This window comes from Engraulis encrasicolus, chromosome 12 (assembly GCF_034702125.1).
Source record: "Engraulis encrasicolus isolate BLACKSEA-1 chromosome 12, IST_EnEncr_1.0, whole genome shotgun sequence".
Taxonomy (NCBI): domain Eukaryota; kingdom Metazoa; phylum Chordata; class Actinopteri; order Clupeiformes; family Engraulidae; genus Engraulis; species Engraulis encrasicolus.
Genome location: NC_085868.1, coordinates 13,546,573 through 13,618,661, shown reverse-complemented (window position 1 = coordinate 13,618,661; position 72,089 = coordinate 13,546,573). Strand labels below are relative to the sequence as shown.

The 72,089-nt window shown below is 42.0% G+C and overlaps 3 protein-coding genes across 4 annotated transcripts; all 3 read left to right on the top strand.

Moving 5' to 3' along the window:
• Window positions 1-3,561: 3,561 nt before the first annotated feature.
• On the top strand, window positions 3,562-8,462 carry LOC134459342 (uncharacterized). The gene is made up of 4 exons (XM_063211664.1): window positions 3,562-3,632; window positions 3,919-3,947; window positions 4,453-4,594; window positions 6,235-8,462. The coding sequence occupies exons 2-4, from the start codon at window positions 3,932-3,934 to the stop codon at window positions 8,306-8,308; spliced, it is 2,232 nt and encodes a 743-aa protein (XP_063067734.1). The 5' UTR covers window positions 3,562-3,632; window positions 3,919-3,931; the 3' UTR covers window positions 8,309-8,462.
• Window positions 8,463-12,354: 3,892 nt separating this feature from the next.
• LOC134459341 (myb-like protein X) lies at window positions 12,355-20,003 on the top strand. The gene is made up of 3 exons (XM_063211663.1): window positions 12,355-12,733; window positions 13,268-19,299; window positions 19,478-20,003. The coding sequence occupies exon 2, from the start codon at window positions 13,472-13,474 to the stop codon at window positions 18,527-18,529; it is 5,058 nt and encodes a 1,685-aa protein (XP_063067733.1). The 5' UTR covers window positions 12,355-12,733; window positions 13,268-13,471; the 3' UTR covers window positions 18,530-19,299; window positions 19,478-20,003.
• A 16,428-nt stretch (window positions 20,004-36,431) lies between these two features.
• Window positions 36,432-56,006, top strand: LOC134459340 (uncharacterized). Of its 2 annotated transcripts, XM_063211660.1 has the most exons (4): window positions 36,432-36,472; window positions 39,198-41,506; window positions 52,191-52,338; window positions 53,188-56,006. In XM_063211660.1, exons 2-4 carry the CDS (start codon window positions 39,502-39,504, stop codon window positions 55,307-55,309), a joined length of 4,275 nt encoding a protein of 1,424 aa, XP_063067730.1. In that variant the 5' UTR covers window positions 36,432-36,472; window positions 39,198-39,501; the 3' UTR covers window positions 55,310-56,006. The 2 variants fall into 2 exon arrangements, with proteins under 2 accessions (XP_063067730.1, XP_063067731.1); XM_063211661.1 differs by lacking the exons at window positions 36,432-36,472; window positions 39,198-41,506 and adding an exon at window positions 50,378-51,307.
• The last annotated feature ends 16,083 nt before the right edge of the window (window positions 56,007-72,089 follow it).

Below are 72,089 nucleotides of genomic sequence, written 5' to 3'. Positions count from 1 at the left end.
GCTTGCTGGGTTTATTAATCCTTAATATAACTACACATACAACTTGATTGGATAGCGGTAGCAGCAGGTGTCTGAGTTTATAGGCTACTGTACTTAACTTCAGTATAAAACTTTGACTTAAAAATGCACTTTTTTTTCTTCTTTATTCTAGTCTGCTAATGCCCACAGGCAGGTTGGCCCGTTGAAAACATGGCAATTCTTTTGATTCAATTCTCTGATACGCCTGCCTCCTTTTATATATGTTCCTTTCGATATGGTCCTTCCACAATATAGGAAATTAGTTGTTATGCAATGCTTTTTACAGGTAAAACTGAAGAAAAAACACTAAATATGTGTTTCCTTGACATTTTAACAGATTACTAATAAGACAGCAAGGGCTTTGTTCACCGTTGCCTTCTGGAGACCTGTGACATTTTCCAGTAATTATGGATAATAGTTATTGCATTTAAGAGGTAAACAAACAGAGTCTGTGGAATTGTAAAAGTAAACATTACCCACCTAGGCACATCTTTTAAAAAGATACCAATTGTACACGTTCAATGAGCACTCAGTTAATTCAATACAGTAAATTCATGTATTATCAAAAACACAATGGCAATCAAAATGGTGTGCACTGAAAAATCAGAGAGGCAGTGTAGTTAACAATTGAGAAGTGTTGCTCAAGGCCCATGCTTTGAGCACATGCCTGTAATTAACAAAAGAAAATGTATTTAATCAAACATTTGAGCCAAGAACTTAGCCATAGTTGAATTGAACACAGTCTTCTTGTAAAATTGCAGGTAATTTAAAGGGATGGGACAAAATTGCTTAATCAATGCATTCAGCCAGTGCAGCAGTAATGTTCTGTGTTGTGCTGTCTCATTAGGATTAGCTCTGTTCTTTATGTTTAAGACTAGAGCAGGTGTTCTGTCGAAATGGGCTGCTTCATCAAGATGAGCTACCAGTAACCTAAATCGACAGTGGCGTCAATCGGTTTGCCCGCCATCTTCAAAATAACACACCTTGATTTCCTTCCATGAATCAATCAATTTCAATTTGCAGATATAGGCCTACGGGTTGTTTATTTAATTTATGTGAAACGACATCAATGTGTAGCTTCGTCTTATTCATGCCTTTTGATTTTTCCGCCATGGAGACATTTTTAATAAGAATAACGTGCCGACATACGTTTGTTCATTGTATTATGGTTATTTGTTAAAGAGAGCGACGTGTAGTCCTTGTCTCAGGAACAAACTTGCCATATGAAATAGAACTGGCAGAACTGGCAAGTTGCCCAATTAATTTGATCTGAATGGCTAAATTGCTCCCACTGGGTAATCACATTCACTGACAAAACTTGATGAGATGAACTAAGGTTTTTGAGCAAGAGACTAGCTTTTGCTGGGTGATCCACGCTGTTTTGCTGTTTTTTTGAGAATGCACTTTATATTTTGCAAATTGCGAGAGAGATTTGAGAAATGCCAAAGCAATTGAGAAAAAGTGTCATTTTTACCCAAGTAGTAAACAGTTTGGACATTGTTGGATGTAATAACTGACGCGAAATTAACTTGGTGGTAAGCTCAGGGGGTACACAAGTTACAATCTGAGTCACTATACAAGGAAACCACCATCGAAGAAGATCAGCTGTTCGATAGCCCGATATCAACCGGGAAAAGTGCTACATGGTGGTGCACATGCGCACATACCCAGTAGCGAAAATGAGCTAATCTTGATAGGGAGCCCATATTGACAGGACACTGGCACTAGGCATAGGCATTAGGGGTGTGCAAAAAATGCATCACAATACTTATTTTCAGGATGTACTGCATCGATTCATGACAATTGATTATTTAATAATAATACAATTGAATTTGCCACTGGTTCATTTTGTTCAGTAGAGAGTAGGTATTGGTAATATTTCTGTTGTAATGGAAGCTCTCTCCCAGATGCTAAACTGCTTAAATAAAATATATTGACTCATGACTGCTACACAGCAACCGACAAATAAGCTACACACTTACTGGCGTATATATCGCAAAGCATCGCAATAGTACACAAATCGCATCTTGATAGAATCGCATCGTGGCATGTGTATCATGATGTGCACTGAATCGTGAACCCTTTGCCAGTACCCCACCCATATTGCCTAGGGCAGGGGTATTCAATCATGTTTCAACGAGGGCCATTTTTCAAATTCCTCCCAGTAAAGGGACCGAACTATATGTATGTATTATGGTTGCCGACTGTCAATTAAAAAAATATGGGAGACTTCATTGAAGTGGAGGGTCTGGGGGTCCTCCCCCAAAAAGTTTTGCATTTCTTAGATGTAATTTCCTGCATTTTAACATCCCGTGTCCCGTTTCAGCATGATAACGGAGCCCATACTTTTAACTCTAAATTCCAAAAAACGTTTCTGTATTTGAAGGGGCTTGTGGGGGGCCAGAACCTTGCTGTCCAAGGGTGGATCTGGCCCCAGGGCCGCCATTTGAATAGCCCTGGCCTAGGGAGTAGGGACATCAAGTTGACTAGAACCTGTCCTGTTTATGACCCAATGATCAGGCAGGTGGTTTTTGAATTAGAGGGTTGCAGGTCCAAGACCCACCCTTACCAGTAGGATGAAGGCGTGTCCCTATACTCCCCACAGTACATGGCAGACGTGCCCTTGAGCGTGGCACTTAAACTCACATGGAATTCCAGGAACTGTAATCAATATCTTGTACATAACCAAGTCATTTTGATTGTAAGTGTCAGCTAACGTAAGTGTAATGTAATGTAAATACAGTTTAGTTATTTTTTAAGCCCTTACTTCCTTCAGCCACCCTCAACCCACCTCAGACCACCTTCCTCAAATTAAAGTGCATGCAAAGAAGAAGAAAAAAAGTGGTTAAAAATAGCTTCAAACATGACATTGATGTACCGTTACGTATCACCAGATCAGAATGTCCAGACAGGTCATAAATATCTTGCTGAAATCACCAGGAAACTGAGCAGGCCGTGTCCTCAAGCAAAAGTTCATCATCTTGGAGATGCACAACCGTAATACAGAATCAAGATATACCCAGTGAGGACAGGCATTATATTTGTTCTTTAAGTATTATTACACTGTATTTGGCTGGAGAACTGTGAATGAGAACTGGATCTCATGGGTATATCACCACCACTAGCAGCATGTGGCATTAAGCTGGCATGAAACCTAATGTAACACATACACACACACACACACACACACACACACACGCCTGTTGCGTATACATGCACATGCACATGCGCGGGCACACACACGTATAATTTGTGTATATATATACATTCACCAGCTGTCTCCCCCTAACGGTATGGTATGGACAGCAGCCCTGCTCTGTGTGGATGTGTGAAGACTCTGGATGTAAGCAGCTAAGCATGCCCCGGGAATTGGGCTAGCCAGCCAAGCAGAAGACAAGCATGCCCGCTAGCCTCTGCTATACAGTAGGGGCCAGAAGGAGACTGGCAGTCTCTGGCAGTCATATTATGGGTTAAAGGCCTATAAATAGCAGCGGCCGAAGCATCCTGGTCACACGGCGTCCAGTTAATTACAGTTGTCACTGCGATATATAGGAGTTGCCGCTGCCAGCCTGTGGAGACGGGTTATCTTCAGGTTTGCCCGCAAGCTGTGACCGGTGAGTAAATCTCATGGACCTTTTTCTTTTGAAATTCTTTCAAAAATGAAAGTCTCAATTGCAAAGTCATGATCTGAGATATGTTAGAGTGATCATTCTCTTTCTGTATGATATCTAGATATATTACTGAAATGGTAATGATTTTCTGAAGGGTGTATATAGCAAGGTGTCATTGTTGATGGCTATGTGTCAACTGTCCTTCAGACAGTTTTCATGAAATTATTTCATGCAATTGAACTTTTGAAGTTGTTGGGAGATAACAATTGATTGTCTTTTCCCTTCCAAGCATTGCTACCACAATGCCTACTGTGGCAGGTAGATGGAGCTTCTTTATTTGCTATTCCTTGCAGTAATGTGCTTGCCCCCCTGCTTTTCCCAGACGAAAGAAAAACATAATGCTTAGAAACATGAGCATGCATTTCTATAGAAGAAAAGCATAACTCGTAATTGCGTGTGTTTTGTATCACCCTCTAAAGTTATCAGGATGCATACAGTAAACACTGACTTGTTGACTAATTAACTCTTAAAACAATACACAAAGTACTGGCATGGTTATAACATCATTTTCTCATCCCTGTCATGGTTGAGTGTTCATCAGACTTACCCAAAATTATCTCATTCCATAGGTAGTAGTCACTCCTTATGGATTCCTTAATTCCTTGTATACTCCTTTTGTAATACCTTTATTACATTAATACTTTTAATACATACATGTACATGTAATAAATTGTATGTATACAACTGTGTGAAGTGTACAAAATGTTTAAAAATAGTTACTATATATTACATCATGCGTAATTGTTTTTCCAATCGACTGTAGTGACCGTCGAGATGCCGCATGATGAAGGCGCGATGGTGTGCAACGCCGACCTCATAAAGAACGTGTGGGAGATCAGAACCAGGGAGCAGTTCCACAAGCATCAGAATGAGGCGGCGCGGCTGGAGAGTAGTGCGCTGGAGAAGTAAGCACATGTTGCAGTGTGTTAACTTTAACACACGTTCAGAACAGTTTCCAAGGATGTGTACGGTTCACGAGTGCCATGCACAGGCTATATACAGTATATGGGCTGCTGACTGCTTTGGCCTGGGACCTGGGACAAGCAGTCACTTAATGCCCCACCCAATACATCAGTACATACTATACAATGAGGACACTATTTTGCACCCTTTCTCTCCCGGGGCCTGGGGCACTGACCCCTTTGTCCTGCCCTGTCGGCTTCCCTGATTATGTCCGGCGTAACCACCTGTTGTCTAAGAACGTTTGGATCAGATCATATTCAGTAGGATTTTTCATGCCGCACTGGTGGTTCAAAAAAAAGTGTGAAAGTGAAATTACACTACATAGTATTATGACGTGTTTGAAAAACTGCTGTGTTTGGCAGTGTACACATCAAGTTTCAAAGCTGTTTATATAGTGTGTAAGTCTATACATCCATATGTCATTGCTGGAATGTGTGAATGAATGTTTAAGTGTTTCTACTATGCAGCTTGACAGAATGACAACACAATGCTTTAAGTGCTCTGTACCTTTCCTAAAAGTGTTTAGTCAATGGAATGTGGTCACATGATACACAGTGTTGAAATGACACCTTTACTGCTTCGTAATGAGGCGTGTCATTGTGGAATGTTTGTGTGTAATGTCTTGTTAGTCAGTCCTATAGGGTAGTTCTTCTTCCTCGATCTACGTTTGCCTCTGTCTGTCCGTCAGTTACTCAAATAATGTGTGGCCTACATTAACCCTAGGACCGCGGGCATACGTATATCATGTTGATCCACCGTATGTTGTATGCTAAAATTAGACAGCATGGACTGATGGCAATGCAGGACCTCTGGCCTTTTCTTGTACTGCTGTGACACGAGAATCACTGTAGATTTTAGATATTGCTTCTCTGGTTTGCCCCACCTCTCTCTCTCTCTCTCTCTCTCTCTCTCTCTCTCTCTCTCTCTCTCTCTCCCCCTCATTCTTACATGTGGCAATAGATCACATTTAAATTATACATTGCACAGTCTTTCTTTTCTTGTTACAGCACACTAAAACTGCTCGAACATCCTCCTCGGATCAAAGCTATTCAGTTTTAGATTACCGAGTGAAGCAGACCGGGACCTCCGGTTCATTTATATTTCTCCCGGTTGGCCAGCAGGGATTTTCTCTAATGCTCTTCTGGACTCTGAAACACTTTACTCCAATTTCACAGGTTCTACATCAACATTGATTTCCATTAGGAGTTGTCCTCTAAAAAGAACATTACCCTATCAACCTGTGTCTCCTTAGGAAACCTTTCAGGAGGTGCACCACCCTCACCACCCTCTTGTGATGTCACACTGTGTTTAATTGTACCCTTGATTTGCTTTTCTTACACTGTGGGAGGGAGGCCTTTTTGATCAATAAACCACTATCTACGGTTTACAAAAGTCGGCCTGACATGTCTGAGGGTAGCAGTTCAGACCCATTTCATGCCCTCTATTCATTTTCATTTGCATTTGAACCATATAACTCCTATTCAGTTCCCTTCAGTGATATTTGAGTTTGGCATATACGTAATGGGTATTTGCTTGAGTGATTAATTAGTAATTACCTCATTTCCGTATCATTCTATTACAGGATCAATGAGGACTGGAGGAATCGTATGGGAGACAAGTTTGAGAGAAGGAAGCCAAGAAAAGCTGCAACTCTCCCACCAGATGGGCCCTCTGCACCAAAGATCAGAATCTCTGTGAGCAACAAGAGGACACCGCAGTTCGGTGGCAGGACAGAGGTTGGAGGCAGGCTAGGTAGGCCTCAAGTGGCAGCCGGTCGTCGCCCCCTTCTGGACAAACAGGCCCCAGGGAAGAAGGACAGGCTTGCCTTGCTGTCATTGTTGAAAAGCAGCCAGCCCACGGGGTCAATGTGGTCATCCTCTTACAAGTTCTCCAAAGAACCAGGTGAAGGCTCTGCCAAGCCAGAGGGATCCGAGTGGGGAAAGTCATGGAAGTGCCTCAATTTCCAGCCACAGCTTGATGGGAAAGCTTGGGTTGAGGAGGAGTATGTGAAAGCGGAGATGACCTCTGAAGCTGAAGCAGATGTGATGAAAATGTGGGAGAAAAGAAAAGACAGGGTGCTCACTACTTTGGAGTCTTTGGAGAGTCAGCTGTCATCCATCTGGGAGACATCTTGGAAGTATAAAAAATCTGAAGGGAGTGAAAAGAATGCTTCGGGTGGGTCAGTGCACAGGCTGGTGGCTCGACTGAGGAGCCTTGATGCATCACAACACACGAATGAGCAGAAAAGTTCATCTGAATGGAATGAATCTTGGAAGAGCACGAAACCCTCAGATAATGAGGTGTTCTTTGAAGTGCTGACAAAAAATATGCAAAATAAAAAACACATGGAATGTGAAGAAAAGGCTGACTCCAAGTCGGGGGCATCTTGGAGATTTTTCTGTCGTGAGTACCATGATTCTGCATCAGGTTCCTCTCCAAAACCCTCTAAGGGGTCAAAGTGGGCTCACTCGTTTAAAGTTTCAAAGCCAGCTGATTATCCTAATGACCCCTCAGACGTCACTGCCACTGCCACTGCCCCATGGGAAACGATTGATCACGAGCCACTGGATCCACACATTCATGGCGTAATTCATGTGGCCAAGGCCGAGGGACACAAATGTTCCAAGGTCCGTGAGGGAAATACGCCTATGGGTGAATGGAACAAGTCTTGGGAATGCGCTAAAAACAAGTTGATTCTAGCTAACGTGAAGCCAAGGCAAAAGGCAGAGCAGAAAAAAGACCAGAAAGTAAAGGTGGAAAGGCTCAAGCCTAAAGACAAGTTGGCCCTGCGTGAAAAGCGTATGATTGGTTTTTCAAAGCACCATTTCTCTCATGAGTGGGCTTCATCTTGGAAACAACCCCGTTCTCAGCTTAACACAAAGCAACAGCATACTCCTATAGAGAATGAGATTAAGACACCTGAGTCCAAACACAGATCTCATTTCTTTGCCCCTCTCTCCATGAGCATTGATATTCCCGACTTCCAGACCAACTCCTGGAAGTTTGTTGCTGCCCTTTCAAAACTAGACAAGTCGCACTGGGACTGTGCTTGGGAAACCTTTGAGGTTGAGAAAAAGTCTTCAACTTCTGGAGTCAGCAGCACAGGATGGAAGATCTGTGCCCCTCAGCCCGATGATTGGGATGACACTCCTAAAGTGTTCCATCGTAAAGACAAAGTGCTATGGCATAGAAGAAAGTGCAACGACCACCTTTGCTCTCGGCTTGGCTCGCAGGGCCTCTCGCACAAGCAGTGGTCTAACTGTTGGAGATTCATGAAGTTGGAGAGTCAACACATGCCAATGGTCAGCAATGGTCCACACAGCAGAGCAGACAGCTCAGTCATAGTGATAAAGAGGCATAAACCAAAGAAGCATATTTATTCAGAATTAGAGAAGTCCAGTCCAGCACCGAAGAAGTGGACTGATGTATCAAAATTGGCCAAAACTCAACCACGATCAAAGAAAGGCCCTGCTAAGGGTGGAAAAGGTAGTCATGAGGAACATGATGGCATGGCTCTGGATTGGCTTAATTCTTGGAAGTTTGCAACTGATAGAGTGAGTAGCAAAATGAAGGACGTACCCATGTCTAAATGGGTACATTCTTGGAAGTTCCTTTTGGCTTCTTACCCTCCTGAAAAGAGTATGGCTAAGAAATAATGTAAGAATGTTTAACTTCTTGGTGAATCCTCTTGACTTTGGTTAATTACTTATGGAAATAAACTCACTTTAAAGGGGTTGTATTTTGCCATCATACATTTTCTACGAAGTTAACATATAGTACAATTAATAAACTATGCTGATCAGTTAAGAATTTTGTGTTGCGTTTCTTTGTGATGAATTACAACTGTGTGAATGTTACTAAAATCATAGTGAAATGAAAAATAGATCAGAGTAATGCATTCAGTACATGCCATATGAAGAATCACATACTCATGTATACAATTTAACTGCAGCAAAAGTTATAGTATGTACTGTATCTCAGAAATAAAGCAGTATTGGATTTACATGTTGCAAGGGAGTCTGTGTTTGGTACTTCTAATTTTTCAGACTGGACTTTCAAGTCTGCATCGTCTTGACATCTGACATTAATGTTGTACAAAAAACTTTCAAAAACAAATTTCAAGTTCAAGTTTATTGTAGCAATATCAACCATATAAAAATACAGTGGCTAGGAATGTACTTTGGTTTGCCTACAAATTCAACAATACAGGCAAAACATAACGGTGTGGGGGGTATAAATAACAGGGAATTACACACATTGAAAGCGCATTTGGTTGACCTGAAAACACCTGGAGTTACTTTGTGCAAAATAAGCAGGAGAGGAAGAAGGCCAGGTGGTAGTGCATATATGGTTGATGCCTTGTGGGTACTGTCCCTAAAACGTGTGGTATTACATGGGGTGCTGCGCTACCTTCTACCTGATGGTAGGAGTGTGAATAGATGCTGAGCTGGATGTGTTGGCTTTCCTAGCAATTCTGGTGGTGTACCAGCCGTGGCCTAGCGGTTAGAGAGTTGGTCTTTCAATCCAGGGGTTGCAGGTACGAATCCCCCCTGACCTCTCCCTACATCTCCATCCATGGCTGAGGTGCCCTTGAGCAAGGCACCTAACCCCACATTGCTCCAGGGACTGTAACCAATACTCTGACAAATAATAACTGTAAGTCGCTTTGAATAAATGAAAGCGTCAGCAATGCAATGTAATGTAATGTAATGTGTACAGTAATGTGAGGCCAAGGTGGGAAGACTGTGGCCAATCATTTAAGAGGACCTACGTACCACCTTCTCCTGTTGTTGCTTATCTTGGCTGGTGGTGCTGCCATACCATATCAGAATAGAGAAGGTGAGCACGCTTTCGATCGTATCTTGATAGATGTGTATCATGCTTGCTTGACTGGCCCAAAATTTCCCGAACTGTCCGAGGAAGAATAGTCTTTGGTGGGCATTTGAAATGATGAGACTGATGTTCAGATGCCATGACAGGTGATGGATGATGGTGCCTTAAAAAACGAAAGGAATCTACCCACTCCACTACCTGGCCATTAATACAGATAGGAATGAGCTGGCCTGCCTTTTGCCTGAAGTCCACAATGAGTTATTTTGGTTTTGGATATATTGAGTGTGAGGTTATTGATGGATATTTGTAATTATGTAACTTCCAGGTCTACATGGCTGTAGGCTGTTTGACATGCTTACTGTATACCAGCAGCAGAAACTGACCATTCAAAAACCAAGTAGATAGATACTGTATATCTTGACTATCAGTCAAGAGTGCCAGCCAGGGGAACTCCATCAAAGACACTGCCAAGAAAAGAACTTGGATGCAAGGAGGGGCATCAAATGACCAATAGATGGCATCACACTGTGAGGTGTGACATACAGTACGTTCTCCAAGCTGTGCAACACCTTGGCATGCAAACACAGAAGTAGGACTATAAATTGAATATAATCATTTTACTAGTGAAATTTATCAATTACAGTAATTTCACACTCAATATACACTCTGCAATCTAACACTTAAAATACAACTTGTTGAGATGAGTACAATGTTGAATGCATAAATCAACAATGGTAGGCTCACCTAAATGCATCACCCCACAGACCTAGACTGAAGCTTGGCCATAGCAAAGACAGGGCAATCATTGCCCGGTGCAATTTAAAATCATGATACATGTGCCATACCCACTGTGGAAAAAGAGAGCGGAATTTCCGTTTTAAGATAGTCAAGTAAGTGCCCATAATTATTCAGAATGTCAGATGTTAAAGCTACATGTACATTCTGATGCACATAGAAATCAGTTCAAGTAGTGGTTTGCAAAGATCCTTCACCGTAGTCAACCGAGTAGACATGTGAAGAGTAGTAGGCCACAGACCAGGGATATTCCAGGGAAAAGTTTTCCATGATATCTGAAAAAATGCTACCAAGATCACATGAAACGAACACAAAGGAGATGCAGAGGGAAATCGCTTGTGTACTGCAACAGACAGATGGGATCTGTTGCTCAGGGTAGTTTTGGGTAGGGTGCGCACATCCAGAAACACTTGTTGCAGGTGCCAGACAAAAAAGTCAGACTGTTGAAAAAGGTAGGTCTGCACACTGCCGATCAGCTCCAAAAATAAACTTTATTATTTAAAAAGCAACGTTTCAATCACGCTGGATCTTCATCAGGCAGTGTGCAGACCTACCTTTTTCAACAATCTGTTGCTCAGGGATCACAATGTCCAAGCTCTTGAAAAAAAATAAGGCATGAATAACCAGGGGCTATTCCAAGAACGTGACAAAGTGATAAACCTGGATTATATTATTTAACCTATGGAAAGTGGTAAGCCTGTTAATATATAGACCACATGTGTCATTCAGATAACGAAATGAGGTCTCCAGGCTCCTCTATAAGATTATTTGCCACCACGTCAAGGTTAACGCAACCTGGTTTACTACTGAGCCAGGTTCTTACCCCCCAGGAACATGACATTACAAAGTATGTGGTAGCATGGCAAGTCACAGGCATAATATACTGTATGTGGCAAAGGTAGCCTACAGGTGGTGACGGCAGTCTTGAAAGGTGTTGAAGGGAGTGGCTTCCATTTTGTTGTATGTCAGTGACGCAGTTTTGGAACAGGTGCTGTATGGATTAGCTAACCTTTATTACCACCACCACAAAACAAGAAGAACTATCAAAACAATAGAAACAAACACCAAACCTGATATGATATGTGTACCTAAACAGTTTATACAGCATAAATCGGATGTTTTTTTTTTTAGAAGAAATATACATATTTATCAAACATTCAACATGGATTGGGATGTGGATCACTATGGTCTCTGTTGATAGACATATTTGTGTGTGTGTGTGTGCGTGTGTGTGTGTGTGTGTGTGTGTGTGTGTGTGTGTGTGTGTGTGTGTGTGTGTGTGTGTGTGTGTGTGTGTGTGTGTGTGTCTGTGTGTGTGTGTCTGTGTGTGTGTGTCTGTGTCTGTGTCTGTGTCTGTGTCTGTGTGTGTGTGTGTGTGTGTGTGTGCGTGTGTGTGTGTGTGTGTCATTGTCTACTTACTTTTCTATGTTTGTAGTCACAGATCATCATATAAATTCCACTCATTTATTGAACTTATGTGTTTCAACACTTCCTCTTTACAAATGCATGTCCCGCAATTTGATGACAAGGTTCTGGATGATAATTTAAAGTTGATGGTTGCACTCCAAAAACTGAAGCAGAGCACAGTATCTTAAGTAAGGGACTCTGTTAATTAACACCGTTTTATCCTCTAAGCCGGCATGCATGAAAATATTTTCAGCATCTTTCTATGTCAACATATCCAAACTGCCTGAGAGCCACCTTGACCTTACTTTCACACTCTCCTGATTACAAGAATATAAATGAGCCTTTCCATCGCCAGTTAAGCTCTACGGGCCATTCTCTGATCCTACTGTCTTATTCCAAACTCAGTCTGTGAGTTTTGCCTCTCCATCAAATTTGGTACAATTTCATTTTGTTTTAAAAGATTACTTTTTTGGCTGACTCAGAATTATAGAAGTCATGTCCTTCAGAGAAAAAAAAAACAGATTGAGTCTGAAGACACAGCAACACTAGTTGTCCAAACTGACGTCATCATCGTTTGACAGCTGAAGTTTCAGGTTTCCAAACGACACTGACAGATTGGACACTTGAGTTCAGCAGCAAATATTTTTAAGCACTCGTGTGCCTAATGGGAGACAGGCAGCAACAGATTCTTGAGAGCCTATTTATACATTTTTCTAGTGTTTACTCCAAACTGTCTCGTCTACAGTCAGTGCCAGAGAATACCCCTGTTGGTTATGGCACTGGAATCCTGTTCTTAACTGCTTTTCAGACAGTTTTACTCTTCATCTTGAGAATAGGAAGAGGACAGGCTGCATAAGACAAGTGTCTGTCGCTTGTGCTGGAGTAAGTCGAGAGTGAAGGAGTCATATCTCTTGGCGGACTAAAATTAGCAAGGGCCAAAACATCCTGATCACATGGGACCTTGTGGACACAGTTGACAAGAATCGCCTCTACTTGCCTGAAGAAAAAAAGGATATCTTTAGGTTTTGCCTCGATCTTTTAGTGTGGTAAGTTTTTTTTTAATCCTCTCTAGGATATCTTTAGACATGCCTGCAGTTGTTGATACTTTACGAGAGGAGACAAACTCATGTTAAGTATTTCAAAAATGAGTTTCAGACAGTATCAGTGGAGTGTTTATGATTTACCGGATGGTGATTGAATGTTTTGGCTACATGATATTTGTGTGTTCCTGATAGATATAGGAATACTGTTGTACGCATTCACAAGCATTAACTTTGTGTTGTTATGGAATTAATATCTTTGTTTGCTGGTTGGTTTCGATTTTGTGTGAGAATAACAGAGAGTATCGTACTAGCACATTTAGTCTTGGTAAGCTAAATGAGTGCACATTTAAAAAGAAAACCATCTATTGAATGCTTTTTCTTCTATACTCCTGGTCAACTGGATTATAATAGTGAGTGGCTGTGTTAATGTCAAGTGGAAATCAGTGATAACATGATTGTTTGTTTATAGTTTTGGACCATAAGATCAATCAAGAATCACAGAGACATGACAACTAACCATGACAACTCCCCTTGCAGGAGATAAAGGCCCCTCTACCTGGAATCAACACAGGTCAATTGTCTTCCCAACTCCATACCAGCCGCTGAAGAAAGGGTGACAAGCTTTCCTTTTTGACACTGCTGGAAAGCCCCATCACCTACACGGTATTTTCCTCCTCATCATAGATATTCCCTTTTTTAAGGTTTTCCAAACATACCAGATGCTTCTGTGAAAGAAACGTCATGGAGCATGGAAGTTCTGACATTTGTAACTACACTTGGATGAAAACACTTGGATTTCGAACAAAGCCTAGGAGAGGGGTCCCATATGAACAGAAGGAGGTAAACCGTAAAGGGAAAAATGCCACCGCGAAACCCCCTAAAGTCCCTAGTACAGAAGTCCCTAATACAAGAGTTAGTTTGGAAATATTTACAAAAGCATCAAATGAGCCGCTGGCTCGACTTACGAACCTTGAGGAATCACACCTTGAGAACGAGGACAAAAGCTTCTGGGAATGGCGTGAGTCCTGGAAGTGCATAAAACCTCCCCAAACTGAGGAGGAAGATGAGGAAAGTGAGGAGGAGGAGCAAGATGGAGAGAGTGAGGAAGACGAAGAGGAGGAGGAGGAGGAGGAAGAAGAGGAAAATGAAAGTGAGCATGAGCAATCTACAGTGCAGTCCATGAACAATGTACAGAGCAGTGAACAATCTAATATCCCCTGGTGGCGTAATACTTTTACGACCCAATCACGAGCGCTCATGTCATCATCCTATCCTAAAAGTGTGCCTGAAGTAGATGTCAACATCAAGAAGGACAGTGAGAATAAGGTTGAAGATAAGAAGATGGAGGACGAGGAGGAGGAGGAGGAAGAAGAGGAAGAAGAAGACAATAAATCTGAACATGAGCAATCTACAGTACAGAATAGTGAACAATCTAATATCCCCTGGTGGCGTAATACTTTTACGACCCGAACACGAGCACTCATGTCATCATCCTATCCTAAAAGTGTGCCTGAAGTAGATGTCAACATCAAGAAGGACAGTGAGAATAAGGTTGAAGATAAGAAGATTGAGGAAGAAGAGGAGGTGGACGAGGATGAGGAGGAGGAGGAGGAAGAGGAAGAAGACAATAAATCTGAACATGAGCAATCTACAGTGCAGTCCATGAACAATGTACAGAATAGTGAACAATCTAACATCCCCTGGTGGCGTAATACTTTTACGACCCAATCACGAGCGCTCATGTCATCATCCTATCCTAAAAGTGTGCCTGAAGTAGATGTCAACATCAAGAAGGACAGTGAGAAAAAGGCAGAAGATGAGGAGAGTGAGGAAGAGGATGGGGATGGGGAAGAAGATGATGAGGATGAAGATGTAAAAGAAAATCGGAAAAATAAGGATCAGAAACGGGTTGAGGAGGAGAAGAAAGAGAGTGAGGAAGAGGAGGAGGAGGAAGAGGATGATGAGGAGGAGGAAGAAGAGGACAATGAAACAAACCGTCTACAGAACAGAGAACGATCGAAAATCTTCTGGTGGCGTAATCGAGCACGGGCGCTCATGTCATCATCCCGTCGTAAAAGTGTGCCTGAAGTAGATGTCAACATCAAGAAGGACAGTGAGAATAAGGCAGAAGATGAGGAGAGTGAGGAGAAGGAGGAGGAGGAGGAAGATGATGAGGATGAAGATGTACAAGAAAATCAGGAAAATAAGGATCAGAAACAGGTGGAGGAGGAGGAAGAGGAGGAAGAAGAGGACAATGAAAGTGAACATGAACAATCTACGGTGCAGACCATGAACAATGTACAGAGCAGTGAACAATCTAACATCCCCTGGTGGCGTAATACTTTTACATACCGAGCACGGGCGCTGATGTCATCATCCTATCCTAAAAGTGTGCCTGAAGTAGATGACAACATTAAGGACAGTGAGAATGAGGCAGAAGATAAAAAGAGTGAGGAAGAGGAGGAGGAGGAGGAGGAGGAGGAGGAAGAAGAGGAGGACAATGAAACAAACAGTCTACAGAACAGACAACGATCGAAAATCTTCTGGTGGCGTAATCGAGCACAGGCGCTCATGTCATCATCCCGCCGTAAAAGTGTGCCTGAAGTAGATGTCATCAAGAAGGACAGTGAGAATAAGGCAGAAGATGAGGAGAGTGAGGAAGAAGAGAGTGAGTATGAGGACGTAGATGAAGAATTCATAGATTCAGAGAAAGAGGGTGTTCAAAAAGAAGATGCTGAAATTAAAGATGAAAACAAGTATCCAAACATTCAGATACAAAAGGAGGACAGTGAGTCTGACAGTGAGTATGAGGAGCTAGATGATGAAGGACCAGATAAGGACAAGAATCAGAACTTCCAGGAGCAGAAGGAGGAGAGCGAAGAGGAGGAGGTGGAGGATGAGGAGGTGGAGTATGAAAAGGAAAAACTAGAAGAGGATAATGTTGGTAACAAAGATGAAAAAGAAACTAAAGCTTGGAGGAGCATCACATTTTCTCAAAGGGAGGAGAAGGAGGCAGAGGAGGAGGAGGAGGAGGAGGAGGAGGAAGAAGAGGACAATGAAACAAACAGTCTACAGAACAGTGAACGATCGAAAATCTTCTGGTGGCGTAATCGAGCACGGGCGCTCATGTCATCATCCCGTCGTAAAAGTGTGCCTGAAGTAGATGTCAACATCAAGAAGGACAGTGAGAATAAGGCAGAAGATAAGAAGAGTGAGGAAGAGGAGGAGGAGGATGATGAGGAGGAGGAGGAGGATGAGGAGGAGGAGGAGGAAGATGATGAGGATAAAGATATACAAGAAAATCAGGAAAATAAGGATCAGAAACAGGTTGAGGAGGAGAAAGAAGACAATGAAAGTGAACATGAACAATCTACAGTGCAGTCCATGAACAATGTACAGAGCAGTGAACAATCTAATATCCCCTGGTGGCGTAATACTTTTACGACTCGAGCACGGGCGCTCATGTCATCATCCTATCCTAAAAGTGTGCCTGAAGTAGATGTCAACATTAAGGACAATGAGAGTAAGGCAGAAGATAAAAAGAGTGAGGAAGAGGAGGAGGAGGAGGAGGAGGAGGAGGAGGAGGAAAAGGATGCAAATGAAGAACAACAAGATAAACCAGGATATAAAGTTACTGACAGAATAGAAAGAGAACGTGAGACTTGGAAGAGCATCAAACTCGACCAAACTGGGGAGGGAGAGGATGAGAGTGCGGAGGAGGAGGAGGGGGAGGATGAAAATGAAGAACCACAAGATGAGCCACAGCAAAACATTACTGACAGAGAAGAAAGAGAAAGTGGGGCTTGGAAGGGCCAAACTGAGGAGAAGGATAAGGAGAGTGAGGCGGAGGAGGGAGAGGAGGACAATGAAAATGAACAACCACAAGATGAAACAGACGATAAAGTTTCTGACAGAGAAGAAAGAGAAATTGAGGCTTGGAAGGGCATCAAACCTTCTAAAATGGAGGAGGAAGATGAGGAGAGTGAGGAAGATGGGGAGAGTGAGGAGGAATCGGAGGATGACGAAGATGAGGATGGTAGCTATATTGAAGAGATATATTATATTGAGATAAAACACAAACACGAAGAGGAGGAAAGTGAGGATGAGGATATCGATCAAATGGACATTGAAGAAACAAAGTGGGGAGAATCTTGGAAGCATTTCATCATGCCGTTTCATTTTGTAGAAAAGCCCATTCCACCGCCTCCAATGCTGATAGAATGGACTAACGCTTGGAGGATTTCAGAACCAGTTGAATTCGACGTAGCTCCTTCGGAAGCCACGGTTGAGGATTTGGGTGATGATGAATCAACAGACCCCTTTGTTCATGGTGAAATATTTCCTGTGTGCAGGGAACACAAATGCACCTTGTGGGATGCCGACAGATGTAAAGATGCCTGCCTGCCTGAGTGGGATGCATCGTGGGAGGCTACAAAAAATCTGCTTGTTATCGCACGTGTGAAGGCCATTTTGGAAGCTAAGCGCGAAGAGGAGAAAAAGCAAATTGAGCTGAGTGAGGAAAGTGACAGTGACAGTGACCATGATGAATTTCCCAAAAGGTTGAAGCCCAAAAACAAAGCAAGAGCTATAAAAAATAACTTGAGAAGTTTATTTCATTATAATTTCCCACAACAGTGGAGTGAGGCCTGGAAATCTCCCCAATCACAGCCTGAGGAATATCTCAAGTCAAAGAAGCCCATAACAACTATGCAGTTTAGGCCAATAGCACCCCAACCTGTTTTAAATAATGACTCTATGGAAAATTGGGGAGAGTCATGGAAATGCACTAAATTTCAGCACAAATCCAACAAGCCCTTGGCTACAAAATGGCAAGTTTCGAGTTCTGTTCATCATGGAAGCAGAGAAGATCCGATGGGCTGGGTAGGTGCAAACAAATCAAACACACTTCATAAAAAGGACACTAAAGTAGAGATGCTAGATTCCAATGATACAGATGATGAGTGTTCAGACAAAGAAACGGAAGAGGAAACCGAGTCAGAGGAAGAATCTGAGTCAGAGGAAGAAGCACACGGGTATAGTTGGACTGAGCCCTGGCAACGCACAAATTTGCCACAACTTTTTAAGAGTAAATTATACTTATTTGACCCACTTCTGAACATGGAAGAGGTTCCACCCTGGGCCAGAACTTGGAAGTTCATGAATCTTTTACCCCGCCAAAAGAAGCCATTATGGGACGTTGAGTCCCATGAAACCTTTGACATGCATAAATGGCCACCCTTTCCTAAAATTATACCGCCCCCACGAAAGTCTGCAAACTCATGGGCCCTCTCGTGGATGACTTTTGCCCCTCAGCTAGAGTGGGAAGGCAATCCAGAAGTACCCTGTCATGAGGATAACGTGTTGTGGAGAAGGAGAAAGAGCAACTTGCACCGGTGTTTCCCCCTCAACGCTGACAGTCCGCCACAGGAATTATGGGACAAATCTTGGAGATTCATGAAGTTAGAAAGTGAACCTGAGCCAGAGGAAGAGGACGACAATTGCACTGGTCCAGATAAACTAATAATATTACGAAGAAAGGTGAAAGACAGCTGGGACTTGCTCTCCAAGTTGGAGGAAACTAAGCCATTTCCTCCAATGTGGGCTAAAGGTTTTAAACTAACGAAGATCGGATACTGGCGTGTAACAAATTTGATTCAAATACTACCATCGCCACCGCCAGTGCGAAAACTTCAACCTGAACCTCAGGCAGACGAAGCTTGTGTTGGTGGAAGGCGCATGGTGGGCCGATTAGTCTCACCATTTTTAGCGAGAAAATGTCCTCTTAAAGCATCCTCGTAATGAAGAAAATGACAGAGCATGCCCCTAAACCCCCTAACATGATGAACTTACTGTCCACTGGGAAAGTGGAAAACCTTGGACCAAAAAGTTATCCTAATAGTTATCCTAATATCCTTTTTTGCATTAGCCATGATGATAATACTGTTACCCTATGCCCTACTGTATGCATGAACAAACAACCTAATATACAGCATATTGACCACTGCTGAAGCAACAAGGAATCCTGTCCTCAAAATCCACAAATCCCTGCTCTCTCCACCACTCCTGCCATCACCAACCAAAGAACACTATGAAATGAACTTCAAGTTCTGGAAAGAGTACTGCCTTCCCCACATTTGCTCAACCAGTGCAAGGTCAATATACCTAAATACCCAGCCAATTTGTGTCCTAGGTGCTGTTTCAAAGCAAGGTGGAGATCTGCTGCTATAGTAAATTACATCCTCTGAAAAATGCCCTGGTACCCCTGGAAATACACTTAATAATAATAATATGATATAATTCATAATATCAGGACTTAGACACCTGCCAACAGCTAATAAGGTCGGCCCAGAACCGCTAACCCCCAATGCATACGTAGGCCTACAATGTAATGAGGACCCAATCTGAGGCCCCTCGGATCCCTGGGCCTGTCAGCTTCCTTGGATGTACCTTACATTGGCGATCTCCTGCTAGTTTTCAGCATCGGATGTTCACTTACTGCTCCTACAAAATCAACCTCAGTGCTAAGCCCTGGAGAATATTCAAAGGACAGACTAAGACCAGGAGATAAGGTCTGTGCTATTTCATATTGTATTTTCTAATTCATATGAACCTTAAAGATCGATCGAGTATGGAAAAGCTGTTTCTGTATTGAAATCTAAGATACTAACTTGCAAGTTTACAAATCTGTGCAATGCCAAAAGTAATTGCAATATGTAATTTTCATTACTCTGCCATTTCCCATGCCAGGTTGTGAAGCACCCTACTGTAGCCATCTACTTGGACTGAAGTCATGGGCTAAAAGGCAAAACATGGTTGTATCACACTTGATTATTGGAAGCAATGGGAAGTTTGCTCCTCTACAGAAAATGTTTCTTAAATGCTTTGTTCCTCTTGATTTGTGCAGAAGCAAATGCCTAAAAGTAAGGCATGAATGGGCTTGTTTGTCTTCCCTGTCAGTTGAATTTGAAATTTCATTAGTTTTTACCACCCAGTTTCAATTCTGCACGAGTTTATTGTTCAGTTATTTAGACACTCTTTTACAGCTATACATTATGGTCAAAACCTAAAACAAATTGTATTCAATGTAACAACACACAGCTGTCTGACCTTTGTACGAAAAAATAGAATAACCACCCCCCCCAAATATTCAAATGTATATTTCATTAGCTCTGATTCTGCACATACGTATAACCCCCTCCCCTTATTTTGTGACTTAATAATTTCAGTGATTGTGAGGTCTATTTATTTATTAAATGTTAATGTGTTTTCTTTATGTATGCATTTTAGTATCTGTTCTCAAAATCACGTTCAAAAGGCAGCAAAATGAATGTGAACATGAACGTGAATGTGAAGTATTCTTAACTACCTATATATTTATCCTCTATGCACTTTTTCACACAAATCAGAACTGAGCCAACAAATGTAATTAAATTAGACTGTGAAAAATATTTAATTTTCTGATGTTTATAAAAAATCTCCAACAAACTCAGGAAAGGCTCTCACAGCCAAATAATCACTTTTTCTACATTATCTGTTACGATTTCTAGTGTATTTTTGTGTTCAAGCATCCACATCATTTTCCAATTTTTCTTTGTTTGTTTTGTTGTTGTTTGTTGTTGTTGTTTAACACATGTTTAACACATTATTGCTGGGAACTATCTGTTCTCCAATATAACCTGCTGAAAAGCAGATTTCAATGTATTTCACATCATGTTTTGTGTCTGAGCACTTACGTTTACAGTTATTATCTTCAAACTACTATGATAAGTCAGAGACATGTACAGTAGTGATGGTTAGATGGTCTTTGCAGAAAAAAAAATCTACTCCATTATGCTGACTAGGTCTTCTATGATGGTGACACACATGGCTCCTAAAAATACAAATTTGATCTGAACAACAATTTCACTCTGTTAGTACTGCTGTTCAGTCTAGTGTAGTGTCGTCTGTGTTGCATGTGTCAGTGGTCACATTTACATGGCCACTTTTAATCCAATTAAACGTATAAAATGATTAAATATGCACCATGTAAACAGTCAAATAATCTTAAATATAAGAGACTTGAATATTTAAACCAATCATATTAGGTGGTTTAGAACTGATTTAATGAGGAAACGTCTAATCCCAGATAAAGAGTTGCATTGTTAATATACTATACAGTGCCCATGTAAACGCGGTTAGTGTCTGGCAGCCAGAGTAACTGGGTGGTTTGGAAGTCCCCTCTTCTGGAGTGTTGATTTGATGATGACCGTGAAAATAAATTGAGTAGACATGACTACCACCATGACCATGGTTACTAAATTATTTTTTACGACATGAATACTCAAAATAACAGTATGACTCACGCTACCTCTACAAGGGCCAACCATTGTGCAACGGGTGGGGCATTGAGTTCTTAATAGTTTAGATAAACTATTCCACTGACTTGACATATACCTCAGCTAGAGAGCTTTGTGTACCCAATGGTAGACAACATGTGCATACATATCAACTTCAAATAGTCAGCGGGAGGGTTTGTTGGCAGAAGCAAAGTCTTATACTGTGTGATAACATGTGGAAGCCATGCAAGAGATGTGCGAATTAAAATAGATATTTGTAAGAGGATCAGACATTGTTGACACAGTTGCACCATCAGAGACTGATACAGATCACACACAGTTAATTGAATACTTTGAACTAATGTCCAAGGAGGATTTCTCTGTCATTAGAGTATAATTACTCAAAATGGCGATGTAAATAGGCCTGGCTATACCATACCTGTACTAGCTTCATTGGTACAAAGGGTCTGAAATGCCAGAATTGGGAAACAATTTCAGGCGGGAGTAAACTTGAAACTTTGTTTGAAATGTGCATCTGTTTTACCCAACCGCTAAACATTTTAATGCAACCTAAGATGCTCATACATTGAGTGCGTATACATGCAGTTCAGTATCCCGAATATGATCGGGATATTAAGTATCCCGAATTTGCGTTTGCGCATATAAACACTTCAGTATCCCGAATAAGCCCTTATTCGGGATACTGAGAAATCGGGATATGCTAGGTGGAGTTTTCCGAAAGAAGCCGGGATACTGACGCATGTATACACCTTATCCCGAATACAGGGGCTTCCCATGGAACGCTGTTGCTGGTATCCAGGCTACACGCATTTGAAGAGAATTCTATAACGGCCAAGAATGTAGACTGGGATATAACGTTCTGTGCGCATATAAACACCTTATCCCGAATATGATCATAACCGGGATAAGCCTCATATTCGGGATACTGAACTGCATGTAAACGCACTCATTGTGTCATGGCTCTTTTTTTGGCAATACCCTTTGAGGCAGAGCCTTAATGATTTTCACAATATTGCATGAGGTAACAGAGCCAAGGCTGAAATTGCAGATTGGCCTACTGTTTTCTAAAAATATAGGGAAAGTTTAATCGCCTTCACACAAAGCATCATCAAGCTTAAGTTCTTCTACAGCTGTGTAGGATAAGGTCCATGTGTGCAATCCAAGTTTCAGACAGCGATGCAGAATTTCTTGATTGACAGTGGGCTAGTGGCTTCACAGTGGGAAAACAGACATTGATATGCTGTGTTATATCACCCTTAACAGGAGGGGGTGGTATAGAGCAAGATTTTTCTTTCTTTTGCATTTAGATGAACCGGCTGTCTCTGAGCTGTTTGTCTGACCTGTTAATTCAGGAAACTAACATGATTTTGAAACAGGACAGATCTCTGCTTTGTTATTAATGGCAATGGTAGTGGGGAGTATTCACCCGCAGAAGGGAAGAAGCACAAATTGTACTGTATATTGGATTACGTTGTACTGTATTTGGTTTATCATTCTACACAGCAAATATTTGCTCATTTTCTTTGAAGTTATGAAATGTTATTTATTCATGTATGTATCTGCAGTATGTGTTATCCATGTGTTTACTAATGTATTCAGCTATCCATGTATTCAACTATCCATTCATTTGGCCATTTATATACTATGTAAAGCCACATATCTGGACTTATTGTCTCTCGCATGAACATAGTAAAACAATAATTGTCGAAATGATTCAAATGTACTTCTCGTTACACTGGTTAATGTTTGTAAATTGCATACTTGAATATAACATTTTGCAGATCCATTTACCAAATTCACACGGTATTTCTTGTGTCATTCAGGAACATTACAATAAAATGTGATTCATTTTTACAAGTGACTTCATTGCTGACTATTTGCTCATATACAATATTTAGATATAATGAAAACTAGCTGCATCTGGGAGCAGTAGTCATGAAATGTGTAATTATCGATTTTTATCTTAGCCTAACTCCAATCCCTGATGCAACCCTCCCTGGTGTAGAAGTGGAGGTAACAGCAAGACCATCATGCTACATATACTGTCCGTATGCATGCCATTGACTCGTATGACGTGCTGATGAAAACAGAAAAGATAAATTGTAGGAGTCTTCTGGTACCATGGATGACCGCTCCATTAGACACCAGATGGCTGTGCAGAAAACTAGAAATGACTGTGTGTCAGAAACTGTACAGGTCTAGGTTGTTAATCACACAATTAATATGGAATTATTTATGAAAAGTAAATTGTCGATTAGCCTACACGTTTCATGACCTATGCTACTAGTTGCACTTCTTGTATGCATTCCAGCCAAGTTTTTTCAGAGAGTTATGAAATAAACAACCAGCGGCCGTGGAATCACCCACCCTCAAAACAATTTTGCACATTCATTGAATGGTTCTAAGGACACGGACACAACACAAGACACCGTCCTGCCCTTTCTGTCATCTGTTCGTCCCTCACTTTTCTCACTTTTCTCACAGCAACACTCTGCTTCCTTCTCTCTCTCTCAAACTTTATCTTCCTCCCTCTCCTCCATCACATCCTCTGTCTACCCTTCAAAGAGCCCAGATGTATTTGATATATTTGCAATTCCCAAAAGACCCTAAGCTAATATTCAAATAAGTGTAAAGCATCCTAAAATTCCATATTCCATGCCAAAACATGTGTTTGTCTGGCATATAAACGCATCTCTTATTCTCCATTGAAACATAGCACCCAGCATGGTTTAGCTGATAAACCAAAATGCGCATTCACAATAAAGATGTTTAAAGGTTATGTTAGATTAGTTTAAATGTTCGTAAAAATGAAAACATTGCAGTACTATACCGTGTGTTTTTACACTTCTTATACCAGTTCTAAGCATGCGTTTTTACACCTCTTACACCAGCTGTAAGTCAGTCAATGGCCTTCATGCCTTGTACACATAGCATGTACCCCCAAGGGACGTCACATGTTTAGCCTCCGGCACAAGAGGCACTGAAGCAGGCAGGCAGAGCATGATGGAGGAGAACGTGGTGGGCTTGATAGCTCCTGGAGAATTTCCCATGAGGATTGTTGCAGGCGTAGCCTAGTAGCCAAACAATCAATGTGAAGCAAAAAATAAACAACAACATAAACATAAACAACAAAATATGCTAAATGAATTGAATAACCGAAACAGAACTTTGTAAATATCATATGCGGAGTAGTAAAATGTATGGTACAAGCATTTACATGCATTTAAACATTTAAATTGTTAAGTTTGATTTTGAATTTTAATGTACTTTATTAATGATTCTGTCTTGGTGTAATTGTTTTTGAACTGAGGTTGTGCTGCACTCCATTATTTGTTGACACTGTACGATAGAATAGGCCATAGGCTTACCGCAGAGATACACCAGCGGCGATCTGAGCGAGTCGAGCGACGGAAGTAATTGACTTTGTATTGAGTCGAGAGACAAAAGCGATTCTGGAGACTAGAGCGATTTGCGCGACGAGCGCGACAATTTGAAGTTGAAATCTTTTCAACTTTTTATGACGCGGTTCGGCGACAAGCCGCGACAGCCAATGACTGTATAGAGGTCAGTGACCACAGCCAATGGGAATGCTTGAATGCTTTGCCTTCTGCCTGTACGGACATACTCTAGTCTCCTCAGTCTCTCGTATCGCTTGCTGCTACACTCTGTCGCTTGAGTCGCGTCGCCGCTGGTGTATCTCTGCGGTTATAGTTCAGTGGTCTGCACCGTGACTCTCTAATCAATTCTATGATTTCCCACTTAACAGTAGTAGGCTACCTGTAGTTTTGAACAGAGAATGGTAGGTTTATATTTGTGAGACCGCAACCGCTCTGCAACCAGTCGATACCCACCCTTTGCGTAGCTGGGTGGACGCCTTGTGCATCTGAACAGATGGTTCCTGATTTAAAACAAAAAAATCATTGTGCATTACTGTATTGCAGTATGTTGTTACCGCACATTATATTTAGGTATTTTATGTGTCCCTCATCTTACGATTGCAGATACAGTATGTGAAGAAAAATGAGATGTGTGGCTGTTCTGTGTCAACTTGGAGTATTGATGGCCAAAAATACTTTTTGGGGAAATGTATTCCTATTTTGCTCACAGTATCTGTAATCTCATTTTTCCTCAGTCCTCTGAGATCCAAGATTTTACGCAATCTGTAGGACACATTAATGATGACATTCTTCTCCCAACCCAAAATGTGACTGAAAAGGGGCCCGTTTTTATATGTCCGTTTCACTCCCACAGATTTTCTCATAAAAGGTTAGATATTCTCCCCACACACTATCAAGGCAATGGAATCTCTTGCAGTCATGTCTTTCAGCAGATGTTTAAGGTTTTTTGCAATTGCAAATTGCAAAGTGCAGATACGAATGAGGGATAAAACTGTATAATGAGGTCTGAGAAAAGGGTCAAGTTGTGATGTGTGAGCCTGAGACGAACCCCCCACCACCACCACCACCACCACCACCACCTGTACAACCCCATAACTTGTCATTCATGATCTCTTTCTAATACACCACTTATTCATTTTAAGTGCTGAGAAAATAAGTTCTACTTGTGTAAAAGGCAAGACACTGCCACTCTGCTAAAGGCTGGCGTAATTAGCAGTCAGAGCAGACATTAGTTCTCTGCTGACAGAACACAAAGCTGGTGGGTGTCAAAATCAAATCTCAAGTGGCTCATAATTTTTTGGAGCACTACAACACCGCTGCAGAGTGAATGAACTCATGAAAGCAATTCTTGCTGTCAGTTGTGCACGAAAATGTGCACGAATTCTGTGATTCTAGATGATCACCTGTGATTCCATCAAAGGACCTATTGATCAAGGCTATTGCACTGAACGTACAGTAATGTTAAGACAAGTGGAAATATAGTGTTTGTGCCAGCCGTGTACGTGTACTCTCACTCTCTCTCTCTCTCTCTCTCTCTCTCTCTCTCTCTCTCTCTCTCTCTCTCTCTCTCTCTCTCTCTCTCTCTCTCTCTCTCTCTCTCTCTCTCTCTCTCTCCACCTAACAACCATTGTGGGGGCCAGATAAGGTAGGTACTTTGTGGCACCCACATTTTGGGTTACTGGTAAGTAAAAATGTTTCAGTTACTGGTAACTAAAAGTGTAAAAACATTTCACTGACAGGTTATGGTAATGAATTGTTTTGGTGTGGACACAGTTTAGCATTATTTATCTATTGTTGTGGTTAATATGAATGGAACCCACCTGGGAAGGCCATCTGGGAAACTCCAACACCCATCGTCATTGTGACACAGCACTCCACAGCACACAAATGCACACTGCACACAACAACATTGCATTCATGCCTCACCTGTGCAAGGGGGCAGCCCCTAATGGTGCCCCAAGGTAGCAGTGTGGCGGGACGGTACCACTATCAGGGAACCTCAGTCATGAACAAAGGACGTAGATTGGTAAAAGAGCGATTGCTCCCTGGAAAAAGCATTGGCCATGGTGTAGTATGGGGGCGTAGCCTGAGGACACATTTCACATGGGCAGTGGGTGTGTGACGCCATGATGGATAAAAAAAAATGTGACACCGGGAATTCAGGAAAATCACAGTGGATGTCCGGAATTTGAATTGCATTTTGTGGTTGTGAGCAGTTGCTGCGAATTACGGCCTGGTCGAAAGAGCGTTTCCGGTTGTCAATGTTCAGTTTACGGCTAAATTAACTACTGTTACTGTAATTACGGGGGACAATGACAGTTGTCGAAATTTCACAGTGTCCTATGACCTGTACCACACTCCAGTCCTCACAGTAGTGGCATAGCACTTTACCATGCCACCAGTGCTGACCATAGAAAACAGGCTTGTACGAAATTCCGAATTGAATTGAGAATTACCCCAAAATTCAAATTCAGTTCTTGAATTTCAATATGAATTGAATTGAAATTCCAAACAGGAAATGGAATTGCAATTCGAATTGGAATGGCAGGAAACTGAATTTCACAGAATTTAAATTCTAAGAAATTCAAAGCAATGACATAATACTGACACTAGGTGGTGGTGGGGATGGTCAGTATCTCGAATACTTCAATTAAAATACATTTAGAAATAGAACATAGTATTTTGAATTTTGTATTTCATGTCAGTGAATTACAAGTATTTGAAGTTTGTATCAAAATACTTTCCCCCCTGTATTTTGAATTTTCAAAATAAGAGAAAATACAATAGCCTACTTTCTCCTGAACAATGCAATTACATAGTAGGAACACGGATCAAATAGTATGTAAGTGATGTTTGTAGCTATATTGGAATGTAGTAAAAGTGTTTGTCTGGGAAAGGGGTGAAGGACTCCAAAGATTGACAGTTCAATTCCCAGGTAACATTGGCAGGTGACTACTTACTAACGAATAACCAGCCTCAAAATTCTGAATTATTGAATATATGCTGTTGGATCAAAAAACGCCACTCTTGATAAAATATCATCAATAATTGAAATTGCCATGCTAAGCACCAAAGGTGCAACCGTGATCATTACTAATGCTGCACCATGCATCACCCACAAGATGGCGCTCTAAGGCCACAAATGGTGCATTAGTGACGCTTTGCAAGATACGTGGACATAATTTACAAGATACACTTTCTTGTTTATTGAACTCACATACAGACCTTGACATATCTGTACCATTTTTTAAATGCTAGTTGTGCCAAGTAGCCCATTGTTTATATAGCCTTCACCATAATTATAAGAACGTAACATTATTGTTTGTTCAGTGACTGGAAATGATGGCTACACAGGAGTTTGTGTGGTTTAAAGAAGGCCTACCTTTTATTGTGTAAGTGAATTGAATTGTTATTTTTGGTCATGCCATACAAGTCATTGAGTAGCAAAGGGAAATTGAGTTTCCTTGCTGAGACTCGAACCTTGAACTTCTGGCATGCAAAACTGGGGCTTTAACCACTACACCAAATAGCCAGACTCATTAGCTTGAAAGCCAGGACACACCCACATACCTAGTTTCTGTTGTATTTTGTGTATTTGAAAATGCAAAATACAGTATATTGATTATTGATACATATATTTTGTAACGTATATGTAACATCTTAGAGCTGGGTATTTTGCATTGTATTTTGAAATACATTTAGTTGTGGCTTTGCCCACCCCTGGGTGGTGGTGTAAAATTCATAGAAACTCAAAGTAATGACAAAATAAGAACACTAGACGGTGCTGTATATTTATAAGCATGTGTCTATTCCCGGCACTGCAAGGTGGGTGGGAAGAGTGAATTATAGCCCCCTTAGGTCACCTGTTGGGCTGCTTCCTAGCAGGGTAACACTTCCAAATAAGGGGCCATAATTAACAGTAAAGTAGCTACAACCTAATACTTAAGTAAGGGTTAATAATCATTATTTAATGCCACATTAGACACATATTAATTGTTATTAATGCATATGTTTAACATTAGTAAGCAGTTACTTAACTATTAGATAACTATTACCTTGTGTTACAAGTTAATAGCATATTATTATTTAACTAATAGATAAGTAAGGGCACAGTTAATTAAGTAGCTATCAGGTCATACTTAACTAAGGACCAAAATTAACACTTGCTTAATACAAAAGCAAGGCATAACTAATGGTTAATTAATACATAAATATTGGGTTTTGGGACCCTTATATTAGAGTTGGTTGAGGATAACTAATGGTTAATTAATAGATAGATATTGATATTTGGGACCCTTATATTAGAGTTGGCTGCGGATAACTAATGGTTAATTAATTAATCTACTGTGACATCAAGTTTTCACTCGTTCAAATCACTGTAATAGTGGCAACAGGAGCCATTATATAGCAAGGATTGGACATACACTTCTCAATGATGGTGGGGTGATGTGATGTAATTTTTTCATGTACCACTTATTCGTTTTAACTGTAAAAACCCTACAATAAATGCAGAACATTATGAAGAGTAATAGTTTTGAAGGGAAACTAAACCATTCCTTTGTGATAATTAGGTTAATGTTTGAGAATATTAGCTCCAAGAAGAGCAGTGCATGATGGGTACGCAATCTATAGACAACAATAATTCGGTATTATTTAATCATTAGATATGCCTTACTTTTGTATTAAGTAAGTGTTAATTAAGGTCCTTAGTTAAGTATGACCTAATATCTACTTAACTATTAACTGTACCCTTACCTATCTATTAGTTAAATAATTATATGCTATTAACTTGAGACACATGGTAAGGGGCCATATATATAATTATAATTAACATAATTAACAGCAAATTAGCTATAACCTAATACTTTAGTAACAGTTAATAATCACTAATTAATGCCACATTAGACACATATAAATTGTTATTAATTCACATGTTAAACATTAGTAAGCAGTTACTTAACTATTAGATAGGCTAACTATCACCATGTGTCTCAAGTTCATATCATATAATTATTTAACTAATAGATAAGTAAGGGTACAGTTAATAGTTAAGTAGCTATTAGGTCATACTTAACTAAGGACCTTAATTAACACTTACTTAATACAAAAGTAAGGCATATCTAATGATTAAATAATACCGAATTATTGTTGTCTATAGATTGCGTACCCATCATGCACTGCTCTTCTTGGAGCTAATATTCTCAAACATTAACCTAATTATCACAAAGGAATGGTTTAGTTTTGCTTCAAAACTATTACTCTTCATAATGTTCTGCATTTATTGTAGGGTTTTTACCATTAAATTTAATAAGTGGTACATGAAAAAATTACATCTCATCATCCCACCATCATTGAGAAGTGTACGTCAAATCCTTGCTATATAATGGCTCCTGTTGCCACTATTAAAGTGACTTGAACGAGTGAAAAATAGATGTCACAGTAGATTAATTACTTGCTGTAGGGGTTTTTGGCGCGGCCAGGCTATAACTATTAGGTATGCTCAGCCAACTCTATTATAAGGGTCCCAAACACCAATATCTATCGATTAATTAACCATTAGTTATCTGCAGCCAACTCTAATATAAGGGTCCCAAACACCAATATCTATCTATTAGTTAACCATTAGTTATCCTCAGCCAACTCTAATATAAGGGTCCCAAAACCCAATATTTATGTATTAATTAACCATTAGTTATGCCTTGCTTTTGTATTAAGTAAGTGTTAATTTTGATCCTTAGTTAAGTATGACCTGATAGCTACTCAACTATCAACTGTGCCCTTACTTATCTATTAGTTAAATAATAATATGCTATTAACTTGTAACACAAGGTAATAGTTATCTAATAGTTAAGTAACTGCTTACTAATGCATTAATAACAATTAATATGTGTCTAATGTGGCATTAAGTAATGATTATTAACCCTTACTTAAGTATTAGGTTGTAGCTACTTTACTGTTAATTATGGCCCCTTATTTGGAAGTGTTACTGATCTTTTCGTGAAAGTTTACTAAATAATAAACAAAAATGTTCTAGTATGGCCAAAGTACAGTCATATTTGCAGCTAAAAATGGCTATTTCTGGAAATTCAAAATGGCGGACTATGGAGAAGATCATTTTCATGCAAGACCCTTTTCATATAAGAAACGTGCAATTTTTCCTGTCATAATGAATACTTGGAATTTGATAGTGGTGGTAAGCATGAAAAAGGTAACATTAGTGAATAGGTAGCATGAATTCTGGAAATAAACATCTCACACAGTGTACCTTTCAAGGTAGTCTACTGTCATTGTGGCTTTCAGACTTACAGGGTATTGATTACAAGCACCATAGCAATTCACATTCACTTTACAAGCATACACAATTTTGATATTATCAACTGGTTCAGGCAGGATTTGAACCCAAAACTTGCAGATCTACAGGCCTGCTCCCTAGCCACTGCGGCAGCTACAACTGCCAGGTACTTCTGTATACTTAAAGTGTACCATAGGGCCTACTAATATGAAGTTGAAGTATATAATTGACAAGCCATAAGTAGCTGGTAGCTGTAGCCTAATGGTTAAGGAACAGATCTGTAGATTTGTGGTCTATACATTGCCAACATTTCTTAGGACAACAAACTTCTCTACTCTAAGTGTAATTGCTACTGTGACGATTCCTTTAAAGTGCAGTTTACGAATTATTTTTGGTCACCACATGAAATCAAGGTACTATATCTGACCCTTGTCCTGTTATTCCTCTGCTGGAGATGGCAATGTCATGCAAAATCAAAATTGCCAACAGTCTAAAATGTAAGCTATTATTGTCACAAAAGACCATCTTGCCCTGAGCCTAATCTGTGACTTTCAGGCGTAATCAGGGGCGGATCTAGCCATTTTGCGGCCCGAGGCGAAATATAAACTTGGGGCCCTCAAAAGTCATTATTATAGTCATGAAATTCTGTGTTTTGGTGCTATATAGTATTGTTTAGTATCATCAATATCTTCGATTACTTTACATACGTAATTTTTTGTACGTTTACCGCGACTGGTGTGACAGTTGGGCTATGGAGGTCAGATTTGATCTGGGGCCCTAGGCAATTGCCTAGGTTTGCCTAATGGAAAGTCCGCCTCTGGGCGTAATAACAGGCTTCAGGGGTGGTCACTCAGAGTTCATACGCTGTGATATCGCTCGGTGTGACTCTGAGTTTCCATGATAAGTTTGAAAAGGTAAATGCATCCAAATTATGTCTTAAACCAGGACGTAAAATGGCTGACAGATGTGGAGGAATGCATCTATCACGCTAACATAGCTATAACTTTTTAGACTCAGGCCCTATAGGTATCTGGTCTGTCTCTACAGTCTCAAATGCTTCACCACACACAGTAAGATAGGTCCTAGAAATACTGTGTTCTGACACAGAAAAGGGATACTCTCTTAAGGAGTTATACCTCATACGGTAGATACCTCTAATCATAGGTGGCCAGACCATCTTCTCTAGATGCCTGTGCCAGCCTCCCCGCATTTGTCCTCTTTCAACGTTCATCCTCTTAAGTTTTTTTGTGATGGTGCGACATTGTGGCAATAATTCTTTATCTGTAACAAATATTCTGGTTCGAAAAAGATAACCATGGCCACCAAACTCTTCAATTGAACCACCAGACCCCATCTCAAAATATCAAACAGTAATATTACGAAAGCGCCTCTCTCTCGCTTCTGTATAATAACTGGATGAACGAATGTGCGTTCCTTCCAGGAGTCATGTGACGCCGTGACGTCACAAAACTGCGTTTCACTAGTCAGAAGTCAATCTGCAAGAAAACAACAACACAGGACATGGAAACGTGTGAATTTGTTTCTTGTGGCTCGTCTTTGGTGGACAAAAATAAAATGGATTACTATGAAGTATCACTTTGGCGAACCATTTTGTGGATGTAGTTGGAAGGCGGAAGCTGAGAGAGGGAGGTGCGCCACTTCTGAAAACTCCTATTGTATCGTGCCTGTGCTAGCTAATGGAACTGTGAAGCACTAGATTGACTTGTATTGGTACACACACCACGGCCAAAGCGTTCAAAAGGGTTTTAATGCACGCTAGGAGCTTTAAAACAGGTCAAATACGTGCCCGACGTGCCCCGCTTTAACTGAAAACAGCGCAATTGAACAACTTTGCGCAGCATGCATGAAAATTTCTCGCGGTTTTCCCTTTCATCCTTTTCCCTCGGTCCACCCAAGATGGGATATGAATCCAAACTGGCCGAAATTATCCTTTAACAGAGCTCATCAGCGTGGTGTATGAGTTAATTACTTGAAATCACCTCCTGTATAGTCTATGTAAATATAGTACCAGGCCATTTGGAATATGAGAGAGAGAATGTGGATTGTAGCTTCATCCATCACTGACTATCACTGCATGGCACATTCTAAATTCGTCCCGAACTCCATGCATTGTCAAAACAGGAGATCGCACAGAGAGTCCTCTGAGACTTGAGAGCTTTGCGGAGTGACGTGAATGCGGCTCTGTCTTCACTCGACAGGTGCAGAGACTTGAGCGCAGAGTAAGCCAACGTGCCAGGCGCGACCAGGCCCAGGGGCCATAGGGCAAGAGGGGCAAGGGCAGGGGGTCCTCAGGGAAGCCGACAGGTGGAGGACAAAGGGGTCGGTTGTCAAAGGCCCAAGGAATGGGGAGACCCAGATTTGGGTCCTCATTAAATTGTATGTATCGGGGTGAGGGGCCCTTCAGATCACATTGTCCCAGACCCGGCCGACGCTGTCAGGGGCCCTGGGAGCACTCAAAGTAAAACCATGTAAGCTCACAGCGACTTAGCACACTGGATCAAGTGTCCCAGAAGAGGGCACCCAGTTCATGTAAACTGGTAATTTCACACTGCAACAGGGCTAAAGTTTGTGAGTCAGGGTTGGTTTGCTTTTTTTGGACTAATGTGATAGATCAGATTTGTAAGGAGTTCTGTGGCGTTGTTGCCTGGTAACCAGTTAACTCAAGTTTAATTTGCACCGTTATGTCACGAGTTATAGTTAGAAGCTTTGGCTCAGTACTGAACCTACCACATTAATCTAATCATGCATGAACTTCTTAGTCCACTGTCTACAGTGAGGTTTCTGCCAAGTTTCTCACCTGCTATTGGTTAGTAGCTAGGGCCAGAACCAGATTTAGCAAGTGACATTTGTTTACACTGCTGTCCTTTGGTGTTATTTTGGATGTCTGTAGTTACTATTAGGGGTTGTTGTGACACAGTACATTGAAAAGTGTGAGTTTGGATAGTGTTACACAGTATAGTAGCCTATAGTGTTAGTGTAGTGTAGTATAGTGTACAGTATAGTGTTACTATGCACAGCATGCTGTACTGTAGAGTGTGCTCTTATTCCCACTAAGCTACACACCACTAATACATAATATTCTCAACACTCCTCTTTTCCCAACCCAGTTTTTATCTGTCTGTTTTTTTAATCACAGAATTCAAGGTGGTGAAGTACAGGGGCAAAGACTGCAGTGAGAACTGTGTTTGTTTGAACATGGAGTTCATAGTAAATAAACAAAAGAGTCCACCTCATCAGCATCTTCAATATGCCCTTTAGGGAGGGTGAAATTAGGAGTTTGTCATGCTCGAAGCCTCAGGTAGTGTCACGGAATGAGCTAAGTAATTGATTAATTAACCCAGTAAATGAGGAGTGCATTTAACATGGTGGGAGTGCAAACAGCATCTGTCACACTGACAGAGATGGAATCACAAAGGCTTGGGACTTTAGGATGACGATATTGCGAGCCAGTGGCAGAACAATTGCACACAGGGCCCCAGGGCAAAACACTGATAGAGCCCCCATACAGCCTGCCAATGTCACAATAGGGCCCTCCCTATCAATACTGGAGGGCCCTGGGCCCAGGGGCAAATGCCCTGCTCGCCCCTCCTATTAGCTCTGCCCCTGTTGCGAGCCTTGAAAGGGAATGTTAATTAAGCACAATAACTCATACACAACAACACAGAGTATAGGACCAAGTGGGTGTTCTCCAAGTGTTGATTTGACAGTGTAGAGTTTACTGTGCAGGCACTGTTCATGAAGGTGTGTGTGTGTGTGTGTGTGTGTGTGTGTGTGTGTGTGTGTGTGTGTGTGTGTGTGTGTGTGTGTGTGTGTGTGTGTGTGTGTGTGTGTGTGTGTGTGTGTGTGTGTGCACTGTAAGAAAAATGCATACAAAATGCACAGTGTGTGTGTGTGTATGTGTGTGCATGTGCATGAATGTGCATGAGCAGTGTTTGTGTGTGTGGGTGGGTGTTTTTGTGTGTGTATGTGACCTGATGTAATATGTTGGATGTGTATAGAGAGCTAGCATGCACCCGGCTGAAATTCTTTGCGTATGTGGTCAATGCAACAACTTCTGATTCTGAAAAGAAGGCCAGACACAAGTCATTGCAGTCGATGGTGCGGGCAGTAGTGCAGGGATGGCCCAAGGGCAGATTTAAAGTCAAGGATGAAGTGTGTCTGTAGTTTTTTTTTTCTTTCAAGTGCAGTGTATGATGTAATATTATGAGGTGAGAGAGACTGACTCAGACGTGAAATCATGGAGGGGTCTTAGAGCTCAAGTCATCATGCAGAGGAGTCGTGCTGCACATATAGGAACTGAAAGCTGAGACGAGCAAGGGAAGAGCAAGTGGAATGTGTGTACTAGTCTGGTGTGCATCTCGAAACACACACACTGGAATGTATGCGCAACAGATAAGTGGATGTGCGGCAACAGTGAAAACCCAATGTGCTCACACCGTCCCATTGGGACTTCACAAGGTAGGTATAGATTTGATATTAAAGGGGTATGCCACTATTTTGGGGCTTAATACAGTTAAAATCGTTGGCCGGGGTTTATAAAGGTAGTAAAGTGTCTTATTTTTCATGTAAGCCGTTGTCTTGCTTTAAGACAAGTTAAAAGAGGGAGCATGCTACATGCTACACGGATCCATTGACTTTCACCAGCTTAGCTACATATTCCCTCTTTTAACTTGTCTTAAAGCAAGACAACGCTTAACATGAAAAATAAGACACTTTATCACCTTTATAAACCCCGGCCTACGATTTAAACTGTATTAAGCCCAAAAATAGTGGCATACCCCTTTAACAGTCTGTATAATTTTTTGACTGCATACTTTAGTTCTGCTTGACAAGTTGACAAGACTAGATCCGTATGTAACAGTGAAGAGTGCACCAGTTCAAAGCTATGGTGTTCTCAACTCCAGAGGTTTATGTACGTGTCATTATGTAATATTCTTGTCATTTACAGTATAGCATGCTGCATGCACTGATTGTTGTGCAAGAAACGATTGTTTGAAAACTTTATATTCAGTGAATTACAAATGGGCTGTTAATCGTTCAAAATGTAAGATCAGTCTTGTGTTGTACTTTGTAATGCAACTCACCACTAATTCTATTAACTCTGCTCAGTTCACTTGTGATTTTAAAGAATGCCAACTGATTGGCACCACCTTCCTTTAAAATGAATTCCAGACTCTCTGTTTGCATCATCGGGGCCGGATTATCCATAAGGGCCAGTGGCACAGTGCCCAGGGTCACCAACCATTAACAGCTAGTTAGGGGGGCCGCACCACATCACAGAACCTTAATCAATATTGTCTATAAAGGGGGCACCACGGTGCCTTAATACGGCCCTGTGCATAATAGCCTCAAGAGGCCTCTTATAGATTTCTTCAGGACATCCCCTTCTATCTCTCAATTTCCCCCCCCCCCCCCCCCCCAGATATTCTGAGGTGCTTATGTGATGAAACGCGACTTCAGTGTAGGCATTGTGCACTTCCTCAATGTCTCTTCATTTTGTCCACATCCTGAGAATAGGCATTGACATCGGAAGACAAGCACGCCTGCTGCTTGTGCCACAGTAAGACGAGTGTGAAGGTTTTGTATCACTCCGAAGGTCTATAATTAGCTTGGGCCACAGCATATATAGGAGTTGTTTCAGTCTGTCGGTGGCAACAGGCTCTGCTCAGGTCTATCCCAAGAAACGCAACTGGTGGTGAGTTGAAGCATCAACCTTTCAATCAATGGGTTAACGTAAAATGCATTTGTCAACATGCCGGGATACCATGTGTGTGGCATTTCTTTTTTATGTAGTTAAATGTAGCCCTGGCCTCATTCCCTGTAGACTTGAGGAAGTGCTATGGTATGTTTGCCAACCCATGCCTCCTCAGAGGCGTAAACAAAACAGTGTCCAGAGGCTGTTTATCTTAAAATTTCTTTGTTCGGGAGTTTGAGGGTGACAACATTTTCGCAAGTTAATATTTCGATTGTGTTAGGCTGGGTAATGCAAAGAGACTCTTTGATTTTGATGAAGTCCTCTCACTGTTTATTTGTAAACTGAATCTGTGGAAATGGTTTAAGGGTTCTTGTTCAAAAACTTAATTTATCAACTTAGCAACATCTTTTCCTATGACTTACAAAACATTTTTGCAGTGGGATTTAAACATTTAAAGCATCGTGCATAACACTGTGTGCACCTATTAACAGTGACAGCATCATCGATCTTATGGGTACCATTTTAACGAGGAACGAGGGACCACATCATCAAGGTTTTTTTCTACATTGGTTTCCCCAAGATTATCAAACTAGGAAAACACATTTTCATAATTCTGACACACCCAGAATCCTGATATGGATACTAATATGAATACATAAGCCTGAGGTTTAATGAGTAATTAATTTCTGTTTCAGTAATTTAAGTAATGCATAAATGTCCATACTGAAAGTCTGCTCTCCAGGTATACTCTCTTTATTCAAACAATTAATGGAATTCAGTAAGGTGACAAATTCAGCAGTAGTCTATAATAGACAGAGACATTGTTTTTAGCTCATATGAACAATAGTATAGTGTACTGAAGAGTCTTAAAATGAATGAAATTATGTGTCGTAGGCAAGCACATCCAAATAGATCTAACTGTTCACTGCTGACTGATTGCCAATTTGATATTTCTTCCTAAGAGTAAGAGTATGAAAATTCCACTTTGCTGAGGCCAGTTGCAGGACAAAGGCATGTCTGACAGTAAAGAGTAGAAGTTTCTCCGCTTTGAAGGTTTATTCAGGTCATACAACGTTTTGACCCTGAAGACCCTGTTGGGCCGAACCTGAATAAACCTTCTAAGCGGAGCTACAGTGTGTGGACTTCTACTCTTTCTACAATTTGAGATTACCACTTACCAACTTGTACTTGACTTGTCGATATAAAACAAGACCATAGGCAATACAGCCTCAATATAAACTGCAGTGGTACAAAACAGAATAATATCTGTTATCGTGCACAAATACTCCAAAAAGCAATTTCATTTCTGACTGACTGACCAACTGATATAGTGGTGTATAGTGTCTGGTTCATACTACTAAAAAAGTGAGCAATTGTAAAAACTACACAATATTGTATGTATCAAAATGTTTGATGGCAGGGACATATTTACTAAGGGGTGCAACGCACTCAACTCAAACAAAGTGAACAACTGGGTGCTCATTCCTCGAGAATATATGAATTAAATAAAGAGCAGGACAGCACTCCAAGTTTTGTGGTTTATTGCCCTTCAGACGTTTTGGGGTTAACCTTCTTCAGTGTCGGGCAAAATGTACAAAATTGCATTAAACCATAACCACAAGACAACAAGCTTAAAGAAACAGTTATAAAAATGTCTCTTCAACTTCCTTTACAGTTATGGGTCATCTTGCTTGTGTCTCAGTAGGAAACGACTTGAGGAGGAGTTTATAAATAGAGCTGAGCAGGTTGTAAATTCTTTGACATCTCTCATTTAAGAAAGCCGACAGTAGCCTTAGGTGGCTTGGTGCAAATGTCACAGGCCTGGGTATGGCAGAGCGAAACAAACAAACAAGGTTGGCCGGCCAAACCACAGTTTTAACAGTGTCATAAACACATCTTTTTAGTAGCCATTCGATAAGACATGACATCCATGTAGGCCTACCCCTTTTGACAATGTTTAAACCTACGTTAGACTGTGTCACAGTGGTTGCACTGGTAAAGTTATAAAAGACCCTTGTCATTGCCTACCCATTGACTGCATGGATTACATATTTATCTGCCCTTTTTATTGCCAGGTAAAGGTGGTTGTTTGTTACTATGAAATACGACACCACGTTGGTAATTAATATTCGTGTTTATTAGTAATATTAACTATATACCCTATATGACTGCAAGTAAGTGTGTGGTTACTGCAATATTATGTTGATGGGAATATGACAATAGAAATAGAATAGAAAGTTAAAACAACTCACACATTTTTTTTCTTTGAGTCCCTTTGAAAAGGAAAAGAAAATCTGTAGTCTTTTCTCATTATACTCCTCCCTGGCTCACAACTAAATGTTGGAAGGAGTTTGCCACTGGCATCTCTGCTATGCTAGGCTATTTTTGTTGCATTGATTTTCTGCTGCCTCCGGAGGCACAAAGTGGTATTGTGAGAAAGTTCAGTGTAGGGCAAGCTTGTTAGCATACTGCATTTAGCATGTAACAGAGCAACACATTGTTACACAGACTCTCCCCCCAGCACCCAGGCTCATATCAGCAGTTATATGAAGTTTATGAGCAAAGCTCACAGATAAGTCACCATTTTTATGGAGAAAGATGGACTGTAATGCAAATGTACTTGGCTTGAATTACCAGGCAACATATCATCAGGCATATTATGTTTTTGTGTATGGCTTTTTGTAACAAACTGGTAACTGTAAATGTTCTTCTTTTTAAATCACAGGAGCAATAAGTAATGGCTGAAGAACCATATGGGCGATAACTTGCCTAAGCACAGACACCAAGCAGAGACATATCCCTAAGCAGAGACGGCAATACTTTGAGGACTGTAATACTTGAAGGAGTGCCACCATATTTCAGAACCTGAGAGAAGCAAGGTCACAAGAAAGCAACAACCCTCCAAGTACCCTCTCAGTTGGCATGCCTGCGTCTCAAGAAGGAAACAATCTGTTCAGAGCAATCATCTGTTCCATTCCGTGTCTTCTGAAACTGGATATGTTCAGTCAGGAGGTTTAAAAGTGGACACAATGAGTGTGGAGCCAGCAGGGAGTGCTATGGGTGGTAAACATCCGAATTACAATTTGTATGGCGAGATAGTGTCAGTCTGCTGGGCTGAGAAAGAGAAACACAAATTTAGGACTGCCCAATTTTGTGAGAGGAGTGTACCCGTATCTGAATGGGAAGCATCTTGGCAGGTCACCAGAAATGTACTAGGTCTTGACAGTGCAAAGGGCAGATGGGAGGAGGAAGTCAATGACTTGGATGAAGAGGACGAGGATGTGAAAGAAGAAGAAAAAGAATGTGGAATTGATGAACTAGTAAAAAGGCTCAAGCCCAAAGATAAAACCAAAACTGTAAAAGAACGTATCGATGGTCTGTTTGCATTTCACTTACCTCATCAATGGAATGAGGCTTGGAAACAACCTAGAACACAGCCAAAGGAATATCATTGGACACAGAATGACTCTACTGTCACACAATATGGGTCAATGATCCTCCAACCTCACATAAGGAATCATCTTGCAGACTGGAAGGAATCATGGAGATGTTCAAAGCTCCGACCCAGTTTTGGCAGGCCCTCAAAGACTGAGTGGAAAAACTCAAGTTTATTGGGTAATATGCTGAAAACAAATCAACAACATTGGATGAGAAAGGTAGCTCTTGAGAAATGTTCGGACCATATTGACAGCTATGGGGTATTTTGTATTCCAAGAATGAGAATGAGAGCGGAAGTGCTGAACTTCACAAGCTCAATTGAGAAGTTCAAGTTTTCATCCCAATGGAAGCACTCTTGTAAGTATGCAAAATCCAAACAAATTGCTAACATTATTGAGATCGGAGACACCCAATCTGAGTCAGATTTGTCGAGGGCATGGAAACTAAAAAAGGCCTCACAACACCAAGACAACAGTCATCTGAATGGAGGCTGGTCCTTTACGGAAAACATCAAACAAGATAGATGGCAAAGAGAACATGGGAAGTATGGCCACAATGGCCCAAATGGTGTTGGAGACTGGGGAGACTCCTGGGGCACCACTGGGGGGCAGTGTCCTGCCGTTTGTACAACAGGGGCACATGCCTTAGCCCTGCAGCAGCAGCTCCAAAAATACCTCTATGAGGCAGGATGGGGGGACTCCTGGCAGCTGTCTGGCAGGAAGACCCACCATGATGACACTCCGTCTGAGATACAGAGTCTGAATTCACTGGAGTTCCCAGCACTTAAAAGGTGCAGGCCTCCACAAACAGAAACATGGCTCGAGGAGTCCATGATAATCTTGCCCCGGAAATCCCTCCATTGTAAGACAGGAATGGGGCAGTTGAACAGATCCTCTCACAGTGAAGTCTTTCATGACACAGTGACTCAAACAAACTGGATGGATTCTTGGAAGGTGGCCACACTCCAAGAACACCATACCAGGTTCAAGTTCAAAAGCAAAGTCCACCTATTCAATCCTATTCTGGAGGAGGAGGAGGTGCCTCCCTGGGCCAGAACCTGGAAGTTTATAAATCTTCTCAAACGCCAGGACAAGCTTCTCTGGGATGTTGGCTGGGAGACCTGCGATGTGCACGAATGGTCTCCCTTTCCTAAATATGTTCCTCTCCCACCTGTGCCGTCAGAATGGAGCATGTCATGGAAGATTTGTGGAACAGTGTGTGAAGAGAGTGATGACAAAGGTCACCACTACTCCTGTCACAGCACAGATAAATCATGTGGCAAATCGTGCAGATCTGTTGTATTTAGCTCAGTCATTACACAAAAAATAGATAAAACAAAATGCAGACTTTACTCTGAAATTGAGAAAACCTCGCCTATTTTTTCTCAATGGGTAAACTGTAGAAAGTTAGCCATAACCCAAAAATGGACAGTGGGAGGGGGGTCTACCACAGCACCTGAAAGCAAAGAGTTGGCTGAGAAGAAATCACTCAAGTGCAATGACTCAAAGACACCTGGAGAGGGAGAGGAAGCTTGGTCTGTTTGGGTGAACTCCTGGAAGTCTCGCCTGCCTTCTTATTCTCCAGAAAAGCCGCCACGTAAGTACATTTTGAAAAAGTCTAATAACTTGGTAAATCTTGGTTTCATAAATGTTCACTTAGTGCTTCATATTATATCATTATATGAATGACTGATTTTAGTCATGATCATGATCCCGTCATATAAAGTCTTACAGCAGATAGTAGATGTTGCTGATTAAAATGTGTCAAAACATTAATCTGTGAGGTCACGATAATATTTTTTTTATTACTAAAACAACAATATAAATTCCACATAATTGAAAAGTACAACATTTATATGTGTGTTGGCCATCTAAACATTTAAATAAATAAAGCCTTTTTTGTGCTGTAATAAAGACACTAAACAGATTGGTTGTGCTGTTTTCTTTTACTTGTCTGTAAAACTGAGACACAAGTATTTATGTGTCAAAACTTTCAAACTTGATCGCATCAATTAGCTATATGATGCAAGAAACATAAAAGTTTGAACTAGTGTGTAGGCCCCCACATTTTGCACATTTTGAAATGGATAATATGAAATGCAAAGTCACACTTATAGTAGTATAATAACATTGAAACACAATAAGTAGGCCTATTATAATTGTACTATTAACATACAAGAATACAATAAAACCTGGCATTGATGTATCTGACCTTTCATATGAGAAATAGCTAGGTCATACCGTACATGCGCAGCCTACTATAACAGTGCAACAGCTCCTGCCGAAAAGCAGCTTTTAAAAACTGATTTGTGCATTTGCAACCATGAAACAGTAGGAGGCGAACAGTATGGTGTGCCGTAGGGTTAGCTGAAACTGTTAACTGATCTGTCATCACCTGATCATCACCACAGGGCCATAAATCCCTGACCACTGCTACTTTAACAGGCAAACTCAGTAGACTGGCAGCCGAGAAAATAGTCTGGAAGCCAGAGGTTAATCCCTAAGCTGATATCAGATGTCTTAAATGAAAACCACACCTCCCCAGAAATAACTAAATATATGTTTTCAAATGGTTTGAAACCTCCATCTCCAGCCAACAAGCTGTATCCATCTTATCCAAATTCCCACAACTCAGCAACACTTGATGCAGCTTCTAGAAGCAGATACAAGGTCTTGGCACCATCATTTACCGCAAAAAAAATCCAGTTTTTACAAGTCTTATGAATACCAGGGATGCTAAAACAGTTTCATGAGGTTTACGTAGCCATTTACGTAACCACTGTTAGTTTTTGTTGTATTTTCATAAAGTGAGTTTTTTAACGGGAAAAATGGGGGTGGCTCAGAAAACCATTTACTTCCAAATATGTAGGCCTATATGACACAAAATTACATTATAAATGAGCTTAGATATGATCATACTGTATGCAGTACCTATTTCAACTAATGCCTCAGGTGGTACATTGCAGGAGTATGATTACAGGTATACTTCCATGTTTGTCAATTTCAGCATGTTATTGGTTATTGTGTTGGCTTCATAGCAAATTAAAATGAGTCATTCTTGTTTGCGAATTGTACCTGTAAATGCATTGCTATGTTGCACCACCACATGACTCACCCAAGCGTGAAGTGCCCTTTAGGAAGGCATCTAACCCTACATTGCTGTGGCGACTTTCCCCGTAAGTCTCCCTTGTAGTGTAAGCTAATGCAATGAGTCAAATATGGTTGCATATCTCCCAGTCAAGGATACACATTCTTGATCAACATTACACAGTGCTCTGATGTACTAGTTCTGCCATAATCCTTACAGTGTCATGATTTCAAGCGTGTAAATTCTGGCACATTTTTTCCAGCTCAGTTGTTTAGGTGGCAAAATTGATTGAAGATACCTCTTCTTTTTAAAGTAGGCCTGTGCCCCCACTACAAACCAAAGCTTGAAGACACAAAATCACAGATTGAATAAAAAGAAAAAAAACACAACCATTTTGAAAGGTCATAGTCAATGACAAATGGCATCAAATGCTTTTCCCATCTCCAAATTATACTATGACAGCTTTATATCTGGACAATTAAAGCATCAAATACTTTTAAGAGGTTGCACTTTAAATGACCTATGAAGCCATAAATTATATGAGGTAGGCCTAGTTGTATTATTATGAAATTATATCAATTCCTTCTGTATATACTTAACCATGGCTTTTAAAAAAAGAACTATTAAAAGATCAAAACTTCTGTGTCCACCCAGATATTTCTTTCAAGTTAAGCAATGAAATCATGGTAAAATATTATTTGTGATATGAAGCACTAAGTAAAGGCCTAATTGATATCTTGCATGCGAGTGATCTTGTGCATGCTCTGCAGTTCACTTGCCTGTGGCACATCATGTAAAAGTCCTGTGTGTGTGTGTGTGTGTGTGTGTGTGTGTGTGTGTGTGTGTGTGTGTGTGTGTGTGTGTGTGTGTGTGTGTGTGTGTGTGTGTGTGTGTGTGTGTGTGTGTGTGTGTGTGTGTGTGTGTGTGTGAGAGAGAGAGAGAGAGAAAGAAGTATGCCTCAGAGGTGAGAATATTGATTCTCCATGTGTGAATGATATGGACCCTCTCTGCACACTTGTCTACATGCAACTTATGGCTGTATGGTATCAGTTGCATACCAGCAAAAAAAACCTTGTATTACCACAATCCTTTTATCCCGAGATCCAAATATCTGGTCTGCAGCCCTGCTTTGTTGGTTGGTAGAGATGGCGTATGTCATGGGTTTGGCCTCGGATGGCAAAGCCCCTGCCATGAATTCCTTTTGCCTTCATGTGCTATCAATAGGGGATTTCATCAAGTTGAATGAGCTGTCTATTGCATGGTATGTGTGGTGATCATTAAGATCAGCTGGTCCAGCATGGTTACGTCATTGTACGCAACCAGGGCTGGGGTACATTTCTTGAAAGCATAGTTGTTAGCCAGTTAGTAACTTTGATAGTTGCCAATGGGAAATTGCATTGCGAAAGTAGGGTCATTTCATGTGAAATCAGACACTTTGTGACTCATACTTGCTGTGCTTGTTTAGTAGCAAGGTAGCACCCCAAAACTGCATTTGTGTGAATCTGACACCAATATTAAGGTAGAAACAGACTAGCAAAGGTTTACATACGGGGGTAGGACACTATGCATTCAGCCTTGATTATATCAGTCAGTGTAAGTCACAAAAAGATGTCTGAGGTGTTTGAAAGCTCTTTTCTGGCTCTACAAATTACACACACAGCGTGGAATACAACAACCTTCAGAATATGAATTATGATACATTTAAAAATTAAAAGATGAATATAAAAAAATGTAAATTTAAATTGGTCGGTTTCTTGTCTAAACAGCCTGTAAGGTCATAAACAACACCTGAAAATGGGGTGTTTGGTTCTTTATTAAATTCAGCGATAATGGGACATAAAGGTTGAAATGAGTTGAGTAATGAGTAATGAGTAATGAGTAATGACGTAGTAATAGAGTTGTGTCAGGGACAGGACTGGATTGGCCATCTGGCATAACAGGCATTTTCCCGGTGGGCCCCACACCCTCGTCGGTCCCTATTCCAGGTACTCAAAAACTACACAGCTTCTGCCCATTGTCAATTGACACAGTGGAGGCTAGACCATTTCAGCATTCACAGAAGGCAGGGTTGAAAGAATAAGCTCAGTAATTGAATTTTCTAATCCATGCTGTTTGTGTAATTTGTAGAGCCAGACAACAGCTTTCAAATAACACCACAGACATCTTTTTGTGACTTACACTGACTGATATAATCAAGGCTGAATGCATAGTGTCCTACCCTCATATGTAAACCTTTGCTAGTCTATTTCTCCCTTAAAATTGGTGTCAGATTCACACAAATGCAGTTTTGGGGTGCTACCTTGCTACTAAACAGGCACAGCAAGTATGATTGAAATCTGTGTCGGTCGGGTCCCAAAGTGTCTGATTTCACGTGAAATGACCCAGTAGCTAATGTAGTGTGCGACTATGGTTTTGAGAAACGCACCCCTGGACTGGTAATCTGCTATACAGGACATTTCCTGGTTGGTCAACAGCCCTCAGTGGCCGATACTGTTGGGTTTTTATGTACTTTTTACAGACTAGCCCACATTTTAGAGGGGGTCACGCAAAAATGCCCAGACCTCCACAGTCCAGTCCTGTACACAAAATTGTTTTTACTGTCCGTTGAGACCTCTACCTCCGGAATTTATGGCTTATCAATGAACCCTTGACCTTTCTCAGGTGTCATTAAAACTCGTTTGTGTGGTGGGCAAACATTGGGAAGCATACCAGCCCCAATCCCTGCCAAAAACAGTAGCCAGGGAACATTTTGTACTAAGACTATGTATATCCCTCCACAGAACATACTTTGGCCATATATGCTTTAGGAGCTCTGATATAAATAGCAGGTAAATAGCACATGACCAGGGTTCACATATGTTACACCGAGCCGCACTACAGATAGGATGCATTTCACTGGCCTAATTTATATATTTGGACGTTTGCCAATTGTCATGCCAAGCCCTGGTGCCTTACTGCCCACGCACATGTACAACTTGAATCACAATTGCATCACAATTGACACCATAGCCTTTGGTGCCAAAGTGGAAAACGACCGTTGTGAAAACTGTTTGTTCAACATCATGACCTCTTTGCATGTAACTTCATATGTTGCTGGCATGGCACGAGTTGTACACATGCAAGCACACAAGGGTACGCAAACCGCATTGCTATACCGGGTAACATACAGTTCCCAGACTTGAATGTATGTTCCAGGACACGCAGCATATCGTCATGCCTTCTCTTCAGCACAGTCTCACATTTCATCCTCTGGGGCACTTTAAAGATAATGTTAATACCATCGAGTTCACAGATTCTCATTAACAAGTAATGTAAGATCCATCAGCCGATTATTGACACACCAACTGATTAGTGTACATAACCTTGCACATGTTTGTGTTAAGGTCAATGTATCCATTACACCGTAATTGAAAAAGCTGTTAGAAGTTTAATAAGGATTTCGATGACAGAGTGTGTGAATAGTATAAAAATAGGCACAGTGCATCTACTAATAAAAATAGCACTTCTTTAAATTTAATTTGATAATGCCATCACATATTTATGTGAGGTTTTTTTAGATTTAAACAGGTGATTTTGTTTCACCACTGCAGTTACATTTCATTGCTGCTAAATTCTGAAAAATTCTGAATAACAATATCGACACTCTCACCTGTTACTTTAGGAATACCACCAGTTTAACACATTTAATCACAACAATGAAAATAAACTATAAAATAATTTAAAAATATTAAATATCATACCATTCACTTGGATGTTTCCAAATACATGATCTTTTGAGTTTCGGAAATCTAATCAGGGAATCTTTTTAAAATCTGGCATCAATTTCTGTAGCCAGTCACCACCACAGAAAAGGACTACCAGCTGACGAGGCACAGCCCTTGTGGTCTGTGTCTTCCAACACCATTAGAAAAATTTAAGAGCTGACAAATCAGACAGGCATGGTGCCAACATGGACATAAACCCAAAGGCATGGCAAGGTTTGCACAGGAGCGTCAACTGAGCGTTTGCATGGTCTTCCTATAGGGCTACATACCTTTATCTAGGCAAAGAGGTGGAATCATAACAATTCGTCCTTGAGTATAGGTAGCAAGCACACACAGAGCTATCCAAAAAATGGCCTATTCAAGCTAAAAATGTCCGCTTTCCAGCAAAACCCGTAGAGGCTCAGAAGAGTCATGAAAATAAGCTGTTCTGCTAGTATGGCAATTGTAACGCACTCTCTCCCTAAAAGAATTAAACTCTCAAATGAACTTAATGGGAATGACTTTCACGTTTATAACGCAGCCATGGGAACCGCGACATGAGTGGGATAATCGCTGACGTGGCATTTGGGAAACTGAAATTACAGTGTTCTTCGCATCGCTTCGTGGTCACTTAAATGTGCATTACAGTGTGCCGCCGAAATGCCACGTTGTCCATTTTCTACCGTCACTAATACGCCCATTGTGCACGTTGTTGTTAATGACTTGATGAAAATGCTAGATTAGTATGACATGATGGGGGACATTAACAACTCATGAACACCGGGAGGGAGGGACACTCTTTTTTTGTTTACTGAATCAAAATTCCAAAGCAGTTTTAGGCTCTGTTTCCACATAGCTGGATATTTTTATATGCGGATATTTTTTTCTCGTGGTTGCATTGGTTTTGGCCTTCCGTTTCCACGTAGCAGATATTTAAAATCCAGGTATAAAAAGCAGGAGAAAAAAATATTGCGTTAAGGGGCCTGAAACGCATTTGTTACAATGGAGGATTTATTTTTATCCACATGTTGCGTTTACACCTAACCAAGAGAAAAAATACCCTGCTAAAAAAATATCCTGCTACGTGGAAACAGCACCTTATTCTCAAAGAGTTGTGGCCATCAGGCCATTGACAGCTAGTGAGTGAAGATGGAAGGACGTAGAGAGTAGCCTACTGTGCTCCCCCGCTGACAGACAGTGAGGAGTCCTTGAGTGCAACCAGACTCAAGGACAGACAGGGTCCATCTGCTTCTAGCTGTGCCAGGAAACGTGGAAAGTAATTAATAACAAAAGGACACAAGGACCATATCTCAAAATCAAAATTACGAAATGTTATCTCGTGACTCCTCTAAATGGATTCTCAACATGTGTGAATTAAGATATAGGCCTACAGTATTTAGATATTTCGAATCAACATAGATTAAAAAAAATGTATGGATGTATTGAAACAGATAAGTTGGAAAGTGTAAGACTGAGCTCACAATTATTTAAACGGCTACGTATAATGTACAGATATACGTAGTGATATTATGTGCCATGATGGTTTGTTATGCCCTTGTGGTTCCACTGTGTTGTCAGACGTGTGCTGCAATAATTGACTTTGACATTTGAACAAATAATAAAAAAAACACATTTGAAAAAAATTATCTGCTGTAGTATTCTAAATAGTAATTCTGCTCTGGAGACCTTTTCAGTTCAGTGGTGTACAGTCATGCTGATTGCTTGAGTAATTGTTTTTTATATAATCTATAATTGCACTGGGACAGAACAGGTGTTAGGAGGCCTGCACATTATATACTTCTGCATTTATTTGGAGATTTGAATGAAATAGCAACTGTATTGTATGTGAAAAAGATCAATCATGTATGTACATCTATGAATATCAGAATAATGAAAGGAATGAATAGATGATTGGGAAGCTGAATTACGTCAATCAAGGAGACAGAAAAAGCAACCTACAACCACTTTGGTATCGGGAAAAAGTTTTATATACATTCACATTTATATGCATGCACACACAGAGACACAGAGACACACGCATACGCATACGCATACGCACGCACCAGGGTTGGAAATAAGCACCCGTCTACCCGCCAAGGACGGGTAAATTTCAGGGCTGACTGGTAAATGTTTCAATTCACCAGTCACTTTGACTGGTAAAAATTGCTAGTGACTGGTAGATTTTAAAATCTACCTGCCACAATGACTGGTGGGGAAAAGAATTAAGTTCCACCCCTGGCACGGACGCACACACGCACACAGTGGCGCATGCACACGCACACATGAACACACCTTTCTTCGCCCCTTCCCGTCATTCATTTCCTTACACACTCTCTCTACCTGGGTTCTGCTTGTGTGTGTGTGTGTGTGTGTGTGTGTGTGTGTGTGTGTGTGTGTGTGTGTGTGTGTGTGTGTGTGTGTGTGTGTGTGTGTGCGTGTGTGTGTGTGTGCGTGTGAGAGAGAGAGAGAGAGAGAGAGAGAGAGAGAGAGAGAGAGAGAGAGAGAGAGAGAGAGAGAGAGAGATGGACTGACAGACATATAGAGTCTGAGCAAGAGAGATAGGAAGAGAGAGAGAGAGAAGTATGCCTCAGAGGTGTTTATGCCGCTAATGATGGACCCATGTTGTTTTGCTCATCCCTCTGCTGTTAGATCCTCCTCCCCTCCAAAGCCCTCCGCGGGAAGCCTTCATGTGTCACCTGCTCAGTAGGAGCCTCTTCCATTCCTCCAAACTCCAGGGCCAGGCTTGCTATTGGGGGAGCCAATTTAGGCTGGTTGCAGGCTGGCAGGCAGGCAGGCAGGCTGGCAGGCACCACAGCGTGCCATTGAGGATCAGGGCCACTGACAGCTTTGGCTGGGCCCGGGACAAAGTTATCTGAGTGGCTCATACACTCAACACATACAATGTAGTGGGGACTCAATTCTGCACCCCCCCACCCCACCCTTCACCCCTTTGTCCCCCCGCCTTTCGACTTCCCTGCCGTGGGTACAGTGTACTCGAGGGGGGCTGCTGGTTGCTGCGGAGATGTTAGAGGGGGGACTTCCTGTAGGAATTTCTTCTGGCCACTTGCCGAGCTGCTGACTGACTGAAAATTTCTGTGGCTCCGAGTGTATACATTTGGCCCATACTGTACATTCCCTAATGTCTAAATTTGTCTTCAGGGTGTTGTGTGTGTTTGGGGGGGGGGGGGGTAAAACTAGCAGTGCTTTGTTGGGATAATGGTGTTCTATTCATACTGTTTGAACCCGCGGTACCCTGCTGAGAGATACAGTAGGCCTATAGTTTGTTAGCAAGGTAGAAATACATTTTTTTCTCGCCCTCAGTTTTATACTTTTAGTTTGCAGTTAGTATTTTGGAAACTTCCTCACTTCATACTATAGCATTGTGGAAAAAAACAAACCTAACATTCATTTGCAACTTGTCAAATTTCACATTACTGCCTACAAGTTATCTCACGTGCAATCTTTCTGACTTGTTGGAGAAATGATAAGAAAATCAAGCATTAGTCATTAATTCTCATAGTTTCAATTGGTTGATGAGTTTTACTATTTTACTAATTTCCAAGAGGGATAATGCTCTAGCACAGCGGTTCTCACCCTTTTTTGAGTAAATGTCCCCTTTACCTCATCACAAGCCTGCCAACACCCCCCTTAGTATTGTCAAAATTAAATAGTCCCGCATTTCTGTCTCCTTCTCAATGCCCCCCCAAAGGCTTCCTGATGCCCCCGTGGGGGCTGTAGGGCTCCCATTGAGAAGCACTGCTCTAGCATTTGGGAAGCAAGGATCAACCAATGCCAAGGTGCAAATGGCATCGAACGTCACAGTGCACGATGTCAGCGCTTAAACAGGGCTTAACCCAGACTGAAAGTAGGCTAGCGTAGTACTCTACTTAGGGGAAGGAGGAAGGGGGAAGGGGGAAGACTTGGGTTGTAAAAATGCCCCATTTTGCATTCACATCCAAAATGGCAGCTGCTACTGCGCTCGATTTCTTATGGGGATATTTGGAAATACAAGCCATGCTCAATGTGGCCTTTATGTTTTGCACGTTCAAAGCTGCACTCACAAACACAAGCCCACACACAAGCAGGCAACTTTTTTACTTCAAACTTGTTTAAATGCTTTTTATTCAGTAATTTTAGTACTTTGTAAAAGTCCCAAAGGACAAAGTGCCAAAGCACTTCCAAGGGGTGCATGTATAGCGGAAGACTGACCTAGAACGTCTGTTGTCAGTTCCAGACTGGTACGCCAGATTTGTGACTGCTGGGTAACTAATAGGCCTACAAAACGCTGAAATAAATTCTGGGCCCATCCGTCCTCTTGCTCCCCATGGCAGACCATGCGAATCAATACAGGAGCACATGACATCACACATGAAACTCTGGTGGACATGGAGCCCAGAACGTGTTACGTTACCCCCTAAGCCAATAAAAATAGCCCACTCGGGGGATGCTGATCATATATACAGTACAGGTTATATATGACATGCTTGGTGTCCCAGTAAAAGCATTGTGGACAGGCCACTGAGGAGAGTAGAGAGGGGAGACAGTTTGCAGTGAAACATCAGCCACGGTAAGCAGCCTTCTGGTTACTTTACGCAAAAAAAAGTGGCTGCAAAAGCTTTGGTAATGTTTACGGCATCTGTGATGTATGTTTGAATGATGAATAATGAACGATTCATATTTGTTTTGCGAGAGCGAAAAGGGCATGGTGTTCATGAATGTTCATGTGCAAGAATTAATTAATTGATCCACTTCACCACTAACAGTAATAATGGCAGTAATTCCTTCGACTTTTACGGCCAGTTGGCATGAATAAACAAACACTTTTATCTCTCTGCAAAGGGGCAAACATCCCATTTTGTAGGACATGCCAATTAACCATTTTGCATGCCGCGCAAAATGTTATTACGATTCCCTGATTAAAAGTGATTTATGAAAATGTCAAACATAGGAATTTGCAGGTAAGAGTATGATAATATAATCGCCCGGTTAAGCTGCCAATTATCCGTGTTGAGCTGATTTCACTCTATCTTGTTTATGAACATCATTATCATGCTAATAATATCTCATCTGTTGGCCATTTAGATTGTGCGTGTACCTCCATCTTTTCTGCATGTTGCACAAATGCCCTTGTATCAGGCACGCTAGCTATTTGGCAACTGACAGATGAGAATGCATGTGGCCAGTGTCTCTGTCTTCAACCGTGTCAGAGCAGGCATCATAAATCACGCCGAATGCATGTTGTGAGCTAGCTGTTTATTTTAGAAGCTTTTATGATCGGCGGATATCTTTTGTATTCTATTTTAGTCTATTGCATTCGATGTTGACCATTCTTACTGTATATGAATGTAAGGAATGTCTATGTTTATTCAACTTTCAATCCTGGTCTATTCTTCTTTTCTATTCTATTCTATTCTATTCTATTCTATTCTATTCTATTCTATTCTATTCAGCTGAGGAAGTCGAGATGACTGAGAGGGCTGAGGTGACTATCGCCCTGGACGGCCAGCAGCTGCGTGACCAGTGGGAGACACGTTCCAATGAGCTGAAGGAGAAGGGGGATCTTGAGCGCAGTCGAGTAAAGAAAAGTGCCTTGAATGGGTGAGGACTGCACACACACGCGCGCACACACACACACACACACACACACACACACACTCACACTCACTCACTCACTCACTCACTCACTCACTCACTCACTCACTCACTCACTCACTCACTCACTCACGCACGCACGCACACACACACACACACACGCAACCACACGCACACACACACACACACACACACACACAGGCCTGCCGACATGGGAAGAAAACGGGTATGTTATTCTGGGCCCAGGGAGAGAGGGGGTACAGAGTTGTGTGCGCATTACATTATATTGAAAGGGATTCCTTTCAGATGATTTTCTCCTGGGCCCTGTCAAGACTGTCAACGGCCACACACATACACACACACACACACACACACACACACACACACACACACACACACACACACACACACACACACACACACACACACACACACACACACACACACACACACACACAAATTGTAAAAAAAAACCAGCCCTTCCATAAACCATGGCTGGCTCAATCTCAAGCACTAAATAAAGCATGTATGTGAAATTATTCTGTATTATCACTATCAATTAGTTGGTCCTGTTTCAGATTTGTTAAATACAAATCTAATGAAACTGATGAAAATACACATCTAATACAGATATAATTTCCATTACTTACTAAAAATCTGACCTGATCTACCTTTGACAGTAAATACCGCTGTACTGTACTTTCCACCATCACAATCAATGCTGTTGATGTGCCCATCTACAGTATGTTAGTGCAACTTTCACCGACACCTCTACACCTCAAGCCTCTGCTTTGTTATTTCACATTGTTTAAAGAAATTAAATACTCACTTTTCTCAATTTTTTGTCCTTGTCAGGCTGTTTCAAGAATGGAACTTCCGGCTTGCACAGAGACAGGGAGTCACAGGAGAGAAGAAGGGCAAAGACATGTCTGACTTCAGGAAGATTGTGATCACGCCACCCGAAGTAGAGCAGGATGAGAAAGCCCTGCAGGCTAAGTTCAAGGTCGCCCGTCCTCCTCCGAGGAAGGTGGCGCCACCACCTCCACCGCCACCAAAGCGTGAGCCTAAACCACCTCCTCCCAATAGAGAGCGGGCGCCACAGCCAAAGCCAGAGGAGAAGAAACCGGCAGCCAGAACACCCCAACCGGGCAGGGCACCACAACCAGCACCCAGTGCAGCAGGCGCACCTGCAGTCACCAAGAAAGTTGCTTACAAGGATAATCTGTCTCAGGCTGGCTGGGATCAGTCCTGGAAGATCCTGAAGCCCTTGATGGACATGGAGATGGCCATGGGCGCAGGGAAGAAGGAGGCAAAAGGAGGCAAATTCGACGCGCACAAGTATCGCTGTGTTCAGCGCTCATTGGAGGAAACATGGTCGGCGTCAGCAGAATGGAACAAGTCCAGCCCATTGCCGAAAAACGAAGTGCAGAAACATCATCCAAAGAGTCAGAAACCCATGAAGTCTGTTCAGCAGCCTGAGAGTTTCAGCGCCAACGACTGGGCAGAATCATGGAAGAGCCAAAACCCTGTATTTCAACAGCAAGAGGAGGCCTGGGGGCAGGAGTGGTCTGGCTATTGTGTGCACCCCAAGGATAAAACCAGCAATGCTGAATGTAAGGGAGAGAATCCCCAAGGATGGGAAGAATCGTTCAAGTCCTTTAAATATGAGCCAAAGAAGGAAGAGGAACACGTTGAATCGGAGGACTACTGGAAGAAAAAGGAATTGCGCTTGTACAAAAAGGGCTTGTTTTGTCCTGGTTGGTCCGAGTCATGGAAATCACCAGAGATGAAGAATGGGCCATCGAAAGTAACACAAAATGGGAATAATCACAGCGCTATTGTGGAAGTGTATTTAAGAGACTGGGCTGAGTCTTGGAAAGCATGCAGAAACCACAGCTGGAGCAAGGAGTCCTCACTTCAGCGCTACCGCATTTATTTCCACATGATGTCCAAACGTATTATGTTGAACAATGTAAGGAGCTTCCAGCTGGAAGAGCAGGTGCCAACTGCGGAGTGGACTGAGTCTTGGAAAGTAGCGAAAGGACAAACACAGGCTAAAGACACACATGAGGTCAGCGCGGCCCAAGAAGTAGACATTTCCCAGGTTCCTTTGCAGCTCCAGTTTCACATGTTGAACACCAAGTTCCCTGGCTGGGCTAAGTCCTGGTCCGTGGCCAAACCCCCCAGTGGCGGGGATGGTGCAGCACAGCCAAGTCCGCAGTGGAAGAACTCCTGGAAGCTCTCCAACCCAAATCCATCTGCTGGCGATGGCACAAAGGCAAGCCAAGACGTTGCATGTTGGTCAGACGAGCACAAGAATTACAGATACATTCAATCAGATGTCGAGGAGTATGTTACCCCAAGTGAATGGAGTGAATGCTGGCAAACCGTGAAGCCCCCACCAAAGGCTGAAGCGAAGCCAGAGCCTACAGAGGGAGAATCTATCCTGCATAGTCACAATCACGTGCATATCGGTCAATACCCTCTACTGGACTGGACCGACTCCTGGAAGTTCACAAGCAAGCGCACCAAGTCCTACACAGTATCTCTGTCACGCTGGGGCGACTCCTGGAAGTTCTCAAACCCCAACGATGAGCACATGCTCCAGGGGGAGAAGCAAGTGCACAAGCTGAGGGTTAAGGGCCACAGGTACCCAGAAAGTGCTGCAAAGGAGCCAGAGGTTGCAGAGTGGGCTACCTCCTGGAAGCACATGACACCTGACTCTCCAAAGCCTGACGCTCCTCGGGAGGACAGTGGGGAGTGGGGCGAGTGTTGGAGGCTCTCGAATCCCCAGCTGTTCCTGAAGAAAGAGGCCTGGAGTGAACAGGAGCACAGCGAGGAGCACCAAGACCTTACTCTGCAGCTGTCGTTCATGGCGAAGGGAGACAAAAAAGTCTTCAACCCCGAGTTCAGCCAGCCAGAATGGAATGAATCATGGAGGTTTATGAAACAGCAGGCAGAGCATAGAAGAGAATAAAATAACACCCTAAGATGAATTACCTTTAGGACTAGGTGATGCTGCACAATTGTGTTTATTTAATGTATTTTTTCCTTCATGCTTTTGAAACAGATGACTGATGTCCTCAAGGTTTACCAATGCGACATATAAACACTATTCACTCAAGGATTTATTATTTGAAACCATAAATGAATTCTTGCACAGCAAAAATCCAACAACAATAGATGTGTTTTGTGCTTTTGCATTTCACCCCAGGCCATAGCACAATAAGTCATTTCATCATTTTTTAAATGAATCAGCACCAGTGAGAATATCAAGCAGGGTGCTAGAAACTGCCTGTTCGCCTTACAAACATAAACCAAACGTATGCAAATACCATACCAATGTTTTACTAATAAATCATATAGCAAAGACTACTTCTTCCCTGTTACCAGATTGTATCTAGAACAGTTTATTTTCACTCATGTTGGAGCTAAAATAGTACAGCACATGCTAAATAGTCGTGGTTCACAAATGATTTACAAATAGACCTACTGTATGTATATTACATTTCCATGAGAAAATAACTTATTGATGACTTGTTGCAGTAGCAGTGATTTTCCATTTACGTTATTTCATTATTTTTGTGCATGTTGGGTGTTTTCTAAAACTACAGTATGCTCTCTCTGAGATTTATTACCTGTGATTAAGCTCATTAAAATGCAATATATACATACTAAGCGTGTGGCTTGTTTTTCCAACTTGTTTGGTTCATCTCAAACAAGGGGTGGTGTTGTATTATTATAATAATGTGGTGAATTTAGGTAAATTGGGCCACTTTGCATATAAGTGAATGTCCCAAACTGGCCCAATATACCTGAATTCACTATACATAACGCATAATACATAGTATTTACATTACATTAGTTTGTGGATCACTATATACAGTTGCTCTCTACATATCATTTTCATTTATATTTGTGTCATTACCACATTTCATGCCAAAAAATGTGTTATTTGCATGAAATCGGGGTCATTGAAACCTTTAATTCAGGAGATCACCTTACAGTATTTTATGTGCTTCACAATAAGTATTCGCTTACATTAAGTATGTACCAATAAAAGAAGTTAAAAAGATTAGACCTAAAAATATACTTAACGATCTTAAGGTCACTTCATCTTGTGCTCCCAAGTTTCCTTTCTGGGCATGTTCCAAGCTGTGAGACCCTCCTCAGCAACACAGGCGGCATGTGGGTGTATTTCACTGGTGGCAGGTGGCAGGGCTGGCCCAATCCTTTATTGGGCCCTAAGCAAAATATCATCCGGGGCCCCCCAATACCACCACCTACTCAGCATCAGATGCGTCATAATCTTATGGCCAAAAACATGGCTCATTGGCAGTAAGTGGCAGATGAGAAGGCAATGAATGGCTAGAGGAAGTGGAGGACAGTTCATGGCTTCCTCGATCTTTGCTGCTAGGGGGGGGGGGGGTGCTGGTGGTGTGGGGGCCCTAAGCCACCGCATAGTTCGCTTATGCCTCGGGTTGGCCCTGGCAGGTGGCACCAGGCCTGGATTGTAATCTGGTATACAGGGCACTTCTCGGTGGCCCGACAGTCCTCAAGGCCCAAAGGCAGCTGTTGTTCATGGGTTTTTTTTTGTATTTTAGACTCGCAGACCATTTTTAGGGTGGCACACAAAATCCATGGGCCTTTGTTGGTCCCAGTCCAGCCCTGGATCGTACAGCAGACATTGCATGTGAATGAGCATGGGTGCCGCGAGGGGGGGAAAGGTGTTACAGATTCTAAGGGCCCGGCAGCTCTGACAGAGCCCCTGGAAGGATGCTGATAACATAATTTGTCATTTTGGGGGCCCAAAATTTGAATCTTTCATGGGGCCCAAATTTTTTAGCAGCGCCCCTGTGAATGACTGACTACTAATACCACCGAACTGCCACCTAACATATGCCAGCCGTGCCAAAAGGGGAGGAAGAGGGAGTCCATAGGGGAGAACCACATGTCCCATGGCAGGGGTTAAAAATAGTTCCACAGGTTATGGACGAGATGAAAGTGCGCTGACAGGCCCGGTGTAAATCGCATGGAAATCACTCACTGTCAACCCCCACAGACCAGACCAGCCCAGCCGAAGCCGTGTGGATGTTCACGTTTTTCACAGGAAAGGCTGCAACGTTCAGGGGCTATTTGTCAAAACGTATCAGATTGAAGGTTTGCGGGGTGTCAGGGTTAGTGAATTTCAAATAGAAGCCCCTCTCCAAACACACACACACACACTTACCCACACCCATCCACCCACACACAGACACCCGCGCTCACGCACACGCACACACCCACACCCACACACACACACACACACTTACCCACACCCATCCACCCACACACAGACACCCGCGCTCACGCACACACACACACACACACACACACACACACACACACACACTGTTCCCCATCCAGTTTCCTCACACATCCTTCAATCATTTGTCGACTCCCTGAACTGCAGCTGGGCACCTCTCTCTTGCCCTTCCATTTTTTGTCCTTTAGGGGGCAGCGAAGAAGCCAGCATGGGTGGCTAGAGAAATACAACACCGGGCCAAGTGCACGGAAGGGGAATAAAGGGAAACTGGCATGAACACAGGTTGCACAAAACTCCAGGAGGTCTTTGAACCAAGTGTGAATAGCTTTGCCACAGATGTCGCATTCAGAATAGATAGACTGCAGAGTTCTTTTTCACGCCGACCAACCCTGCCAAGAGGAAGGCAATAAATGAAGTCTGTCATGTTACAGAAGCCCATATTCAAAAGCAAATAGGCATTACGAGCCGGTGACCCCGATGTGGTAAAGATTCAATCTTCTTACAAACCTTGCACAGCGTCGTTCCCATTACACAAATAAGAGTCTTACACTTTGTGCCCTTGAGAAATGTGTGTCTTGAACACAGTGTAAATATAAATCATGCTGCATGAATTGAGCAGTCGCATTAATGTGAGCCACTTCACCGTGATCCATCTCCCCTTTGATGTGACCGAGAGTCAAGCTTGTGGTAATTGACTGATTAACCTTTTTAAAATCTCTGACCTGACGTAAATCACCCAGTGCATATGGAAAGAGGTATGTACTCAGACGTACTCAGTGTTCAGCTGCACTGACCTCACTCACAGAATGACTATTCTGAGGTTCTGCCGGTTACCTCCCAGGTCTTTGTGTCAAAAGAGGCTAAAACCGTGTGAGGTCTATACACAACGCAACTAATAGCTTTGACCTCGGGCCCAGGAGAACTGACCCCTTTGTCTGCCTCTGTCAGGCGTCCTGTCTATACACAGGACTATGAGATCTTCCACCATAGTTTGAGGTGTTTAATAAGTAATAGACACTCTAAGCCACCGTTTTGTCTTCTTGTGAAATTATACTGCTCAGCCTTTAACATGCTAATCTGTAAATCAGCATGTCGTCACCATAGAGGATAGAGGGTGTGTAAATAGGTGAAGTTGATTTCTCATTCGAGACAGTTCCCCAGCAGTAGGCCTCACAAAATGTATTCACGGTGGCTGTCACCTTTTATGCTTTTCTGTCAAGAATTCAGATAACGCAGCCATGGTTATTGGGGCTTTTTGCTGAAGTGACAGCGCATTTGATTTCAAAACGCTCCGATGAAATGTGTGAAAAGCTCTTGCAAGCATCGGTAAATAGTGCTGACTGCTGCATAATGGCAACAAGGTGAAAAAAAAAATACAAAGTCGCTTGTTGATTTTCTTGTCAAAGGATGAAGGCTCGGCCAAGATTCAAAGTTTATTTCTCCTTCTGTCTGTGGCTCTGTCCTCACAGTGACTCGGGGAAGATAGGTGTTGATGCTTTCCTATCTAATGCTGTAGTTTTGGCTCGAACAAGAAACAGATAAGGACAGATGTATGGAGAAAAAAGTGCAGAGATGTCTTTTTGGTCCACATCAGTCTACTTAAATTAATTGGCCTATCAGAAATTTAAGAAAAGCATGAAACGTAAAACGTATTCTGTAACAGTGTTCTAAAACTGAAATGTCACGTAGATATTGACGTTTGGAACCTTGGCTGTGACATTTAAGAATTAGTGTGTCAGTGTCTTATCGTATTTGATCAGACCTGAGATTTTCCTATCCCTTAATGGATGTCCAGTGGTTCACTGAAACCATTTCACTTGAGGTGTAGGTTTCTCCAGGAGTAAAATTCTTAAATGGAATTGCTTTCGAACAACCAGGGCCCGAGTAACTGCACTACCGGGAGAAAGCTGTCTCAGAGAAGGAGATAACCACAACACAAGGGATGTGTGAATGTGTCTTTATGGTGACAAGACTTGGCTTGGGTGGAGGGATAGCAGATAAAAGTAAACTATCGTCTGTCAAGATAGAATACAATGGAATATAATAGTTCCTCATTCTCCTTCAAGTCAGGAAATTGTCTTTAACATAACAAAACCCAACAGCTTTATGAATTTTATGAAAACTCGCCAACTGACAGATAGAGAAGTGGAAAAGGATCTGCAACCTCACATAATTCAGTCTCAAAACTGAAAACACTGTATGTAGCCGATAATTAGATCAAATACCTGTAAAGCATTTGTGTGTGATCATCATGACTCTCAATAAGGTCACAAGTTTTCACTAAGCTACAAGCGAGAGGTACTATCGTATTTTTGTGAAACTAGTCATGCAAAACTTGAGCAATCAAGTCAAGGACACAAATTCTTTATCTGGTAAGGACATCAATACAAATGACATGCATCATATTGGCGCACAATTTGTGGATACAACCAACTGTGGAGAAAATTATTCTGATTGATTTCACTGCATATCAAGTGGCTGGGATGAAATGATTAGGCCTCAAACTCCATTAAACACGAGCCTCTGAGAACGCTTCATTTCACTAAACACATGACAACCGCCTCACCATAATCAGCATATTCCAGTGTGTGCTTGACAGATTTCTCCTCCCCTGCAGAAGAAAAAAAACACCCTTCAGTGTATCTTCTCATTATGTAAAACTGGCTTCCCTTCCAAAAATATAGCCAACGACAAGTGTATGAATATAATGTAATAGCAAGGCCACAAGTTTCCACAAAGCAGAAATGCTGACGTCCTATTGGCAGTATGCAGTATGTGCTACTGTCACATCCACTGTATAAAAAACTCAATGTACGTAAAAAAGCACGTTTTCTCATTAATACCAAGACCCATCTAAAATGTAACTAGCTGCCAGCTAGAGGCTATATGAGAGTGAATGAGAATGAGCAGATTGGAAGCGGAAGTACTGTAGTGGAGTCGATTGTGGTGAAGCCTAGCCTAGCATGTCTGGTGCTGCCGTGGCTGCTTGAGCCTGGACCCCGCCTCTTGTCCCCATTACTCACCTGTGACAAATGAGCCTGTCCTGGCAGATGTTTGCCAGCTGGCCAAGGCTCCCGCGCCGGAATAAATGGCCTCCTGTCACCCATCAAAGAGATAATATCGGCCACTGAGCGCCCCAAAAGAGGAGAGTTGCTGGGTGAGAGAGAGGCTGCTGCCCCTCACACATGCAGGAGGAGAGCCAGCAGATGTGTTATCTGAAATGTACATGCACACGGTTACTGGTTACACACACTCGCTTTTTCACGTCTCTGTTAAGCACATTAACAGCTATCAAGTGGCTGCTTATCACAGCTTAATTAGGTTCCTGGGGTAAGCAAAGCCAGACCACCAAGATCAGAAATGGATCCTATTTGACTGACTTTGCTTCCTCGGCAAACCACATTTATCGTATGTGTGTGTGATGTTAAATGTTCCAGCGCATTGTTGTAAAATTTGATTGTGTGTTTTTTTAAATGCTTATTTATATTGTGGTTAAGGTTCGGGTCAACCAGATGTCATGCATTATATAAATCATGGGGGTTGTTGGCCAGTGTTGCATCAGAGGCGCATCTTGCCACCAGGCAAGGCAGGCAGCCGCTTGGGGCCCCCAAGCCCTTAGATAGTGAATAACAGCCCATACTGTACTACAGTAGTGGTGATTTTGGTTCAAATGTTTTCGCTTGGTTCAAATGTTGCCTCTGTGCAGCATTAGGCTACTTATACATTTAGGGTTAGGGTTGAAGTTGCATTGGTTGATAGTGACATGACAGAAAGCCAGAGGTGCATCTGTTTCTGGCCTACTCTCTCAAAGCCATCCTGTCCAGTTGAATTAATTTAAATTACTTGTGCAAGGGGGCAGCCCCAAAGGAGCAGTGCGTCGGGACGGTACCATGCTCAGGGTACCTCAGTCAAGGAGGAGAGCACTGGCTAATTGCTCCCACGACCAACCTGACAGGTCAGCAACCTTTGGGATACAAGACTGACACCCTAACCGCTTACCCATGACTGCCATTGTGTGCAAAAAGCGCTAACATTAACAAAATGTTGAACATATACAGCAAAACTCTGCCTTCATTCAACACACATTGTAGAGCAATGCGTAGACACTTACTCATTGCACAAAGTGCATACAAATACAGAACACGCCAATCATTTTTTATTCATTTCACCTTTACTTAGCACTGTAGTCAATTCCACACCGTTATTTCAGTACCATTAAATATCTGTTAGAGTAGTTTGAAATTCTTACATAAATAAAGCAAAGACATTGACAGAGAAATTCATGACACAGGATTTTTTTAAAATTGATTACGCACCTCAATTAAAAATTGAAAGTTTCTTGAAACGTGTAATAACAAAAACAGTTTAACAAATAAATTACATGAGAAAATAAAAATGAAAAAAGATATGGGGGGCGTATAATACAATTAAAACAAACAAAATATGTATATACATTATGGGGAAAAAAACTTAATCAAGCACCACTCATCACACAGCTAATGTCCAATTACATCACATTATTTCTTCCCCTTTGAATGGGCCACATCACATTATCAACATCACACTCTATGTCCTCTCTTGCAATGCAATGAAGGAAAAACCTTCTTGAATGGCGAATCCAACTGCTAATTGAAACTGTGTGCGTAAGACTGATTGCTAATTGAAGATTGTTGAGGGGAAGTGTAAAACTGGTGCTCTAGTGTGTTTGTGATGCTGTGTGTAGTTTCTAAACACTGGGAATATGTGTTTTGTGGTCTCTAGTTTCAAAGTCATGGACAGTGTAGTACTAGTTAAATGACAGCCATGTTAGCTGTTGTACAAAAACTGTGTGAAATGTATGGAAAATGTGTCAACACGTGTCTTTTTCTCTGCTCAAATAAGAATGATGATTGAGGACTTTGAAAGCGACTTCATTAAGCAAACATTGTTACTGAGAAAGTATTGTATTGTCTGCTGAATCTTGCTCAAACATGAATGATTAAGAATTCTGTCTGCTGTGTAGGCATAGGCCTATCAAATCCAATGCTGTCAAAATCTGTTGTCAGCAAGGCTTCACTGTCTCCTTAGAGCCGTCTCCCTGACACTCAAGGCTATTGTCTTGACGCGAGGGCACATCCGTCATATTGACCCTAATGTGGCCCGTCCTGAACATCCTTTCAACATGAGATGGGAAATCCATCCAATCATCCTGGCCATAGACAATTTTTTGTACGCATTTTAATTGGGAAATATGACCGCTTGTATACCCTTTCAGAGACCTTTAATGAGTTGTACATGTCATGTATACCAGATTTTATGGAGAAAGTAAGTTAACACTTTCCACAGATGCATATGCTTCCCTTTTCATGTTTTTCCAAAACTCATAAACTCATAAACTCCCAACTGGCCTAAAAAATGAGATTTTCAAATGTCATGGCTTTCTAAGAGTTCCACCTACCCGTATTGCACCGAAGGCCCAGCATCCACCAGTGCCTCATATGTAAATTGCTGTGACAGCTCTGAAAATATCACATAAACCAAAGCTCAGAAGTAACCCCCACCCCCCCCCCAACCAAATCCAACCCCCCCCCCCAACACACACACACACACACACACACACACACACACACACACACACACACACACACACACACACACACACACACACACACACACACACACACACACACACACACACACACGCGCGCGCGCGCGCGCGCGCGCGCGCGCGCGCACGCACACACACACACACACACACCACTTCCTTCAGAATGCTGACCTTTGGATATTCAGAGTTGCAAGTTATTCTGTAAGGAGCAGCATTTTCTGATTTTCTGTTTTGTGGCTTTTTTGCTACTCGCTGAGTGGGCCGCTGAGAGAAACAGAGGGAAGTGGGGGGGGCCTGGGGAGGGTTGGTGATACTGCAGACAGCGGCAGTTTCCTTGGCCCCAAACAAAATGCATGTCTGAGGTGTAATGATTAAAACTGTTGATGACTTTACACATACACACACACACACACACACACACACACACACACACACACACACACACACACACACACACACACACACACACACACACACACACACACACACACACACACACACACACACTGAATGCTACAAAAACAGCAAGCAGGAGGAAGAGAGGCAGGGGATTGGGGAGAGAGGCAGAGCAGGAAGCTTTAGGAGGCCTTATAGGAGCGACTGAGCACAGTGGATCGGCAAGATACAGCAAGACACTAATGAAGAGCCATTTGGGTCCTGGTGAACACTGTGGTCATTAATTCAGTTGCGCTGTGCTCTTGTTTCAATGCTGACACTGACAGCATAATGTAAACAAAACCGTTTTCTTAAAAAGACATGTGCACCAGTTCTCATAATGACCTAATCACAAATTTTAAGATAAAAATGGGAGGAATTTGTTTTAATCCATACATCCATTCAAGAGCAGAGGTATTTCAATAAGGTTGTATAATATAATGTATATGTACATGATTTGAGCAGGTCTTTCTGAAAGGAAAGTCACTGAATTGCAAATTCTTTACAGCTTTTTTGGAAGACTGAATTAATCTGAATTTCCTCTGACCAGGCACTGCAACTTGTATAGGCTGAAGAGCATTTACCACTAAGTCTGGCTCCGAGAAGAGACAAGAAGACATAGAATAAGTGCTATGTGCAATCTTCCGAGAACAGATATTTTCTCTTCTGGCAATCTCGCGCGCACAAGTGTAGTCAAATGGGTTATCAGCAAGGCTGTGGGGTTGAGAATGGCAGGCAAAGTACTGGCTCCAGACAATCTGCTGAGAAGAAAAGAGACGCCTTTATTTTTCTCACTGCGCCGTGCAAGGCTCCAATATATGATGGTGTACTGCAGTTGCTTTTGAAAGTTAACATGGAAACTGGTCATTTGAATTCAATTAAAACCGTCAGTTTGTTCAAAGACATCTGAACAAAAAAATTAGAATGAAAGAAAGTAGTTGCATGTAGCATAATGTCTGACAGAATGTTTGGGGACTTGCTTCAAAAATCATCAAATGTTGAGGAATCTTGTCCATTTTCTGGTGTCTTTAGTTTAACATCATTGTTTGTGATACCCAGACACAGTTACACTTCCACTAATGAACAGCTTGCTCACATGCTTTACATCCATTGACTGAGCCCCTTTAAAGATGTAACTAGCAGCCCAATAAGCTCGTCACTGATTTAGCAAATCCTTGGTGTCGTTAATAAGCTCCTAATGTGGGAATGTCCAACATGATCTCCAAAAATTCCGTGCTCCTGGACACGGATGTTAAGGACACAAAATCTGTGTCCAGGAGCACGGATTTTGCCAAAATTCTGTGCTCCTGGACACGGAATTGTTTTCCGTGCTCCTGGACACGGAATTGTTTGAAGTGCTTTCTATGGGCTATTTCCACAGTCTTGTGTTTTCTCAGGATTTTTCTAATTTCAAATATTTTGTCTAAAAAAAAAAACATTTCTTACTCACAGGTTAGGGTTAGGGATTGTTTTGGTCTGGGCACAGCTAGTTTTCTTTCATTCATTATATGAGTTTGATAGCCTAGCAAACAACTGGAAAAGGTATTTCTCAAAAATATGTCTTTAATGACAGGTTAAGGTTAGGGAATGTTTTGGTCAGGGCACAACTTAAATTGCTATAGCATTATTTTGTTTAGGATTAGCATTTGGTATGTATTTTCTAATGATAGAGTTAACACAGTGCTGTGGTAATAGCCTATAGAAAGCACTTCCGTGTGCCCATCACGGAAAACATTTCCGTGTCCAGGAGCACGGAAAACAATTCCGTGTCCAGGAGCACGGAATTTTGGCAAAATCCGTGCTCCTGGACACGGATTTCGTGTCCTTAACATCCGTGTCCAGGAGCACGGAATTTTTGGAGATCAGGCTGGAATGTCTATTGGTACGCATATAAAATATCCTGAAGGTGGCGAAAAACCCCATGATTGAGGATGTACTGTAATTAAGAATTTATTTTTATCAGAGTACAGAGCCCTAAAGCTCACTGCTCAGCCAACGTACATTCACTTACCAACGTGGATTATTATTCATGTCAGCTCATGGGCAAGGTGAACAGCTGGTGTCCCATGTTAGGTGTTTAACCACACACAAACAGTATCAGCACGCTATCATGGCAGAATGTCGCTTTCTAACATGTTCGGCATCCTCATCATGTTTTTTTTATTGTCGTGAGAATTAGTGAAATTATGTAGTGTGCTGTTTGTTTGACATTGCAAGACTGGAACTTGCATCAGGTGAAAATCCTTGCACATATGGAGTTGAGTAGGTCTGACTACACCAGAGACTGTAATTCAGGGGAGCATTCAGGAAGCACAGATGAAGCAGGATCTCAGTCCTAAGCATCACTCGTAAAAACTCTTATCCTCCTCCTCCTCAGAGAGAGAGAGAGAGAGAGAGAGAGAGAGAGAGAGAGAGAGAGAGAGAGAGAGCTGTGTAAAGGCACAGTGCGATCTGTCTGATCTGTCTGCTTTTTAATGTGATTTGCATGACGGCGTGTTGGACACTGGATTCTCAAGTGGGTTTAGGCAGTACATTAATAATTCATAACACATCATCACTGCTCACAACTAACTCCCTTTGCTCCAACTGAACTGTTAGTACTTTTAGAAGAAGTGTTTGTCATCTCGACAAAGAGGTTAATACTGGCGATTGGAGTGTGACATCATTTGTATCGAGAGTAGAGATGCACTGGATCCGGTTCCGGTTCCGGATCCGGCAGGATAATAGGGTTTTTCACAGGATCCGGATCTGGCAGGATCTTAAGCAGTGGATCCGGTATCTGGCATTTTACCTAAAAATCAGGGTCTGGTGCATCTCTAGCCTAGACTTTTCAGTCAGTCTTTCACAACCTCAATCACTGCATGGAGTGAAAGCCCTTTGGAAGCGGCTGTTGCAATCAGTGTGGCAATAAGCCAATGAGTCTAAAAAATTGTTTGAGCCAACGTAATAAAAAGGGCCCACGTGTGTGCGAGTAGACAATGTTTCAACCCTTTTGTAGGATCCGGTATCCGGTTCTGGATCCGGCAGGATCTTAAGCAGTGGATACGGTATCCGGCAGGATCCTAAAAATCAGGATTCGGTGCATCTCTAATCGAGAGTATGTTCATAGGCCCTGGTAAGAATTTGATGGAGTGCAATTGCTGAAAGGTGAGATCCGAGCACGTCTCATTTCACTTGACTCTCGGCAGCAGCTGAAGCGGTAATCATTAATTCTCAGAAGTGTTGGAGAGACTTCACTGCAGAGAGACATTTCAGATGTGGGGGTTGAGATACAGTTTCATTTTGGCTGTTGAATATCTTTCATTACATTATCAAAACCCCACACTCTGAACATTAGAAAGACAATGAAATCCAAACAGTGGGTTTTGAATAGCTTCGCTATCTATAGATTCTAGTCTATAATCTGAAGGACTATCGCTAACGTGGCCCATTTTGCTTGCAACTTCACATTTTCAGGTGTGAGCATACTATGAAGACACTACATGTTAAACCAAAACATGTCGTCTCTCATCTCACCACTAAATGATGGTCTGTACAGTCTTTTTCAAATGATATGGCTAGCCTGTTGGGATTAATGGTGCCATGGTATGATATCGTCAAAAAAAGAAAAATGTCAGGGATAGTGATATGTGCTATCCCTAACCTGCACTGCTGGGTGCAGGTACATTGTGTAAATATTTAGTAGATAGTGTAAGTAGTTCTCATTTTCAATGTACACCAGCAATGACACTTCATTAGTATGTACCACCAACATAGCCTAACATAATGGCAGTACCACTATGTAAGTGTCAGCCTGATCTCCAAAAATTCTGTGCTCCTGGACACGGATGTTAAGGACACGAAATCCGTGTCCAGGAGCACGGATTTTGCCAAAATTCCGTGCTCCTGGACACGGAATTGTTTTCCGTGCTCCTGGACACGGAATTGTTTTCCGTGATGGGCACACGGAAGCGCTTTCTGTAGGCTATTACCACAGCACTGTGTTAACTCTATCATTAGAAAATACATACCAAATGCTAATCCTAAACAAAATAATGCTATAGCAATTTAAGTTGTGCCTTGACCAAAACATTCCCTAACCATAACCTGTCATTAAAGATATATTTTTGAGAAATACCTTTTCCAGTTGATTGCTAGGCTATCAAAGTCATATACTGAATGAAAGAAAACTAGCTGTGCCCAGACCAAAACAATCCCTAACCCTAACCTGTCAGTAAGAAATGTTTTTTTTAGACAAAATATTTGAAAAATCCTGAGAAAACACAAGACTGTGGAAATAGCCTATAGAAAGCACTTCAAACAATTCCGTGTCCAGGAGCACGGAAAACAATTCCGTGTCCAGGAGCACGGAATTTTGGCAAAATCCGTGCTCCTGGACACGGATTTTGTGTCCTTAACATCCGTGTCCAGGAGCACAGAATTTTTGGAGATCATGTTGCAAGTGTACAACTGCATATCGATATTGAAGTGTACTTTTGTGAAACAACAGTGATGCAACAAAGTGGACTTTTTAAGTCAGTGATGCAGGGGGGTAGCCTACTTGCTAGAACATGGCGTGTCTCAATGATGCAGCAGGCCAGTTTAAAGTCTGGAAACTACCGCATTAGGTGCACATTTGAGATTTTCTGTTGAGATCACAACATCCTTTCACTTTCAGACCTATCAGCAGACATTTGCCTGTTTTGTTGTGCCCCTCTGTGGGCAACCAGATCGCTATCGGCGTGTCACACTTTGAATTTCTGCCAAGTCGATGCCTGCCTTTCTCCATGGTCATCGAATTGCTTGTGTTGTAGGGAGGCGGAACCAAGCGATCTTACATGGAAAATCAGGCAACCGTCATGTCAGACACCCATCCACCGATGTCTCATTTTCCTGTTTGTCACAAATGACACTTACAAGACAGAGCCCCTGGAGAATAAACTGTACGGAGACACACCAGACACACGTATCCCCAGAGGAGCTCCAGAGGACATGGAAAGTGAGGAGAATATGTCTTCTTCCAGAGGGTAAAACATATATGAGTTCTTGTTCATGTATTCATGTCAGCTTTGCAAAAAAGTTTTGTGAGAGCCCGCACACCTCGAAGGTTTCTTTTTCTTTTTCTTTTTTTTGAAATATATTTTTAGGGGCTTTTATGCCTTTATTTGATAGGACAGTCTGAGATGGTGACAGGAAGCGAGTGGGACAGAGAGAAGGGGTGGGATCGGGAAATGACCCCGGCCGGACTCGAACCGAGGTCCCCGTGGGCATGCAAGCCCAAATGTGGGGGGCTTAGCGCGCTGCGCCACAGCGCCCTGAAGGTTTCTTTTTCAGCAGGTGCAGCTTTTCAGGGTACTTCTGTCATCAGTTTACACAAGGAAGAACGCGACACTGCTTCTTCACGGTTCACCACTTTTTATTTGTCTTGGAGCTGAGTGCTGACGTTTCGGCCTTCATCAGAGTTCATCAGAGCTGCATAGGCTACGAACAAAGGTGGAGGCATTGAACCTGAACCAGTTCATAATGATAAATTCTGGAAAATCAAAATCAGTAGCAATATGCGTCTTTTCTGAAAGATAAGGTCTCCACCTCTAACTAACTGGTATTATTAATCCTGATTATGAAATACTTTCCAAACCACAGGTCCTTCATGTATCCCCAAAATCCCTCCACACTCACACGATTGAAAGAGAACTTAAATGTACGATCGGCAAACTAATGGCTAGTGAAGAATTGATAGCATGGGTAACCCGAGCTACACAAGCTGCATTTGAATGACTGTTAATTGAATCTGGAGGAAGGATTTTCATGCATGGCTGAAGGAGGAGTGCTTACAGTACAATCAGGGAATGCTGAGCACGAGTGGACATGTGGCGGGGGAGGAGGATGAGGGCAGGTATGTGGAGAGGGAGAACGAAGACGAGGAGAGCAGCAGGAGGAGGAGGAGGAGGAGGAGGATGACGGATATGTGGAAAGTGAGGAAGAAGAAGTGGAGAGGGAGGAGGAAGAGGAGGATGAGGGCAGATATGTGGAGAGGGAGGAAGAAGAAGAAGAGAGCAGGAGGAGGAAGAGGAGGAAGAACGAAGGTGAACATGTGGAGGTGGAGGAAGAAGAAGAGGAGAATGAAGAAAAGACGGAGAAGGAGAAGGAGGAGGAAGAGGAAGAGAAGAACAAGGGGGAAGACGGAAAGAGCCGAGATGATGAAGAGAAGGAGGAGGAGGAAGGCAGACATTTGGAGAAGGAGGGAAATGAGGAGTGGAGGGGCCCCCAGTGAAGCGTGCTCTGCTCTGTCCGGCCCATGACAAGCAAACTGAAGCTGGTGAAAAATGACTGTGCTAGCCTGTAGGTAACCATGCTAAACCATGTGCTCATACATATCTCTGGTGTGGGCTGTGATGTGTTGCAGTGTCTCTTTCTCTCTCCTCTCCTCTCCTCACCTCACCCTGTGTGTGTGTGTGTGTGTGTGTGTGTGTGTGTGTGTGTGTGTGCGTGTGCGCGTGCGTGTGTGTGTGTGCGCGTACGTGCGCGCGCGCGTACGTGCGTGCGTGTGTGGGCAGGTGTGTGGAGGTGGTATTGGTGTGGAAAAAAAATATGCAAAGTCCTTTGGCTTGCTTTTCTCACACAGCACAGTAGGCCTACAGAGGTCAGCATCCTTAATGGCATGGTGTTTGCGATTGCATTGCATTGCAAGGCGTCTGCTAAATACTAATGTAATGTAATGCATTCCCTGGGTACTGAACATTACACCTTAAAGTGATACTGTCCCATTTTTTTAAATAAGCTTATTTTACACCTCTCTTGGAGTTAAATAATAGGGTTTTACCGTTCTCCTATACTTTCAACCGTTCTCTAGGTATGGCAGTGCAAATTTTACCTCCAAGCTAGCAGTTAACATTGAGTTCTATGAGACCAGTTAGCCGCCAGCTGGTCTCATAGGACTCAATGTTGGAGGTAAAAGTTGCAGTGCCATACCCATAGAACGGTGCAAAATACAGAAGAACGGTAAAACCATTTTATTTAACTCAAGGGGAGGTGTAAAATAAGCTTATTTAAAAAAATGGGACAGTATCACTTTAAGTTCTCCCCCACTACAAAATCCCTTTCCAAGCTCCTTCAGCATCAAACCATGCACTTATTGAGGAGCCCTATCTCACGCCTTTCGTAAAGTCTTCACGAAAAAAATAGAGTAATTTTCATGGTGCATTCACGTTATTGCCCGCCTTTCGTAAAGTTTTCACGAAAATAATAGATTAATTTTCATGCTGCCTATTCACTTGAATTGCCTCACTGCTGCTATGGTTATCCAAACGTCTGCAGGGGCGGGGAGGGGGTGCTGACAGAACACTGCTGATACACTCGGGACTCACTAATTCGACGCCCTTTCGGTACTTACGCCTTATGTCCCCTAAACCTAAACCTAAACCTAAACCTAAACCTAAACCTAACCTTAACCCTACTTAACCCTAAACCTAACCCTAACCCTAACCTTAACCCTAACCTTAACCTTAACCTTGACCCTAAACCTAACCCTAAATTGCTTGTTTGAAATGTTTGATTACCATGTGACGGTAGGCTACCGAAAGGGCATCAAAGTAGTGGGTCGCTAGGCAACAGTCGGGCAATTCAAGTGAATAGGCAGCGTGAAAATTAATCTATTATTTTCGTGAAGACTTTACGAAAGGCGGGCAATAACGTGAATGCACCACGAAAATTACTCTATTTTTTTCGTGAATACTTCACGAAATGAGTGAGATACGGTTGTATTGAGACATGTGATTGGTGCGTGGCTGTGTCTTCTCACATTCTCTCCACTTAGCTGCCCTCCATCGATTGTGTGCTAATCACCGAATCTTTTTCGCTGCTGCTGCTGCTGTTTGTGTGTAAAGTGTGTGTGTGTGTGTGGGGGGGTGTTGGGGTGCTGCTGCTGATTTGCCTCTTACACTAGGGTCACATGCAGGCGAAATGAAAGAAGCGAAGAGAGGCGAAATTTAGTGTTCCATTCTGACTGCTCAACCGTCATCAGGTCCTCACGGCGAATCAAATACAATGAACGTTTATGTTGTTGATTCGATTGGCCGCCGCAGACGAAAACCGCTTCTCATTTGCATAATATTAAACTTGGTTGAACATTTTCGCTTCGATTCGCTCCTGTTCAATTGACTTCGCCTTCCTCATAGGAATGAATGGCGAAGTTCACTTGACTTGGCCAAATTCGCGTGCGGGTCCCTAGCGTCATTTGGTCTGTCCACACATAACTAGCCACTTTACTTAAGTGTAGTTATCTCCTGTGGCATCACAAAGAAGAGTGCTGTGTTTGATTAATCATCTGCCTGGTGGATGGCAGGCAATGCAGCCTGTGCGGGATATCATAGCCTACGATATCCAGAAAGACAAGGCTTTGTCTTGAGCTTGGGCAGTCATGGGTAAGCAGTTAAGGCGTCAGACTTGCAG

Excerpts from the sequence above, each read along its gene's own strand:
- LOC134459342 (XM_063211664.1), top strand. Across the intron at positions 4,595-6,234 it reads GAGAGTAGTGCGCTGGAGAA|GATCAATGAGGACTGGAGGA; the intron begins GTAAGCACATGT and ends ATTCTATTACAG.
- LOC134459341 (XM_063211663.1), top strand. The coding sequence starts at position 13,472 with ATGGAGCATGGAAGTTCTGACATTTGTAACTACACTTGGATGAAAACA.
- LOC134459340 (XM_063211660.1), top strand. The coding sequence starts at position 39,502 with ATGAGTGTGGAGCCAGCAGGGAGTGCTATGGGTGGTAAACATCCGAAT. Across the intron at positions 41,507-52,190 it reads TTCTCCAGAAAAGCCGCCAC|CTGAGGAAGTCGAGATGACT; the intron begins GTAAGTACATTT and ends TATTCTATTCAG. Across the intron at positions 52,339-53,187 it reads AAGAAAAGTGCCTTGAATGG|GCTGTTTCAAGAATGGAACT; the intron begins GTGAGGACTGCA and ends TGTCCTTGTCAG.